This window comes from Gracilinanus agilis, chromosome 1 (genome assembly GCF_016433145.1).
Source record: "Gracilinanus agilis isolate LMUSP501 chromosome 1, AgileGrace, whole genome shotgun sequence".
NCBI lineage: Eukaryota > Metazoa > Chordata > Mammalia > Didelphimorphia > Didelphidae > Gracilinanus > Gracilinanus agilis.
The window spans coordinates 485,804,533-485,876,621 of NC_058130.1; the positions used below are offsets into that span (position 1 = coordinate 485,804,533).

General features: G+C 37.7%; 1 protein-coding gene and 1 pseudogene across 1 annotated transcript in view; both read right to left on the bottom strand.

Annotated features, from left to right (window-relative positions):
• Positions 1-39,421: 39,421 nt before the first annotated feature.
• LOC123253227 lies at positions 39,422-51,244 on the bottom strand (annotated as a pseudogene).
• A 7,403-nt stretch (positions 51,245-58,647) lies between these two features.
• STMN2 (stathmin 2) overlaps positions 58,648-72,089 on the bottom strand; it is a 65,101-nt gene continuing 51,659 nt past the window's right edge. Inside the window, exons 4-5 of the mRNA XM_044657938.1 lie at positions 67,957-68,148; positions 58,648-60,029 (exon numbers count right to left, since the gene is read on the bottom strand). Coding sequence (XP_044513873.1) covers positions 59,970-60,029; positions 67,957-68,148 — 252 coding nt within the window. The 3' untranslated portion in view covers positions 58,648-59,969. The remainder of the gene's footprint in view (positions 60,030-67,956; positions 68,149-72,089) is intronic.

A 72,089-nucleotide genomic window follows, 5' to 3' on the forward strand; every position in this document is an offset into this window, starting at 1 on the left:
TTACCAGTAGTGATGCAATTTCTAATCTTAGGGAATGGCCAGGAACACTTAGATCAAATGGCTTTCTCAGTCATACAGCCAGTATATTTCAGAGGCAGGACTGGAATTCGGGTCTTTAAGACTCCAAGATTGACTCTGTCTCTCTTCACTATGCCAGCTTGCCTCTAAACTAGAGCATTTCAGGGGAAATCTTTGGCGGAGAATTCAGAGTTGCCACTAGCTACCCAGAAATTCAGTGAAGGAGGTACCATAGGTAGGTCCAATGCATCTGCTATTTAAAGATCCAAACCAGTTGGCCTGCTGGCTCTTTGTAGGACACTCTTGAAACACAGCAAAACCAGCAAATGCTCTTCCTTTGGTCACTGCCATGATTCCTTAATTTCAACAATTATGGACGATTTCTCATAGAATAGGAACAAACCCCTTCTGTCATTGTCTTAACACTTTTTTTGAGTTATAAAAGCCTGGACCCAGGGTTAACCCTCTGGCCACATGTGGATTATTATTGTTACTATTTTTTTTTTTTTGAGGGACAGAAATCAATCCCGATCCAACTGTTTCTAAAGGAAGTGTTTTCATCCATTTGATTCCATGGTGTTTCCAAAGTTCTGCCCACCTCAGTTATGAACGATTCAACTCTTCAGTTAACAGTTCATTTGTATGGGAATAGAGGTGAGTGACGGAAGTCATGCTACACTCTGCTGTTACCGCAGAGAGTATCGTTTCTCCTCTTGTTAGAGAAAAATGACCACAATGGCCATTGTTTGAGATTTACTTCAGTGTGACACATCCACCCAACTTGGAGCCTGACTCAGATCCTTCAGCAGCAATGTGATTGTCTCACATTCTTCCTATGTAAAAAAGAAGTCCAGCCAACAGGATTAGTGAAGACAGACCTTAATTGGTCCAAGGTTAGTTCAGGTTTAACATTGTGTTGACCAGGAAAGTTCTATGATTTTGTCAGTGTGTGGAACTCCTGGTGTGAGAACCTCTTAACCCAACACAGATTATGACTACTATAACTTAGTATCACTAAATTCAGGTTTTTAGAGCTCAAAAAAAGAGATTGAAAAACAGCAGCACAGAGGATAGAGAGCCAGACCTGGTGTCAGGAGGACCTCGGTTCAGATTTGACCCCAGACTCTTCGTAGGTATGTGACCCTGGGCAAGTCACTTAACCTTGATTGCCTGGTCCTTATCATTTTTCTATCTTAGAATTGATACCCAGACAAACCCCCATTGCCTAGCCCTTACACAGTACTGATTATAAGACAAAAGGTAAGGGGTTAAGAAAAAAAGAATTGATATTAAGACAGAAAGTAGAGGTTTAAAACAAAGTACAACAAAAAAAAGACAGAAGGAATTCTTTTATGACAAATTGTCTGCGGTCATTGAAGCTTAAGAATAAGGACAGGGAGGATTACAAGGTAGCAAAAATAAGAGTTTTGATTGAGTTAAAGTAGTTGGGCTAGAGTTACAAAGTTAGTAAGAAAATGTTATAGGTGGAATTTTGAACTCAAAAGCCCTGACTATTGACTATAAAACTTGGTCTCTGCCTTGAGGCCAGGGATTAATTTTCATTTTTGCTTTTGTATCCCTGGAACCTGACACATAGTAGGCACTATGTTTGTTTTATTATATCATTGACATATGCCATTCCCAGTGAACAAACTCCTTTTACCAATGTAGATTGTTACCTGCAATGTAATTTACTGTCTTTTTTGTAAAGATATTTTATTTTTACCAATTAGATGTCATAAACTTCCGCATAAGTTTTCTAAAGTTATATATTCCAAATTGTCTCCCTCTCTCTATTGCCACTTTTGGAGCTGGCAAGTAATGTGATCTGGATTATACATGTATAATTATGCAAAACATATTTCCATACTATATAACTTATTGTCTTTAGAGAATTGCTTCTTGCAGAAGAGCTGAGGTTAAAAGACTTTTCCTGGGGTTATATAAGGGGTCTGTTATCAGAGGCTAGACTTAAACTCAGGTTTTCAAGATTACAAGGTTGGCTTTTTATTCACTGTACCAGGCTGCCTCTGGGCTAGAATAATATTTCAAAGAAACCTGCAGTGGAGAACAGACCTTCAGTTTCCTATCTAGAAATTCTGGAAGCCATCGGATTCTCCAGGGGGATTATGGTACTCTCATTCCTTCTTCTTATCACTACGTAGAACAACTCAATATGAATTTTCTCTTTTGAACTAGTAGGACTTTATTTTTATTTTTTGCCAATGACATTGATGAAATGCCCCAGTAGCTTTTCTATATTGAGCCAAACTCCAATCTTGTTTCCTAGGTCATAAACAGTACTCTAGTTACTGCAACAGAGGAATAGTGGAAGGTAAGTTAGTTGGAGGGGCACCTAGGGGGTGAAGTGGATAGAATACCAGGCCTGGAATCAAGAAGATTCATCTTCCCAAGTTCAAATTCAGTCTCAAATATTTATTAACTGTGTGACCCTGGACAGTTCATTTAACCATATTTGCCTCAGTTTCCTCATCTGTAAAATGAGCTGTAGAAGGAAATGGCAAATCACTCCATTATCTTTGTCAAGAAAACCCTAAATGGAGTCAGAAAGAGTCAGATATAACTGAACAACCAAAGTTAGTTGGAATACCAAAAACATGAAAGAAACTACTTAGGCATCATTTTGGAAAATCTTTCAAAAGAAATGTGAGTGAATGTGGCCCAAAGTTAACTGGTTGGAAGTCATGTAGTGAACAGATAAGGTGTTAGACTTGATTGTCATGAAGATCTCGGGATCAAAATCTACCTTAGACACTTACTAGCAGTTTCACCATCTATAAAATGGAACAAAAACACCTATTTCCCAAAGTTGTTGTGAGAATTGAATGAAATAATGAAATATATATTTTATATGTAAATGAATAAAAAGGAAAGAAAAGAAAAACCATTAAAAATGAGGTAATGTACATAAAATATTTTGTAAATTTTAAGGCCTATATAAAAGTCTCTTTATCTTAATATGGGCTACTAATTTCATTATGATAGAGGACGTGCATTATAGTGGAGAGAGAAATGGGCTCAGAGCCCTAGAAGACCTGAGTTCAAGTCCTTTCTGTAATGTTGATTGCATGACTCAATTGTCCTCTCAGTAGACCAGACAAGTTAGAAGTGACAGAACAGATGCTGACCTGTATAGAGGCAGTCAGATGGCACAAAGGATTACAGCAGTAGGTCAGGGGTTGCAAAGTCTGGAATTCAAGTTCTACCTCACACTCACTTGTGTGACCCTGAGTAAGTGACTTCATCATTATTTGCCTCAGTTTCTTCAGCTATAAAATGGATACAATTATAGGTCCTACCTTTCTGAGTTGTTGCCAGGATCAAATGAGATATTTGTAAAATGCTTAGCAGAGAGTCTGACACACAGTAGGGACTTTAAAAGATACTCATTTCCTTCTTTCTTCAGTAGAGGGAGTCTCATGTCAGAAGATACCTACTTTGATGGTCCAAAAAAGAGAGGAGGGTGAGGAAGGAGAAAGAGACTCAGAGAGATATAGAAACAGAGAGACAATTAAAGAGTGATCTTAGGGCCACCTGCATTTCATCAGGAGAGGCTATCTTTAGAGCTTCATGTCCTGGCACATGGTAGTTACTTAATAAATATCAGTTGATTGATTGATTGAACGTGACAACTAGCAAATGCTTCCTGGCTTTTACCTTTACATCATGACCTCTTGCTGGCCTGTTCTCTATGATTTCTTCTCCTGACCCTCTGTCATCATAAATCTCAGGCAAAGCATTTTACCTGGATTCTTTCCCTTTGGTTTCTGGACTCTTAAGGCCACTTGTTCCGATTCAGACAATTTGTTACACTAAACGGCTGATTTTGGCTGTGACTTAGGGGCTCATAGCCAACATGAGTCTTTCTGAGTTATAGTTGATCACCCATTGTGATTTTTAAGACAAGGAGGCACAGTTAGTTTATCACGCTGGGAATCTCCTGCTGATAGCCTTCTCACAAAGATTAGATCTCCAGCTTTGCCAAAGTGGAATTTCGGTACCACATTTTTCTCTCAGTCTATTTCAGAGGGACATACGGGTGGAGTGAAGAAGTAAAGAACAATTGGGACTGGTAGGCTAGGGAAGCAAGACTATCTTTTCCACACATTAACAGAATAGAGGTCATCCAGGTAAATGCTGAATTTAATGTGGAATGTAACTGGTCTGTTATAGCATGGAATAAATAAATTCCTAATCACTGGAGAGTATAAGAATTTTTCTGTGAAGAAGTACAGTATGATTTTCTATGAAAACTAATCATTGTTTTGATGGGAAAAAAAGCACTAATTACTTTCACTTTAAGATGGAATCCTATTAGATTGGCAATTTGTCTTACTTAGGTAGCATTTGGGTAGAGCTTCACAGATTTTGAAAGGGATTTCAGAAACCATGTAGCCCATCCATGCCTGAACAATCTTTCCTTCAACTAGTGACTGTCCAGCTTTTGAATGAAACTGCCTATGAGAAGGAATCCATTACTCTATAAGAAACTTTATTCTACTTTTGGATAGTTCAGTCTGATAGGGAGATTTTCCTTCTCAAACCTCTGAAAACTCCATATAATGCCTCTGGGCAAGAGCTGCAACCATTCAAGTACACCAAGAAAGCTGTCATGTTCCTCCTAACTCTTCCTTGGACTAAACATTACCAGTTCAATTGATTCTCATATGGTACGTTCTTTATTTTTTAATTTTTTGATAACTTTTTTCCTCCTCAGTTATATGTAAAAAGCAATATTTAAACTTTGTAAGGCCTTTTCGTATTCTAGGTGACCTCTTGGGGGCCCACTCTAACTTATGTCCTCCCTAAAATGTGATGCCTGAATGTAGTAGTCCAGCTATATCGTCAGGGTGGAGTAGATTATTATTAATCTGCCTTGTTTTACATACTCTGCCTCAATTAACTCAGCCTAAGATGGTATTAGTCTTTTTGGCTGCCATATTGACTTGTATTGAGCTTATGATCCATGAAAACTCCGATAATATTTTTCATCAGAGTTAAGGACCACCAGGAAATGAACTCTAGAGAGAAGAGGTTTAGTGCCAAAGGTTGGTTTGTTTGTTTCTTAATTTTGTCCACACATTTTATAGGACCATCAGATCACAGATCTAGAACTGGATGGGACCTTAGAGATCATTTAGAATACCCTCCCACCACTATTTTACAGGTGAGAAAATAGATCTAGAGACATTAAGTGACTTGCTCAAGGTTGAACAGGTATTAAGTGGCATATCTGGATTTGAATTCAGACCTACCAATTTAAAGTTAGGTTATATGGTAGTTCCTTAGGACCAAGTAAATTGGTACATTGTTGAGATCTATCGATCTATCAATCTATCTATCAGCCTATCAATCTATCCATCTCTCTCTCTCTGTCTGTCTCTTTATCTATCTATCTATCTATCTATCTATCTATCTATCTATCTATCTATCTATCTATCTATCTATCTACCTACCTACCTATCTATCTATCTATGATAAGATTAAGCCTGATGTTCTTGAGATCACCCTGATAGTTACCCCCTTAAGACAGGCTGAGGCTTATGTAACAATGAAAACCACTCTTACAAGATTAGACCTAATGATTTCAGGGCCATCCTGACGACTTCCCCTTAAGGGAGACTTTAAGTTTATAGAATATACTCATGGAGGAATATTGATAACATTTTCCAAAGGTTAATAAAATTTTGTTCCCCAAATAATATTTTGTCTACCACCAACTTGTTTTTTTCTTTCTCATAGCAACCACCCCTAAATAATGTTTTGTTCTGACTCCTGATATGCAGTTCAGTCAGTTCCAGGGAGGTGGGGTCCACCTAAAATAAGAATATAAGAACCCAGTTCTCAGAAGGACACTTTGGAGCACACCCTCCCCTCTGCAGGAGCACATCTTCCTGTGGAGCATCCACCTTCCTCCTGGAGGATTTTCTGCTGAATAGATCTGTGCCTCCGTGTTCTCCAATGCAGCACTATCCTTATATGAGTTATACTCTATGTTAGTAAGTATGCCCGAGTTGTATGTTGGGTCCCTTTTCCCTCTTTCCTTCCCCTTCTTCCCTATTGCTTATAACAAAGCTTTGCATTTAATGGATTCCATATCATTCTGAACACTTGAACTCATTAAGGGGTTATTTTCCTTGGTGTCTACAACTGGTCCACAAGCCTTTCCTAGACAGCTGCACTTAGATGGGGGAAGTATGGCACCATGATCCCGGTTATAGAAAACAAGGCTGAACCCTATATCCTCCCAGGAGGGCCTCTCTTATGCCAGAACACCATTACAAAACAATCATCTCTCTCTGTCTCAGTGTCTGTCTCTCTTTCCTTTATCTTCCCTCTTCCCTCTCTCATCTTTTCTCTCTATCTCTGTCTTTCTCCCTCTATCTCTCTGTCTCTGTCTCTGTCTCTGTCACTGTCTGTCTCTCTCTCTCTCCCCCTCCCCTTCTAGAAGACATGTAACTTCACAGATTTAGGAACCCCTATATAGGGAAATCCCTTATGTAGTTCATTTCCTTCTCTGTAACTTATAACCTTAAGAGCACTGATGAGAGCTGAGGGTAGTACTGTAAGGTTAAATGACTTACCCAGGATCAGAGAGCCAGTGTATTCTAGAGGTGGCACTTGAACCTAGATAGGTCTTCTTGACTCTGAGAAGGGGGAAGGGAAGGGGCAAACTTTCAAATTCTTTAAACCTATTTCTTTATAATTGGATCATTGAAGGAAAGGTGTCTCACACAGAAATCAAGGTAGATTTCCCTTTTCCAGAGAGGGTACCTTAAAGTCGCTGAAGTCCCACAGAATGTAATAATTCACCTTAAAGTCTCAATGGAATCTTTATAGTTATGCCTTATAGACTCTTGAACTGGAATTACTTCCTCTATTATTTAACCTTTATTGAAAACCCTTCCAGAAGAATTAATCCACAATCTCCTTTGCTAATTTGTCCTAGGTATTTACTGACTTGATTGTCAAACAGTGTCTAACTCCCTACCGTTGACTTCTTTGTTTTTTTATTTGACCATCTGGTAAGATGATTTTAAATGTACTTGCTAGGTTCCTCCCCCACCCCCCACTCCCCCCAAGGTTGTTGAAAGAATTCATTGTTCTTTATAAAATACTTGAAGATCTTTGACTAGTTACCCTTAATAGGGCAAATGTAAGCTGTTTTCTTATTTTGATGTTCTTTGTTATTTATTTCTTTGTTTTTCAGTGATATACAGTGAAGGATGGTGTGAAATTATAATGATAACTACCATCTATATAGCATTTTAAAGATTACAAAGTGCTTCATAACTACCTTGTGAAGGAAGTAGTTAGATATATTTTTGTATGTGCAAATATCCATGTTTATTATATATTATATGATATACTATTTAATTAACTTGTAACAACACATAGCATGATATGTAGATATATGTCTATATAACACACACATATTTATTTATGAGAGGCAGCAGTGATGTTGTAGATAGAGATTTGTTCCCAGAATCAAGAAGACCCAGGTTCAAGTGCCATTTCTGACATATGGTGGCTCTGTGACACTGGGAAAGTTACTTAACATATCAGCCTCCTTCCATTGCCCCCTTGAAACCCTCTAAGACTGATGTTGAACCATTTCCCCCCTGAGTTAGAGTGCCCAGAGGGCAAATTCAAGCTGTCTGTGAGTTCTCTGCATTATGGGGGTGTGGGATCCATATTGCTGAGAGGGGTTCAGGCTGCAGCACAGAATTTCATAGTGCCCCCCAGAACTCTGAGAGAGGGGGCAGTTAGAGGCACTTGGAGTCCTGGTATAAAAAAGCAGGTCACCTGGCTTGCAGGGTCTGAGGTCTTGGGTCTTGAGACTTAATCCTGATCTGGGTGCTATCTCTGCAAGCTGTGTAGCTCCGAGTTGAGCCATTCAGTCTCTGACAGCCAAACCTGTTTTACTTTGATTAGACCTTTCAACAATCTTACTCCTTAGTTTAGCTATTTAGGTTTAGAATAAGAATATTTATAGGGTTAGAGAGCAGATCAGCTCTCTAGATACATTTCCCCCTTTGGGGGGAGGGGCTGTTTTAGACATAACTGTTTAGGTAGTTTTCTCCTTACCTATCAACCCTAAGCCTTATTCCCCCTTCTCATTTCCTGATATCATTAAACCCTTATCAACTAGGAACAGTGTCTGGATATTGATATTTTGGGTATATATTCACAACCTCCATAAGCCAAATTCCTCTTACTGGTGTCCTTGAAGTTAATCCTAATCTCTGAGCCAGTGAGCTTTTAAAACAGCAAGCTTCACCAATTCTATCCTGTGGGGAAATAATTCAGAGAAAAGATATCATCATAAGGAATTTAGCCTTTTCCCACTTACCATCTAGGCCCAGAAGTTTTCAAGCCAGATTGTCCACCATTACCAAACTGTTAACTGACTCCAGCTGCTTAGTGGGAGGGGGGAGATGAAGGAGAACTGCCCCTCCCTTTCAGTCTAGCCTGCTTGTGTCTCTCCAAAGACCTGAGATTAGGGAGTCTATATTGCCTTCTACAGTTTCCCTGATCCTACAGTTTGGTGAGCCAGCCAGGAGACGAACCTGGAATCTCAGGGGGTGAACTCAGGGAGCAAGTGCTTGCTTTGGATGGCTGGGCAGAGGGGCAGGGCATGCAAAAAATGTCCTTGCATCCTGGGAAGAGGGGGAACAGAACAGTTTCCCGAGTGGCGGCTCTGCATGTGTGCCACATTTTAGCCAACACTGCTCCTAAGGCTATAACTTACAAAGGGGATGAACTACCTTGGGGAGTACCTTATAGGGGAGTTCCTATGTCTACATCTACTTAGATTAATAGATGATAAATAGATGATAGATTAATAGAGGATAGAAAGTCAGGTCGATAGATGGCAGATAGCTACATGGATGATAAATAGGTGATAGAGATAATTGGTAGATGATAGATTGTTAGATAGATGATGTAGATAAAGGATAAATATAGTTGACTGATAAATGACAGTTAGATGATAAATAAATGACAGATGGATAGATAGAGACATATACACAATACATAGTATAATTATGGTAAACTTCCCCAAAGATGGCCCAACAACAAACTGGTACATGTCTATGAGGTTACCTTCCTCTTTCCCTGCCCCTGTTCTAATGTGATGGTGAACTCTTCTCTATGTGCTGTTTCCTCTAATTAAAATGTGAACTCCAAGAGAGTTGAGACTGTCTAGCTTTTATATTTGTATTCCCAGCACTTAGCACAGTGCTTGGCACAGAGTAAACACTTAATATTCATTCATTCTGAATTTTGTAGTGCCTGGTTTGCGGAGGTCTGAGAAGCCTCTCAGAAATGTGAAGACACTCTGATTTCTGTCTGAGAGTTCTTTCTTTCAACTGATCTATTCTTGAAGCAAGGGGTTTAAATGTTTAAAGAATATGAACACTTTTGCCCTTTGGGACAACAATACATACTTGGTTCAGGATTGGCCCTGAATAAAGCTAGAGAAAATAAAAGGATTGATTGGTATAATTTCTACTCTGTTTTCCTAAAAATCCTTCACTTCATTCCCCAACAAGCCATATCATACACACACACACACACACACACACACACACACACGATCTATATCTATTATTTCATTGATAAAAGAAAATCCCAGTGTAGAAACTCCCTCTACTAATGCAGATTCCAGTTTTATTATGTTATATTCTTGGAAAGTTACTTATGGGCAATGAAATATTAACTGACTGGACACATTCAGCAAACATGCACCAGAGGCCAAAACTGAACCCATATCCTAGACCAGTGATGGTGAACCTTTTAGAGATAGAGTGCCAGGACAACCCCTCAGACCAGTGCCATGTCCTTCCCTGCCACTGAGTGCTGGGTGCCCCCCCTCCCCTTTACCCCACATAGAAGAGGGAGGAAGTGCTGGGCAAAGAGGCAGGGGATGTAAAAAAAATGTCCTCAGGCATGATGGTGAGGGGGAGGAGAGCAGCTCCTCCAAGTCCCTCTGCTTTTCTAATAACAGACTTTGGTGGGGGGGTGGGTTGGGGGGTATGGTTGGCTGAGTGCCCACAGAGAGTCCTCTTCATGCCATCTTTGGCACCTGTGCCATAGATTCTCCATTACTGTCTTAGACACTACACTCTAGACACTATACTAGATATTTCTTCAGTAGCATATTATCCTTAATTTACAGGTGAGAGAAATAAAATTCAGGATGGGGGAAATGATTTGTCCAAAGTCCCAAGGCTAATTGAATCATAATTGAACATAGGCTTCCTGACTCCAAAGTACAGCCCTTTCTCTCACTAACTACCCAAGAAGAGTTATAACATACTTGAAATTACAAAATATAATACGCAGGATAATTCATCCCTCTTATATAATGAAATTGAGCAGACCACAAGATCATTGATCTAGAGCTGAAAGGAACCTTAAAATCCATCTAGTTCAGCCTTTTCATTCTACAGATGAGGAAACTGAAGTCCAGGATGTTAAATGATAACAAGAATTCACATTGTGACTTGGACATGATTAAAAACTGCTTGAGCAGAATTCATTAGGACACTTCACAATAATGCACAGTCATCATTAAGCATTTCAGTCCATCATCCGCCATGGAAAGCCTATTTGCTAAAAGGAAGGAGATGTGAGTTGTTCCCTAGTGGGGAAGGAGGAGGGAAAACCAGCTTAAGTGTTTCTGCAGTTCCTGGTCTGGTATATGTGTCACACAGTTTATTTTTCAAAAAGTGACACATAAAACACTTAATTCAATTTAACAACAAGGGCTGGCTTCCATGGAGCTTCTTGTGTGTGACTTCAACAGATTTTCCCGGGGGTGGTTCCCACATACTTGTAAGGGGGTATGGCCTGAATTAACTGAAAATTAAGTGTTACCCTGCTGTTTACGCAGTTATATCCCTCAATACAAACCCCCAAGGAAAGTCTGCTTCTGTCATGAAGCAGTCTAACCAGGGCTCTCTCCTGTATTCTTTTATTCTCCAACATTAGAAGGAGGGAGAACACAAAACACATGAGGAGAAACTACCCACTTGGGCTTTGGCTTCCTCTATTATCTCTGAGGAGTGGTCATTCACTGCTTCTTTCCTCCAGAGGTCTTACAGACTTTGCTTGCAAAGGAAATCCTTCCTGCCAGGTTGCTCAGCAACACATTGAGACTCAATAAAGGAAGACTACTTAATGCTGGGTTACAAAGAAAATCCTCCATTCGATGGGACCCTTAACAATACACTACACAACTGTAGTTATTCAAATTAGTCAGCAGTATTAGCCCTGTGGTTTATTGCTAGGCAGAAGACCTAGCTAGGCTTAATAATATCTCAACTCTGAGCTGAGAGAGGGGCTTGGGCAGGGCTATCCCTAGCCAAAATAAGCAGAATAAGCACTGGATTTACAGCAAGAGGATGAAGGTTAAAATTCTGGTCCTACCACTTGCCAATTGTGTGACCTTGGATAAATCACTTAGCTTTTGTTTTACTTCAGTTTCCTTCTCTGTAAAATGGCGAAGGGGGTGGGCTAGATGATCTATGAGGTTCATTCCAGCTCTAAATTTGGGGTTCTAGAGCCCGACTTCCCAATAACTCTTAGCTTTCCAGTTCCTTCTTGTTGCCTCTTGGATACCCAGAATCCCTTATAATTGCCTTTCTCCAAGCACCCTTTGGGGGTAGCACCACTTTCTCCAAAAATTACCCCCTCCCTTTCCTTCTTTTCACTATAAAATTTAATTCCCTCTAACTATTAGGAATAAAGAAAAGTAACTAAACTAATTTACACTTAGCTATGAATAAGTGACCTATCTTAATTTACTTAGCTTCCTGTAGAGGGTTTATATTTTAAATAGGGACTTGTAATCCCAAACACTAAACCTGTAATTGTGATTTAATACTGATTGAATATATATACATATATAATATTTTATATAAAAGCACTTATTGAATAAATTGAATAATGAATTGAATAATAAAAATAAATTGAATAAATGGTGGAGTACCAGGAACCAAGATCGAACTAGGTTGGGGAAAGATGTATTTTTAGGCAATGGCTCTTTGCAGACACTGCCTCTCTTGTTCTTGGACATATACATGCATCTATAGGTTTTGGAAAAAGTAGATCAAGGTTGGGATATTGCTGTATATCTGTAGAATTATTGGGGAGTTGGGTGGGGCATGTAGAGAAGCTGTCAGAATTGGATTTTGTTGACCTCCATAGGATTGTGGCAAACTTCTACTATAATCACCAATACTATTTGTTTAAGGCACTGTGTTAGGCACTTTCACCAGGCTGTAAGACAATTTACAAGACATGAAGGAAAGCCTATAATAGTTTACAAGCTGTCATATACCTAGTCCAGCGAAACTCTTTTCTCCTGAGCTCGTGTTGCACTCTTATTACAGACCCATTCTAACGCTAGTGCACAGATAAACCACATTACTGCCCCTAGTGACACAATCTCCTTATATTATTACATTTTCAAATATAAGGAAAAACCTAACTCCTAGGGGTTGTTCAGCTGCCACAGATGCCAGCAGCCTCCAGCTGACTGAGATTAATCTAGGGAAGTCGGAACCTTCTTGTCAGTGGAAAGAATCTGAGTAACAAATTCACAGAGATCATTTGGCAGAGCTCCCTAAAATCCAAGGCAGAGGAGCAAAATAATATCTGGGATCACAGACCACAGCTCAAGATGTAGACGTCTGTGATAGCTAGGCAGATATAGCTAGCACCTGACAGAAATGTCAGTGCAATTTCAGCAAAGGATAATGTACAGCCCCACCAAAAGCTAACCTAATGTGGCAGAGAAATTGTAGGACCTTAATGCCAACCAAAAATCTCTCTCCTCCCCAAATGAATATGAAGGCACATATTTTCATCTGGAGGCATTTTTAGATATATACATGGAGGGTGTGGGTAGGTTATAGCAAGATATGAGAGAGATCGCCCAGGAGGATTTCATTGTTCAGTCGAGTCTAACTCTTTGTGACCCCCAAATCATAACTATTTATGGGATTTTTCTTGGGAAGAATACTAGAGTGGTTTGCCATTTCCCTGTCCATTGGATCTGGTGGATTCTTCCTTCCTTCCTTCCTTCCTTCCTTCCTTCCTTCCTTCCTTCCTTCCTTCCTTCCTTCCTTCCTTCCTTTCCTCTTTCTCTACTTTTTGCCTTAATTTCTCTATTTCTTTTTTAAATCCACTTTAAACCCATGAATTCTTATACACTAGTCACAGTGTCTTGTGACTTATTGAATGTGATAGGAAAGTTACCTTATTACAAATATGAAAGAATAGGCTGAGAGCCAGAAGGGGGAAGAGGGAGTGGAGGAAAGGAGAAAATCTGGAACTTAAAATAAAAAAGAGAAGGAAACTCCAAGATTATATAGTCTAACCCCTTCATTTTACAGGAAAGGTATCTAAATTGCAGAATGGTTAAGTAATTTGCTTGTTATACATAGCAGGGGCCGAGTGAGGATTCAAATACATACCCCTGTGCTGCATACTGTGCAGCAGTATCTCTCTCACACTGAGATGTACCTTGATTTAATGCTTCCTTCCTAGGCTGTGTCAATATGGTCGTGTGTGTGTGTGTGTGTGTGTGTGTGTGTGTGTGTGTGTGTGTGTGTGTAGCTTTCAGATATAGAATTTAGGAACCCTAGGCGAGTGAGCACAAGCATCATTGCCTCACTGGTTTTTATAAACTCATTGTTTATTTACTGCTAGTTCATGTTCTGAAGGACATATTTTGTAGTTCTGTTTCGTTAGTCCCAGAGAAAAACAGAATTTGGAAGAGAAAGGTGTCCCTTCTTGACCATAGAGGCAACAAGCTGATCCATAGAGGGGGCGAGACTGATATGAGAAGGGAAATGGTAATTTCTATTGGGACCCACAAGATGGCCCCAATCTGGGGTAGATAATGTAAAGAACAAATCCTCTAAGGAATGGGACTTGATGGGAGCAATGGATCACAAGCAGGTAGAGGGGGAGAGTAGACTACCTGGGAACAAACAGTAAGAAACCTTCTCTTTCTCCACAAATCCCTTGAAGTATAGTTATTAATACTTAAAAAAAAAAGTAGAGAAATTGTTGGGCCATACAGCAAAAGCAGAGGACTGAGCTATGTTATTACAGACAAGTATTTACATGGAATTATCTGTTCCTGTACATGGGGCAGGAACCTTTAAATATCTCCTGGTTTTTTCTACAATTGCTAACATAACCACTCTACTAATATCAGATAAATGCAAAGCAAGTTGAACCAAAAGCCATTTCCCAAAAGATAAATGGTCAAAAAATATGAACAAATGATTCTCAAAAGAACTATAAATTATTAGTTCCTTATAAAAGAATTCTCCAAATAATTAATAATAAGAAGAAAATGAAAATGTCCAGAAGATTTTGCCTTATATAATGTACTTGGAAAATGGCAAAAATGACCAAGGATGGGAGCAAATAAAATTGGAGAGGTTAGTTGTGAAAAACAGTGACACTAATGCAGTGATGAATTGAAAGAACCATTCTGAAAACCAATTGGTAATAACAGATAAGGTGACTTAAATGTCCATAGCCTTTGACCCAAGGAGTCTACTGCTAAACATACACCTTAAGGAAATCATTGGCTAAACAAACAAATAAAAAGATTTCATGTAAAACAAATTATTTTCAGCATCACTTTTTTGTGACAGCAAAGAATTGGAAACAAAGGTGATAGCCATTGATTGGGGAATAGCTAAACAAATTATGGCACAAAAATGCAACATATTATTATGCCATAAGAAATGAAGAACATGATGAATACAGAGAAGCACAGAAATACTTATGTGAACTAACACAAAGGGAAGTAAGCAGAGTTAGGAAAATAATATACATAATAATTAGAATAATATAAATAGGAAGACTGATAACTACTAAAGAACTTAAACTCAGTGTTGTGAAATAAAGAACAGGTTTGACCCAAAAGAAGAGATATGAGAAGATACCTTTCTCACCCCTTCCTTAGTGTAGGTTGGAAAATTGCATACCATATCAGTTTTTTTAGCATGATGATTGAATTTTCCAATTCTTCCCCTCCCCGCCACCATTAAAAAATTATTTGTTATAAGAAATAGCTTTATGGGAGGGAGTCAGACAAATCTCCCTTGCTACATTTTCATGTTGGCCATTTCCTCTAACTGTGGGTATCATCCGAGATTTTATTTTGGACCCTCTTCTACCTCTATGCCACGTTTCTTGGTAATTTCATAATCTTCCACAAATTCAACTGTCATCTCTATGTATATGATTTTTATATCTATTTGTCTAGCCACACTTGCTCTCCTGACCTATGGTCTTGCATTTCCAGCTACCTAGTAGATATCTCTAACTAGGTGTTCTATAGATATTTTTAACCCCAAATGCCCAAAACTGAGCTCACTATCTTTTCCCCTTTCTCTGCCCTCGCTTCTTCTGAACTTCTCATTACCCAGGCTTGAAACAGGCAATATTTCATTCTTTACTTTTGTTCATTCCTCATTTCTAATCAGTTGTCAATTCCTGTTATTTCTATCTTTATAAAATGCTTCATATATAACTCATTCTCTCCTCTGACATCACCACTACTCTGGTGCAGGTCCTCATTGCCTCATACCTGAAATGTTACTATGATCTTCTCATTGTTCTTCTTGACTTGTCTCTTTCTACATTAGTCCATCTTCCTTTCAACTGTCAAACTGATCATCCTTAAGTAGAATGTCTTCCCCTATTTAATAAACTCCAATTGTTCCCTATTACCTTGAAGATCAAATATGAAATTCTCTGTCTGCCTTTTATAACTCTTCATAACCTAGTCCCTTCCTGCCTCCTCAGTCTTATATCTTATACCCTTCCATGTAGTCTCTAACCCATATTGGTCTTCTTGCTGTTCCTTCTACATATCAATGGATCTCTCTAATCTGAACATTTTTTTTCATTGACTGTTTCTCTTGCCTGAAACACTCTCTTCATTTCCAACTCCTAGCTTCCTTGGTTTCCTTCAAATGGTAGCTAAAATCCATCTTCTACAAGAAATCTTTTCTAGTGCTCTTTAATCTTAGTGCCTTTCATCTGAAAGCATGTCTAATTTATTTAATTGTCGTTTGCATGTTGTCTCCCCCTGTGAGATCTAGAGAGGAGGAACTGTCTTTTGCCTTTCTTTTATCCCTAGCACAGTGCCTGCTATGTAGGAGATACTTAATAAATTTGTGTTGACAGACTAATGGGGAAGGATATAGGAGAAAATGTAGATAATGTAAGAACAGAAGATATTGACTTAAAAAACAAAAACTTAGTTAAATCTAAAAATCTATTTAAAAAATAAGAAAGAAAATGAGTTGAGCATACCTCATCTTCCACAAATCACACAGCTGTCTATTGCTCCAATTTGCTCAGAGGCCACTTGGATGGGTTTATGGTGCCTTGACTCTGGCAGGGAGCTCAGAGCTGGCCCAGGTGAAGTTCTGGCAGAATTGGCTTTGGCTCTTATTTAGCTTGAAACTCTCTGACTGTCTTCACTCTAAATCTGGTTCTTTATATGAAGTCCATTGAACTCCTTTTTATTTCACGAGTCAGTTAAGCTGGATGGGAAAAAAATATTTTGAGAACTATGTTTCAGTATAATTGGTTTCCTTTGTAATCTATGTGTTTTATTTTATGCATTTAAAAACAGCATTCTGAGAAGTGATCTATAGATCTTACCAGATCTCCAGAGTGGTCTATGACGTGCACATAAAGACTGAGAACTTGTTTTGGATGCATCTTTACTCTGTCCTTAGTCATGCTTCTAAGCTCAGACTACGTCTATGGCATGTGGAGTCGACTGTGTTGTTTCCACAGAGTTTAGACCACTCTGAAGGGGAACAGGATGCTCAGCTCTCAGAATTCTTCTGTCTTGTTCCTGATGGTCCTATGCATAGGAAAATCCTCTTTATCCTACATTACATTAAGTATGAGCCATGAGACAAATCTGGCAGGAAGTCTTAACCTGGGGTGCTATGCTTTCATAAATGTAGATGTGATTATATTGATAGACTGGATTGTGCCATGGAAGAAAATTTTTCAGATATCGCCCTTATAAATGATTTGAGTATTTGGTTAACAAATGACAATCCGCCTGAAACTAAGTTGAATTTAGGCCAAGGTAAAAGATAGAATTTTTTTCCCCCATGGGGGAGGATTTCTAATGTTTGGAAGAAAAGTTGAATCAGGAGAAATAAAAATCAGCATTTTAAGAAATGGTTTCTTTTGCTCAAATTCCTTAATGTCTAATAACAAAGAGGTTTCTATCCATGAATATATAACAGATTAAAAAGAGTTTTTTTCTTGCCACTAGACTCCCTTAATCAGTTAATTAAGTCTGTGTCTACAGGCTCCAAACATCTGGATGAGGAAATAAAAGATTTGGACTAAATATTCTCTAAGGTCCTTTCCAGCTCTAAATCTATGAGCCATGATCTAGAAAATAAAGTATTCCAGATGTTTCCAAATATTTGGATAGTGAACATTATATAACATAAAATCAATTATTACTAGGTAATTTCAATGCAAATGCCATCTCATTTCAACTTGAAAAACCAACATCAATGCCCAAAGTTCTGAGTATGAAAATGAAGTCCGGAACTCTGGAGTTATTTGTTCAGCCTTAGGTTCTTTAAAATTCAAATCTAGCTCTCACACATTTGCAGGAGACATTTATTCCCTAGAAGAGATTCTTTTCTTAACTGTTTAATGTGTTTTGGGGCCCTTTTGGCAGTCTGGCAAGATCTATGGATTCCTCAGGATAATGCTATTAAAATTTATAAAATAAAATATATAGGATCACAAATAAAATAAACTAAATTAAAATACATTTACCAAATGCATACATGTTATAGAGTTTATCAAAGTATTAAAAACAAACCATGATATGTTCCCAGACCCCAAGTTAAGAACCCCAGCTATAAGGGAACTCCCTAGTTCATTTCCTGATTTAGAGAAGAGTAGTTTAAAATCAATTCTGATTTCCAAGTGAAAGTGAACAGGTAGTCAACAGAAGTGACAGATGGTCCATGGAAATGCCTGTGCCCATTGACAGTCCCAACAGATGGGCAGCTGGTTTCTTCATGATCTTTCAGGAGCTCTAGGAAAACTTTGCTGAAATTTCTGGCATTATTTAGATGATAAGTCCACACGAACATTTGAATAAGGGAAAATTAGCTGTTGCTAAGGTTTATTTAGCATATTCACTAAGAAATTAGAATAACTCATGTTGTATTAACCCAATGTGTTACATAGGGAAGAATAATCCTAAATTGACTGATCCAGGATGGATTTTAAGAAAAAAAATCCCTTCTTATGCCCTAGAGTGTTTTTATTAGATTCTACAAACATTTATTAAGTACCTATAATTTGCAAGGCATAATTTAAAATCTAAGCTGTGAATGTTAAAGAATCCATTCTATAGTTTAAAGGTAATGCTAACTCCTCATAGGGAGGTGGTGCAGTGGCTAGAGCAATGGGCCTGGAATCAGAAAGATCCGAGTTCAAATGTGGCCTCAGACATTTACAAGATGTGACCTTGGGCAATTCACTTAACTCTTGTTGGTCTCAGTTTCCTCATCTATAAAATGAGCTAGAGAAGGAAATGGTAAACCACTCCAGTATCTTTGCCAAAAAACCCCAAATGGGGTCTGGAAGAGTTGGACATGACTGAACTTACTGAACTCCTTAAGGAATTATACAAATAGCTGAATGGCTTTGGGCAAAATTCCCTGGGTCTCAGGCTCTTCATCAGTAAAATGAGAGGGCTGGGCTACATGTTTCCATGATTCTAAATTAGCAGGGAAAGGAGAGAGGGCATCTTTGAGTAATGGGAAGTATTTTGGATCTGGAAAACAGAACATCTGGATTCAGACCCTGGCTCTGCTATTTAATGCCCATATGATCTTGGGCAAGCTACTTTTCTTTTTTGACCCTCAGTTTCTTTGTGTGTAAGATGAGGCTTTGGAACAGATGATTTTAAGGCCCCTGCTGGTTCTTAATTCTATGATTTGAAAGGGTAAGGAATATGGGGGGAAAAGTTTAAACCCCCCCCCACTTTCTCTTAGGAAAAATAATTCTAAACAGATCTTAATGGGAGGAACTATTTCAAATTCAATCATACTGAAGTAGTTTTAGGGAAGCCAATGATATGTGAGTGTGCAATGTGATCTCCCAGTGGAAAAGGCCAGGGCTATTTTGGGCTATAAGTACCATGGAATAAGGAGGTGACAGTTCTTTAAGAATCTCTTTGGTGCCTCTGGGTTGAGTATGCCTTCAGCATTCAGGTTTTTGGGCCCTCCTCCTATTTTATCCTTAAAATATGCAAACAAATTAGGATGATTTAAGAGAGAAACATAAGGGTAAATTAAAAGGGAACAGAAACCAACATGATGAAAGATGAAAGGAAAGCAACATGGATGTTTGTATAGAAGAGACCATGATTAAACCTTTCAACAATTTACCACTAAACTGGGGAGGTGGGGGGGGCATATCTAGGTAGCACAGAGGATAGAGGACAAGCCTGCACTGGGAAGACTTAGGTTCAAATGTGACCTCAGACACTTCCTAGCTGAGTCACCCTGAGTGAGTCACTTAATCCCATTTGCCTAGCCCTGGCTCTTCTGTCTTGTGAGTTGTTACTGAGACAGAAAGTAAGGGTTTAAAAGACAAAACAAAACAAAACAACAAACTGATGATCACTTTCAGTTAATAGAATACAAAGATAAAAGGTAATGAAATTTAGAAAAGAAAATATAGGTTAAATACAAACAATATTTGAATCAGACAAGTGTTTAAGCACTTACTACTATATGCCAGACACTGTGGCTTAAGATATAAAGAACATTTAAAAAACAATGCCTGCTCTCAAGGAATTTATATTCTAATGTGAATAATGATAAATCTATATATGGGTTTATGTTTGTATACACACACATAGAATAGATAAAAAATAATCTCAAGGAGGAAGGCACTAGCAGATGGGGTGGGGGGATGACAAACAGAAAAGGCTCCCTGCAGAAAATACATATAAAGTATTTGGAAGGTAATCTCAGAGGGAAAGGCACTGGCAGCTGGGGCGAGTGGGAAAGGCCTCCTGCGGAAGGTGAGATCTGAGCTGACTCTTGAACAAACCCCAGCATTTTAACAGTAGGGAGTGCTGATAATGGTTGGTACCCAGGGTGATGCAGCGTTGAGAGACTGGAATTCATATTTACATAGCAGAAGTATTTCCTAGCTATGGAGATTTAAAAAAGGATGGAACTGGTTTTCTTTTCTCCAAAATAATTAGTTAGCACCAATTCTATCCAGAGACAGGGAAAAGAGGCTGGGATTGGAAGTTATCCTTAAATGTATCATTTTATGAAGTCTTAGGAGGACAATAGGAAGAGGAGGGCTAAAGGTTAGAAGGCAGGTCCTGCTGGAGATTTCTCATACTATTGGTGGAAGGAGTGAGGTATTAAGGAGGAACAATCATTGCTGAAATCATCTGTTCCGGCTCTTTTATTAACACACTCTGAATTATTTTGCTCGTTTAGAGCTTGTTCAGCTAGTGTCCCAGGTACCTTTGACATTCTTGTGCTGCAATCTCAGGAACAGCAGAACAAGCCATTAAGTAAAAAAAAAAATTCCTAGTTTTTGAGCAAGGTTTCTAGGTATTCCTATTCATGGCTTTGTATGGTGGCACTGAGAGAGGTATATGGGTGGAAGAAAAGATGAACAGAAGTTCAAAGGTGGAATTTAGAGACCGAATACCAGAGTTTCTCTTCACTGTCCAACTGGAAAAGTGAGTTATGCTTGGTCAGCCCTCCATCAGAGCTGCCATGCTAAATTAAGGAAATTTAGTGTGTATGCTTCGGCCTGCTTACCCCAGTCAGGCGACTACTTCAGCCCTCAGGGTCATGGGGAAATCTGAGGGGTTTGTGGAGCGTCTCTTTCTACTGTCCATGTCTCCATTTGGGTTTCCCTCATTTTTAGGGAAGCAGCAACTAGAGTTCCTTTTAACTGTCTTAACTTTAATTGTTTCTTTCACAAGGGGCTACTTCAAAGGTATAGCAAGAACAAAACACAAACATTTTCTTCAACACCGTGAGTATATCTTCTCCTCCATATCATCTCAAATGTTGGAAGATTTCTAACTTGGTCCAGTTCCTACAGAACATTGATCCCACCAAGTTCATGTCCAGGTGTGATAGGACTACATGATGAAGTCTAAGGTCTCAGCTTCCACTAACATGGGTAATAACAATAATAATGATGATGATAATGATAATAGCTAATATTTTTATAACACCCACTAAGTGCCAAGTCCTTTACAGATATTATCTCCTTTCCATCAACTTCTGGGAGGCAGGTGAAATTATTATCTCCATTTTGCAGAGGAGGTAAAGAGACACTTGCTAATGTATGACCCCGGGCAAGTCATTTAACCCCTATTTGCCTCAGTTTCTCATTTGTAAAATGGGGACTTACTGGAGAAGGAAATAGCAAATCACTCCAGTATCTTTGAAAAGAAAACTCCATGTTGTCTATGGATAGAGTTGTACAGAACTGAATAACACCAAACATTGGAGATGTCCAAGATGGGTAAAAGACCATGCCAGGGAAGAGAGTCTATACATATGCTCCAGGCTGAGAGTATTTTAAATATGGGGAATGGGTTATTAGTTCTACATTATTCCTTACTGTGTGTATTCACCTTTTTGAAAAAATAAGTCAGCAAAAGAATAATTGACAAAAAAGAGGAAAAGCACTAAAATTTTAAACATATAACCTTTGCACTTGCAGTAATTAATAGAAGCTCAAAGGACCTGCAACTTTAGTACCATATGACTTTTGGGAAACAATCCACTGAGAAGATAGATGGAGACTGATCTTACTTTTTTTGGAGAAATTTGCTGTTTGTCTAATTCATCCCTAGAAATTACCAGAGGGAACTCAGTACAGTTCACCCACATTCCATGGTGTATGCCTCTCCCATGTATTTATTACATGTATTTATTCCTATACCAGGGAGTAGTATGGCATAGTAGAAACAGTGTCAGATTTAGAATGAAAATACACAGATTCATTCCCTAGATCTTTCATTTTCTTCCTATGTGACCTTAACTATATCACATTGTGAGTAACTTCTCTGTAATTCTTGCATAGTTCTACAGAACTTATTCTCAATTTGAAGATTTGAGAACAAAATAAAATCATCTTATGCTTTAATGTGTAACCCATGGTTCTTAAGGCTGATACTACTTGGGTCTGATGATGGGGATTAATCTAAAAGAATTATTTTCTTTCTTTGGCTCTTTATGCTCCCAGCTAGAGTTTACTCAAGGAAATCTCCACTTACAGCTTAGGTGTAGCTCCTGTCTAGGTTATTCAGAGTAATAATATGGTGCTAGACCATATTTTACCTTGCTGAAAATGTAAAAGACACAAAGGACTCACAAGAGCCCATAAATAGATGCCAAAAACATATAAGTCACTCAAAGGACTTGTAAGAGTTCATAAGTAGATATAGAAAACACATAAAATACTCAAAAAGACTATTTCTAAACTATTGAACAAGAAATAAGTCTTTCCCAACAGACTTGCTCTGTTCGAATCACTCACTGTAATAGTGGCAAAGCCAATGTCCCTTCATTCCCAGAGCTGCAGATCCCTTTCACTGTTCTTCTAATCTAGGGGGCCACTTGAGTGAGTTTCTCCTTTCTTTAAAAAGGATGATCTTTAGTAAGTCTTCCATCTTTGGATAGAAAGTCTGACCCTTGAATATGAGAACTATACAACTTGGTTTGCCATGAGGCAACTCTTAAGACTGGACTTATCCATGGAATTTCCGTTCTCTGGCTAGCATAATAAACTTAGGGACAGCGCTACCTAGGAAATCAAAATCTCTCCTTCTCTGTACCTGAGAGTGGGGCTCAGGGTCACTTCTCTTAGGCCACGTGGATAAGCATATGTGTGTTTCTGCCATGTGCTTCTATAGGAGAAGCATCAAGGCCCTGGCTGCTTTCCCTTGGGCTGGGAAAGCCAATTTTCAGGTTTCTGATGCTTTGAACTTTGTTCAGAAAGCTGTGAGCAAACATTTGAAAATCTCATGTGCTACTGCTGCAAAGAAGCTATGTTTGCTTCTGGATAGGTGGGAGACTATACACATACACAGCCTCCTTCCTCCCAAGGTCCAGATTTGTTGCAGGCTGTTCTGCCTTTTGAACAGGAAAAATGAAAAGGGACCCCCAGAGGCCTGAACTACTCTTTCAGTTTGTTCTCATTCAAGGGTACGGGCTTTCTGATGAAAGTTTTCCTTCCTAAGTCCAAGCCATCCAATGATCCTGGAGGCAGCCTCAGTCACTCTAACTGAATCAATCCAATTTGTTATAGGGGAATTTGGGAAAGAAGTTATCTTATAGGGATTTGGAAGGGATGTTGTCAGGGACTTGCTAGGTAGGTAATATGGGTTGCAGGTAGGATGTAATAGTGAGATTCAGGATATAATATGAGGCTGAAGTCAGGGAGTATAACATTGAGGTAACAAAGATTTTCCAGGGAGAGGAGGAATTAATCTAAACAGGCAATCAGCAGCAGCATACAGACTAGGATTTAGGCTAAAGACAAACACTGAAGGGAAATAGAATGATTGAAATTAACTACAGGCTTTAGTTAATTTCCCAGGAAGGGACTTGTTTTGAAGTTACACCTCCTTCAAGATGGATACTCCAGCTTCCCTCAAACCCAGAGCATGTTGATTCCATTCCTCTTCTTCCCTTTCTTACTAATTAACTAACAAAGTAACTAAAAGGTCTGTTTTAAACACAAAAGGGGTTTATTGTCTTCTCAGGTTTGTCAGGTAAAAGGAATTAAAGGAAGCCCTAACAGTTGCTTAAAGAAACCTCAGGTGGGGGAAGGGAAACAGGAATTGAGTTTGAGCAAGGTCCTGCCTTAACTCAGCTCTCAAGGTGATTTGAAATCAAAAGGGATTAGGATGATGGCTACCAAACCTCTCTAGATAAAGTACTGCAAGAGTATAGCTGAACTCTCACAGATTTAAAACTACTCTCTGATTTCAATCTCCTTATTCACTCCTATCAGACATTTAGGTAAGGGAAAGGAAGGTAGGGAAATGAGGTAGGGTATGAAGATTCAAAAGGATTTATATAATTAACAAATCTCAAAACACTCCAAAGCTAGGCTAGGTTTTCAGTCTTCAGAAAGGAGAAACAGGAGCTCAGCTGGCCCTGGTTCTCTCCACGAGGTCCCGGGTCCAACTGAAACTTTCTCACAGGATTCTAAACTCCTAACTGACATAAGAACTCAGCCAAAGCCTGCAAAACTGCTATGCCCCCCCCCCCTTATACTACAAATTTAATCTAATAAACATTTATTAAGCATCTTCTGTTTTACCAGGTGGGCAGCTAGGACAGAGCACTGGGCCTGTAGTCAAGAAGACCTGTGTTTCAATCTGGCTTCTGTAAGGAAAAGTTTGGCACAGAAAAGGTTTGGAATGTTGAAAGCAACCTTGAATGACAGGTGTGACAGTTGAAAGGAGGAAAAGAGGCTTGTGGGAAAGAGAACCCTGGGAAAGGGTCTTCATCTCTGGACTCTGTGAGAGACGGAGGACTTTACCTCACCTCTGGAGTCAACTGAGACTATCTGAGGTTTTCCCATGCTATCTCTTTACCTGAAGACCTGGAGGTGTTCCTGCTTCTCACATATATGGCTAAAGAAGTGCTTAGACATTTGCTAGCAACTGAAAGGGACTTTGGTCCTGAAAAGCTCACTGGACGAACTTTGAAGACTCACTGCCCTCATCTGTGCCATTTGAGAGAGATTTTAATAATCCTATCGTGTTTATAGATTAGTTTAGAGAACAGGTAGAGAAAAGGGAGAAAGAGAGTTCCTGGGCGACAAGGACCTCCTTCATATGGTGACAGAGTAGGGCTTCCTGTCCCTCTCTCCACAACTGTCCTTGATTCTGTGATAATAATAAACCATCCCTGTTCATGAATTACACAGTCAGATAGTCTTGTGTGAAATCATTTGAATTGGACTAAGGGAAGAAGGGGATTTTTTTTTGGGTGACAGCTCTCATTAAGCTCTCTGGTCATGCAAAACCTGGAGCTGCCCGAAATTGCTGTTACCCTGACAGAGGACTAGGTTTGGCTGGGACTTTAGGGGGTCAGGTCATTCATTAACCCCTGAGAAACCCCAAAGGTCCTTTGACCGAATTCGGATTCCTGTCTATCTTCTCCTTCAATCGTATTTACACTTCAGATACCAGTGTGTGACCCTGGACATGTTACGTAACCCTGTTTGCCTCAGTTTCCTCATTTGTAAAATGAACTGGAGAAGGAAATGGCAACCACTCCAGTGTCTTTGCCAAGAAAACCCCAAAAGGGGTCATGAAAGGATATGACTGAAATGACTAAACAATAGCTGGACCATGCACTATGCTAAGTGCTTGGGTGTAATACATAGAAAGGCAGTCCCTGCCCTCAATAAGCTTCTAGTCTTTTGGGAGAGATAATACACAAAAGGAAGTAGGAAGATTTTGGGAGGGGGGAAGGGATAGGGTACCCAACATAGGGACATCTTACCAGTCAAGGCAGCAGATACAAAGTGGAGTGATGTGAGAGTCCAGGTTTTGCCCTCTATAAAGGAAGGCATCAGGAGAGTTTACTACTTTGTCCTCTAGTCCTCCAGACAGAGGAGTGAGGAGACACATAAAGGTGGAGTTATTTAAGGCTTGAGTGAGCAGCACTATGGTGAATTCAGAAGTGATGAGTTTATCCTGGTTGGGGCATCTTTTTTTGTAGTGTTGAAAGCAGGCAGGGCAGCAGATGCAAAGTGGAGTAAATTGCTTGGAACTCAGGAAAATCAAAAGTTGCCAGAATCATTGAAACAAGGCACTAGTATACTTTCTATTGGGAGGTGCCTTCTTGACCCTAGATAAAGGTTTGTATTCTGTAAGTTCATCAGATTGTTCAGGGAGTTTATGAAACTGAGCATGGACTATTCCTCTGATCAATAATCACCTCCCTGACCCCACTTACAGAAGTTATTTTCTAAAGTAAGCACAGAGCTTGGAAAGATAACTTTAAAAAGAAACAAAAAAAGAAGTTGTATGAATGAGTCTTTTAAAATTCTTCTTTCAGACTCTTTTTGAACTTAAATAAACCTTTGTTCTTGTTCAAGTTGAGTTGAAGTTCCATGGAGCTTTAATACTTTCCAGGATCACTAAGCAGGAACTTGTGGACTGTCTGGTGTCTGGGACAGAGCTCCAACTGCAGGTAGGGCAAATTTGTATTTCCTTTCTAGAATGTCCCCAAGTCCCATTACAGAGATCTATGTGAGATCTACCTCATTGAGATTTAAATGCCAAGAGCGATACTAATCTCAAAATAGTTAAGATTCTTTAAATCGAATCTGCAATATAGTGGAAAGAAGTTAGGATTTAGGATCAGATGACTTGAGTTTGAATCCTAGTTCTAACATCTTTAGATAAGTAACACTGGTCAAGATTCTTCATCTGTAAAATGTGATTATTGAATTAAAAGTAATAGTCACTACTCAAAATCCTACTGAATGAAGGCCAGGAAACTCCCTCCTTCAAGGTTCTGTGATGTCTGTAAGGGGTTTTGCTTTGGGATGTCTAGGCTCTTTGTCATTGCTACTATTAATAGAATTTCCCTAATTTTAGGGATCTCCTATACCCCAGTTTCAATCAACCACTTAACAGTTCGATTACATTTTACAGAGGAGTATTTACATCAAAGATCTTAGCAAGGATAAACATACAACACTCCACCCCTAATACTTTGGGAGCATAATCCATTCCCTCCACCACCTAGACCCAGAGGAAACATTAGAATTAAATTTGAAGCTTTCTTTGGTTCCAGTCCCACCAAGTTCCAAGTCCAAAGTCCCCACTGGACTCAAGCACCAAGCACCCTGGGTTCCCTACTGGGCTTGGCTGCTACCTTTCGCCTAGAATCCTGCCTCCTTCATTGTCATGGCTTAATTCTGGATCTAAGGATTCCATAGCCTAGACTTAGGACTGAAAAAGACAAATTAAATAAGAATGAAACAAAACTCCAAGCCTGTTACTTAGGAATGGTATACGGGCCCTAAAAGAGGAGAGAAAGAAACGACTAAGGAAACAAAGGTTCAAGCTTCCAAGCATTTCAATTTATTCAGCAATGCATGCCAATTGCCTAACCAATTGGGACTAGCAGCCTTCCTCAGCTTTGGCACTGGACCTTGAATTTAGAGAGAAGACAGACTTTTATGCATGAAAAATAATTCATCAAAAAAGACCAATTAATTAAAAAAAGCAATTAAGCAGGATATAACATTATATAATCTAATTTCTCTGGAGGAAAGATTAGAGACTTTCTAAATTGGGAGGGGGAGAGTAAACAAATGCAGTTCCCTGAAATTAGAAAAAGAGTTGTCCAACCCCCCCCCCCTTCCCCCAGTGTCTGTGAACAATTGAAGGAACATGGAAATAATAACTGATTGATCAGTATGGGGTAAGTTTTCAGATAAGACAGATGAGTTGCCTGAACTCAATAATTGTGAGAACATTTCTTAAATCAGCCTTTGGATTTGAGTGAGCTTCTGGTCAGCATAATCTAGATCCTTAGTTAAGGGCCTCTAAGCAATAGATACAGCTGGTCCAGTTTCCTAGCCATGTAGGGCTAGGTTCAAACAATACAATAAGGTTTCCTCACAATTCCCATAAATGAATAGTTTTTTTCAAAAGAGGTAAATTGGACCAGACCCATCAATGAACAAAAAGGGAACTAAGCTAGTTTCTGAATTGAGTCACAAGATGGAATCAGTGTGGGTCACTCATTTCTCACAATTAACCATTTGCTATTCTAATTCCCCTAATTCCCTCAATTTCCTCAGCAGTAAAACTCTTGTTACTTTGATGATCTCTAAGGACTCTTCCAGCACCAAAATTCCATGAACTGATTTGCTAGGGAATCTTCCAATTTTTACATCCTTCATTTTCTCTGTGAAGTTGGATTGCTCACCCAAGCATTAAAGGAGTGCCCATGGCTCCACTTAGAAGTTCGATATCTCTTAAGTTTGTATTTTTGATGTCCCTTAGCTATTGTTTGGTCAAAGGCCCTGGGACCATTCTGTCCTGATGGATGAGAGCTCATTTAATATCTAGCTAGCTCTAGGACATTTATGGTTTTTCATCATGGCCATTTTCAGACTTGCTGCTGCTCTATCTCTTGCTCTGGGAATTATACTAAAAACAACATGACTATTGCTTCTGGGAAAGATGAGTCATTCTACTGCCTTATAGCTCCCACTCACTGATCTTGTGACTTACTAGACCACAATTACCTTCCCTGGTCACTGCTCCCCTATATGTAGTGTGTTTGGATTAAAATTCTCTGGAGACTATGTTAATTTATAATTACTTATTAGGTGAAAGTGAGTTGGAGAGACAGAAGGCACATAATCACAGGACTGGTCAACTAGCTAATCTGAGTTTGCTGCTCATCTCGTCTCCATTCGTTAACTAAAAGACCATGTTGCTTCCTCAATTCCTAATTTATAACCCTGGTGATGTCACTCCTTCTGGGTCTCCCTGATTGGACAGACTTGACCTCAGTCGAGGTCAGAAGCCAGTCTTTCCTATGCCAGGAGTCATGTGGGATCAAAGGCAAGCATCTTCTGTGATGCCAGGGAACCAGGAGGCTTCTGGCGTCCTCCCAGGGTACAGCATGAATGTTCACTCAAAGGGTGAGGTTGAGACCAAAATGGATTTTCAAAACTTTCCTTTTTAAAAGGAAAGAGTGGTACAATTTATACTAAATTCTCACAGTTGTCTTCCTTTATTATAATGGAAGCTCCTTGAGGGCAGGGTAAAATCTTGTATACTGTATCCCTAGCACTTTCATCATGTTAGACATATAATAAATGCTCACTATATGATTTTTCAATCATTCATTTAGTATGAATGGTATAGTGGAAAAAGCAGTGGTTTTGGTTCTGTGTTCTAATCTAGACTGTGCCTCTTACTACTAATATGACTTGGTTAAATCTCTGGCATCTCTATATTTCAGGTTTTTCATTTTAAAGTGAAGGTATTGGACTGGAGTGATCTCTTAAGTTCTTTTTCAACTTACTCTCTTAAAATTTTTTGTTTTTGCTATCCTAAACTTGATAGCAGCAATAATCATGAATGTTCCATATGCAAATAACAGAAAAATAGAACTGTACAAAAAAACTAAATTTCATTTAAATTAAAAAAAGTCTAATAGGAGGGGTAGGAGGACCATATAAATAATCTTCCATGTAGAAGAGCATGATGATCACTACTGGAGTTCATAATGGAAATTATTAATTTTCTTCTTGATTCGGAGCATATACAGATGGTCTATAGCTAGTCTTGGCCCACTATCCATGTGATGAGGAGATGCTTCGCTGTATACCAGAACTGGAATGGATTCAAGAGGCTGTAGTCAGCCAAGACCAGTTTCTTAGATCTGACCTTCTTCTTCCTGATATGTTCAAGTGAGGAGGCAAAGCCTCTTAACCTGTGGGGAAAGAGACTTTAGGTATTGATCTCCCCAACAGAGTCTTTCTGATGTGACTGGTGAGTCTGCTGTTGCTTTTGTTGTTGGGTCTATTCTTCCTAATTCAGTTGAAGGAGATTGGAAATGTCTAGATCACATGAGTTTTGAAAAGTCAGAAGAGAGAGATACTAGAATTCAGGAGCTGGAGTTTCATGCTGAGATTTTCAGGAAGCCAAAAGTTAAGGAGAGAAATCCTAAGAGATCTGCCTGGATCAGTCCTACATAGTAGAGATTCAGACTCATCTACCCATCTGCTATGCCCATTTGGAAGTGAACTGGGTAGGGGAGAATGCTATAGAGAAACTTGATTAAGTCTGATCCCACTCTCCCCAAGAATAAAGGTAGTATATAGGTCAAAGAATGACCTTAAGTGCTTGGCAGGGAAGGGATACAGCTATATCTTTGCTGTAAATATCTCTTTACCTGATTTAAATGGAATTGGGACACTAATCATTATTAATCGGTACAAGTGACAGGAATAGGGGCTTGAGACAATAGCATTAGAGAAAGATTTCCAGAACCTCTCAGTGATATAGCCAGTCTTATTCTGTAATAGAAATTTGGTTTCACAGTAAAAGTAAATACTTAATTTAGCACTTTCATTCCAAAGCTGCCCCATATATCCATATACTGGCCATATCTGAAAATATGTGTTTCATTCTGTGTCTATAGTTTAAAACTTCTTTGCCAAGGGGCAGGAAACATCCTTTATCATTAGGCTTCATGAGATAAGATTGGAGAAATCAACTTAAATAGCAAATAAAAAGCATTTTCATAGGCATAGCAGATTACAAAAAAGAGTAATTTCTATGAAATAATGGATTTTCATTCATGTGTCTTGTTTTTTTGGAACATAATTTAACATATTATTTTCAAACTTTAGCTTGCTTGTCTCTACTTTCTTCTTATCTTCCTCCTCTTCTGTGTTCTTAAAAAAAGTTACAGTGCCTCCTTTTTTTATATTACTTTTACTTGCTAAACCACGAACCTTTAACGTTCCCTCCTACAGCCATTAAAAGCTAAAAACAGGAAAAGGAAAAAAACAACAACAAACAAACCTTGCAACAAATAATCATAATCAGGCAAAACAAATCCATACAATGTCCACACAAAAAACTGCATATGTCTGTACCTTGTACCTTGCATCTTTTACCTCTGTCAGAGGTGCTTAATCGTGGATCCTCTGGCGACATGGTTGATTAATGATCACAGTTCTCAGGTCTTTCCAAGGTTCTGAGTCATCCTTAGTCATTAGAGATAGTTATGGAGACCTAGATCATTTTGTCAGTTATGATGCTGCCCTAATCAATAAATGAACACAATCATTAAACTGTTATTCTTATCCAAAATTCAGTCTCTCAAGATAATTTTAATTATAACTTGGTATTTTTGAGTTCAGTGCCTAGAACTGACTAATGAGATGCTTAATAAATGCTTATTGATTGATTGATAATGAGGATGATATCCACTGACGTATCTAAGAATTCCACACTAGAAATCATCATAGTTTGGAGGGAAGAGCAGAATGTTAGAGTTGGAAGACCTCTGATGGAGGTCTGCTGCTGCTACTTACTAACTATGTGAAATATCTATACTGTGAGATGGCACAGTAGAGAGAGTGCTGGGCCTAGAGTCAGAAAGACATGAGTTTATTTCATACATTTTAGTTGTGAGACCCTGGACAAAGTCATTTAACCTCTGTTTGCCTCAGTTTCTTTATTTGTAAAATGGGGATATAATAGCACTCACCTCCCAGAATTGTGAGGCTCAAGCCTTTAGCATAGTATCTGACACAAAGTAAGTGCTATGTAAATGTTAGCAATTACTATTATTAGTAGTGAGCCACAGCCTCCCTTTCTTCATCTGGCGAATGAGAAAAATAATATTTTACCCTATCTTACTGGACTTTCATAAATGGCAAAAATGAATAAATATGAGCTATCATTATTTGGAATTTAAAAAGATAAAGAAAAAGAGTCCTCTCTCAAATGTTGCCTAAGAATTTCTTTAAACATATGCTATAGTGTAAGTCCAACTTTAATCACCATCACAACTTATTTTTTAAAATTCCAAAGCAACATCCATTGACTTTTCCCATTAAAGAGTCACTAAAACCTCATAAAGAACTGCTGCATAGAGATGTCAGCAAGTACTGAACCACTCTTTCTATGCTAAGATACTGTGAAGGAATAGAAAAAGAAAAAAAATTGTTCAGATCAATTCGTCTTTATTTTTATATTTATTTTTACTTAAAAAAAATTAAACCCTTACCTTTCATCTTGGAGTCAATACTGGGTATTGGCTCTAAGGTAGAAAAATGGTAAGGGCTAGGCAATGGGGGTCGAATGACTTGCCCAGGGTCACACAGCTGGGAAGGGTCTGAGGTCAGATTTGAACCTAGGATCTCCCGTCTCTAGGCCTGGCTCAATCCACTGGGCTACCCAGCTGCCCCCCATCTTTTTTTTTTTTTTAACCTCACTTAAAAAAAGTTCAGACCACATCCTGTTCTTTAAAATTAGAACTATCTGGAATTGTGTACAAGCATGTTGTGGGTATACAAGTAGCTCCACAGAGCAGGAGGCTGGCCCAAATATCTTTTAAGGTTCTGTCCAGCTCTAGTTAAGTCTATGCTTTTATGAAAAGAAGAAGTTTCTAGATTATATGCTGATCGGGAGTGAGATTGATATTTTATTTAACCTTATTTCCCCTCTCATCTCTCTCACCATGATCTTGTCTAATGATTTGCAGATAAAAGCAGCTCAACAAGTGTTTGTTGGGAATACCAAAAATTCAGACAAATGACATTGGATGCCCGGAACTTAGATTTTGTTTTTACTAACCAAATGAGAAATTTTTATAGCTATTAAAATAAAACATGAAAGAGTAACAACCTTTTCAAAAGAGTGTTATGAGGAGCTTTTGATGCCCACAAACATACATACATGCATATATGTACTTTTTATCTGTATGTAAACATATGCACCCAAACAAAAGGTTTATTTTTTTTTTTAATTTTTAAAATCTAGAGCATATTCTCTTCATCCAGGACATAGTCTTTCATACAAAGAATGGCTACTAAGGAGATCAAATTTACCTAGCACATAGCTCCTGACAGGCTAGCTTTCAGCAGGTGTGGTTTCAGTGTATTTTTAGCTTTTTAGGCACCCTTAACTGGCCTTATTCTTACTTTGAGGTGAATAGGGTGGAGAGGGAGTGTAAAGGCCACACAGTAATTAATTTCTAGAATGGTTTCAAAAAAAGGAACTTCTAAGAGGGTAGGATTATCAGATCCCTGAGTGAAGTTGGCCAAGCACCTCAAAGGCTTTGCATGCATGACCTAATTAATCCCACCACATTAATTTGAGGGAAGCAGGGTATCCTTTTTAAAGATGGAGAAACTGAGATTTGAGGGAGTGAGATTACTTTCTCAAGGTCACACAGAGTTTGCAGTAGAGACAGAAATAGAAGCCAGTTCTTTTGACTCCTTAACTGCCTTTACAGAGTAGGCTGTCCTTTTATACTCCATCATAGTCAACTAGCCTTCGAATTTTGCCTTAGTAGTGGTTGCAATTTTTCTAGAATAAAATATTTTTTCCCCTCCAAAATTTAGTCTCACTGATAATTCCATTTTCAGTTTTTCATCTCCAGAAGGCCTAAGTTACTGGGCATTCCCCTGCACCTTATAGCCTCCTCTTCATATTTGTATTATTATTTTCCACACTGTTGCTCCTGAGAACCCCCCTCACTTCTGCTTTCCACTTCTTGTTTGGAGAACTCTAATGAAATCAGCACTACTGATGCTTCTGAAAAGGGAATGAAAGTTGGCTTCCCAGTTGTTCCAGTCACCATCTTTGTGATCTCCCAACTACCACTGCCTTCTTTTGCTACTAATCCTCTATATTTGTGATCTCCTCCATCAGGACATTCTTGAGAGGGAGGATTGTTTTTGCTTTTGTAACATAGTTGATGCCTGTCTCATTCTCTCGGGGTTAGGTCTGTTACCTCTCCTTCTCTCCATTCTTTACAGAGTTGGAGAGTCTTTTTTCTCTGCTATTGGCACTGGCTACATTGCCTCTTTTTTTTTAGGGGTTAGGGTGTTACTTACATTGTTAGATGGCTTTTCTACTTGGATCATCAATGAGATCTGGTTTTCTAGTTTCCATTTTCTCAAAATCCATTTTTCCTTTAATGTCTTGAAATCTGCTTCCCATCCTTAACACTTTTGTTGAAACTATCCTTTTGGAACTCACCAGCTATTGCCCTAAATGATAGGTCCAGCCATATTTCCTCTATCTTTAATTTCCTAGACCATTCTGTTGCATTTGATACTACTGAGCATCCCTTTTTGACACATATCTCCCTTGTTGTTTATAAGCTTAAACTCTTAAACTTAAATCAGTTGCCTCTACTACGTTTCATACCACCCCTATTTCTTCTGATGCCTTCTCTTTTAGTTACAGATATGCCTCAAAGGGCAGTCATTAGTCAATCACTCTTTTCATTCTCTTGGAAAACTCATTCATTCTAATGATTTTGATTATTATTCATTTCCTGATGACTTCCAAACTTAAATTTTTAGACCTGTCAGTCCTTTTAACCATTAATTTTGTTTTATATCTCTAACTAAATGAATGACATTTCTACCTTTGTGTGTTATCTTCATTTCAAATCTGATCCTGAATTGAACTTATCTTTCCCCAATGCCTTTTTCCAAGTTCTGCAGATAGCATTACCATTCTTCTAGTCACTTAGGACTGAAATGCCATAGTTAAAATTAATTCTCTTTTCTCTTTCTCTCTTGTAAATTCTTCCTTTGGTAGGATTCTCTTGATTATTCTTTCTTTTTTCTTTTTTAAACCCTTAACTTCTTTCTGTGCATTGGCTCCTAGGTAGAAGAGTGGTAAGGGTGGGCAATGGGGGTCAAGTGACTTGCCCAGGGTCACACAGCTGGGAAGTGTCTGAGGTCAGATTCGAACCTAGGATCTCCCGTCTCTAGGCCTGACCAGCTGCCCTGATCATTCTTTCTTCATTCCTACTGTCACCATCTAATCCATATCAACATTAACTCTCACCTGTATTTGTTCAATTGTATCCTGTCTGGTTTGCCCAATTTCATACTTTCTCACTTTCAAATCATCTATCCTACATGCTATTATTACTAATATCAGATATAAATTCCTTGGTTTGGCTTTTAAAGCCATTAATTTCTTGGTCCCTTTCTACTTTTCCAGGTTTCTTAAACCTTACTCCTAGTCACCTACTCTTTGATCCAGTGACTGTAGTTTCTTTGCTATTCTTCACACAGGACACTCCATCTCCCAGTTTTTTAATTTCATTATTGTTATTGATTATATTTCAATTTTATTATTTATTATGATTTCCTTTTATTTCATTTCATGCCCAGAATTCTCTAATTCTCTCCCTCATCTATATTTCTTGACCCCATTAGCTTCTTTCAAGCCTCAGATAAATTCCAACTTCTACAAGGTTTTCTTGATTACTCTTAATTTTAGTTTCTTCCCCCTGAGATTGTCTCCAATTTATCTTGTATGTATCTTGTTTGTATTAAATTGTTTGCATATTATTTCCTCTATAGATTGTGATCTCCTTGACAGCAGGGACTATTTTTTCCTTTCTTTGATCACAGTGCCTGACAAAGTGGGTTTGTTGACTTGATTTATTGACACCAACTAACATCTCAAGTGGGGCTTTTTAACCATGTCATTTCTACAGCCCCTTCTAATCTCAACGGTTTCATGTTTCCCACCACATCAAGTTCCAATTCTTCTCCCTGACTTTTAAGAAGAGTCAAAGCCTAGTTCAGGTTTCCCTTCCTCATGAAACCATCCCTGATTTTTTTAATCTTCTAACTCTTCTCTGAATTCCTATCCTGTTTGTATTCCGTGTCATACAAGGTAGCATTTAATTATAAATAGCTTTGTGTTATTCACTAATCATTTCCTAGTTTTGTTTTGTCTTCCTAAATAAATCTAAATTTTGGAAGGACAAGAATATGATTGACTTTGAGTTTTCTGCACTCTGCTTAGCAGAAAGTTGAGCACACATCAGGTGTTTAGCAAACATCTTAGTCAGGCTAATTGCCTGTATAGGAATGAGTACAAGTAGTTTTTATATAAAGTAACATGGTCTTATATAATGTTTCCAAATCTCATTCCACCCTTCCCAAATATCAGTCACATTGCATATGAACACATGAATTTCTAGAGCTCTAGACCTTTGTTTGGGGGCAACAAGGTGGTGAAATGGATAGAGTTCTGGGTCTGACATCAGGAAGATTCGTCTTCCTGACATTAAATCTGGCCTCAGACATTTCCTAGCTATATGACTCTGGGCAAATAACTTAACCCTGTTTGTGTCAGTTTCTCACTTGTAAAATGAGCAGGAGAAGGAAATGGCAAAGCATTCCAGTTTTTGTGTTGCCTTTCTTGACATGGGGCCACAAAGAGTCTGATGTGACTGAACAACAGCAACAATATCTATTATTATTATTATTATCTCCATTTTACAGATGAGGAAACTGAAATTCAGACATTTTAAGGGACCTATGTTCCCAAATCTAGTAAGGGGGAGCCAGATTGGATTTGGACATAGTTTTGTTTTTTTTTTTAAACTCTTACCTTCTGTCTTAGTATCAGTTCTAAGACAGAAGAGGAACAAGGGCTAGGCAATCAAGATTAAGTGACTTGCCCAGAGTCACAGAGCTAGGAAGTATCTGAGGCCAGATTTGGACATAGTTTTTTAAGACTCTGAGAACCTACACTGTGAGATCTATTATGCCAAGCTTCCTTTGAATTCTCAGTATGTAGCAGGCGTTTGATAAATGTTTATTGAATTGGATTGTTAAGCTTTTTTGATGCCTTTTGCTTTTATATCATAGACATTTGCTGATACCCTCCCTTCTCTTTACTCTATTCCTTCCTTGTAACAAAGAAAAAGAATTAAAAACCAGCAAGTATTTGTGGACCTTAGGAAGGTTAGCCTGGAGGAAAAAAGATTTATAAGGAGACATAATAACTATCTTCAAGTATTTGAAAGATTGTTACCTGAAGGAGTCATTAAACTTGTTCAATTTTATCCCAGAGGGCAGAAACAGTGGGTGGAAATTATAAACTTAGGTTTTTTGCCAGGAAAGACTTCCTAACTGTAGGCACTTAATAAATGCTTATTGACTTGGCTTGAACCCCAAGTGGAATGTGCTGCCCCAGAAGAGACTAGAGTCCTTTTTACTGAGGCTGGATAACCTCTTGTCAGGAATGTTGCAGATTGGATCATATTTCTAGCATGAGTTGGACTGCATAGCCGATGAAGATTTTACCATCTCCAAATGTGAGGTTCCTAGGCGAACAATCTTCTTCACGACAGACATGTCAATGATTGTTTGGGAGCATTATTTTACATGTCTTTATCTGCCCTGACAGGAATCAGAATTTTAGGTGACTCAAATGTCAACCCCCTAAGACCATGTGGTCATAGATTAGTGCCAAGAGATGGTAAAGCTTCCTGGCAACCCATGTGAGAAGCCCAACTGCTTAAAGTGCAGGGAATCAAACAACTGGACATTTCCAGTTTTGCCACTGACCAGAAGAGCCACTGGAAAAACTCCTCACCACGGTGCTCTGCCCTGATTTTCTCATCAGTCAGTTGAAAATGGTAATTGCTGCTCATCTAAATCTGAGGTATTCTGAAGCTAAACTAGGCTCTGTTAAATATTAAAGATGAGTTAGATGGAAGTGTTGAGCAGCATGAATCTCAGCAAAGAATGGAAACCGGAAAACTCCACCTCCCTAAATATTAATACCTGCTGAGAACTAAATCTGGGTGATGAAAATTATAAATGATAAGGAAGTGGAAGTTTGTTCTCTGTTAGGTAAGGATAATTATAGTATTATGAATATGAAGCTTCTCTCCTCCCGCCCTCCCCTTTCCCCTTTCAGGGTCTTAATCCTGTTACACTACCATGCTATTTGTCAACTTAGAGGATTATGTGCTTTATTAGTTATGTAAAGTCAATGAATAGCATTTTATACGTCTGATTTTCCCACCCTTTTGCGGTCATCAAACAGGAGTCATAGCACCAGACCTAACAAATGGTTATTTGTAATAAACATTCGAGATACATATAATCATAGGTTGCCCCCTGGTGGTCTATCGTGACTTCACAGCAGGTCCTGAATAGTGCAAGGTGCATTCGAAATTGAACTATGTTGAATTGGATTTCCCCTTCCCTAAATAAATCCTCTTCTTCCCCAGATTTATATGTGGGTGATGTAATATGCCCACCTATCAGGTTGACATTTATCTGGCCATTCAATGCAGACCGGGAACCAAAGAGAAAGGAATCCAATTATTAGGCTAAGTAGTAAAAACGGAAAAGAAAATGGACGGAATATCTGCACAGATGTTTTCTTCAAGAAGAAAAAGACCAAACGTAGAGGGGACTCAGTTTCTTGCTGCCTGTTCTAGATACCGTAGTGCTTGTTGCTAGAGAAATATTTCACTAAAGATGTTTCAGTGATATTAAAGGCATATGCCGTGGGCTTGGGGCTATATTCTGTCTCTTCCTTCAGTTATAGTATTGTTGTCTTAAGAGGATCTCACAGGTCATCTAGTCCAACCCCCATTTTATGGATGAAGAAACTGAAGCCCAGAGATATTTAGTGACTTTCACAGGGCCATCCTTCCAATAACGGGCAATTACAAATGACTATTCGTAAAGTGAATGGAATCTAAATCACTCATTTGAAATATCTTATCCTGGCACATTAGAGAAAGGATATGGCACATATTCAATTAAGCTTAATCAGACAACCAAAGGCAAAGAACTAATCTTTTATTTGGACATCTTTACAAACTGAAACAATTGGGCAATATTTGGATCTATGCTTTTTGCTTTATAGACATACAATAGATGAATTATGAATTTCTGGAACCCTTAAAAATGACATTTGATGGAGCAGCTGGGTGGTTCAGTGAATTGAGAGTGAGGTCTAGAGATGGGAGGTTATGGGTTTAAATCTGGCCACAGACACTTCTTAGCTGTGTGACCCTGGGCAAGTCACTTAAACCCCATTGCCTAGTCTTTACTGTTCTTCTGCCTTAGAACCAACACATACTATTGATTCTAAGATGGAAGGTAAGCTTTTTTTTTTTAAAATGACATTTGAGCATGTATCTTTTTGATATTTATCTTCAAACATGACCCATCATTGACATTGATTTTGCTCATCAAAGCTGCTTGCAGAGGAGCCTGGGATTAGCTTTTTAAAAAAAATTCCATATTATTCATTTTGTGAGTAATTTTATAAGACCCAAACCCCAAAACATAAGCCCAAATAAACAAGTGATAAATCATAGGCTTTCATCTGCATTCTGACTCCAACAGTTCCTTTTCTGGAGGTGGTTAGCATTCTTTGTTGTGAGTCCCTCAGAATTGTTCTGAATCATTGTATTGCTGACAGTAGCTAAGTCTTTCACAGTTGATCATTATATAATATTGCTGTTACTGTGTGTAGTGTTTTCCTGCTTTTGCTTATTTCACTCTGTATCTGTTCATGCAGGTCTTTCCAGCTCTTTCTGGAATCATTCTGTTCATCATTCCTTATAGCACAACAGTATTCCATTACCACCATATGCCACAATTTCTTCAGCCATTCCATAACTGAGGGACATGCCTTTAGTTTCTAATTCTTTCTACCACATAAAGAGCAGTTATAATTTTTTTTGAACAAGCAGGTCCTTTCTCATTTAGAATGAGCTTTTGAGTGAGCCAGCTGAAACCTTTGCCATAACTTTTACCATTTTGGTCATCATTGGGGTCAACTCTGCTGCAGTTTCCATATTATTTTTTTATTGATCAGGGGTTCTTCTTGGACTCCTATCTATGTTGACTTTCCTAAGATATCTTCTCAGATCCATTTGACCTTTGCTGGAAGCAATTATCATATTTTTTATGTGAGTTGATGGAAATTTGAAGTAAGGCTTCAGGGCAATACTCTGAAGATCAGAAACCGTAACCTGTGGTTTTTGTTCCTTCAGTGATGACACACTCTTACTCCTATTTGCAGGACTCTGTGTCTTCTTTAACTTCACACTGAGCAAATCTCTAATAGTTTTGCAAGGGCATATCTTGTTTTTATTTTTTATTTTATGTTATTTATTTTTAAATTTTATTGATCAATTATGAAAAATTTTCCATGGTTACACGATCACATCTTGTTTTTAAAGGCACAGCCTGAAGTGTTTGGTACAATCAGCGTTTTTGAGCAACAAAAGTACTAAGCGTAGTGGAAGAGGTAGAGGTGGTGGTGGTGGCAATGGTGAAGGTGGAGGAAGTAAAGGAGGAGGAGGGGGAGGTGGAAGAGGAAAGAGAATTTTAGGCTGCTGTGCCATTGGCTGGAGTGTGGAAACTGACTCCCTAATAATGGTTTGAGCTTGAGCAAGATCCTCTGGAGAGTGAGCCCTCAAATGAGTTGTTTTATGTCAAGCCAGGCAAGAAGAATGCCCTGAGACAGGGGTCTGAGAGGTCCTTATTGCTTCCTGAAGCTTATAGAATTCATTTTCCATTTTGTAAACCTGCTGTGTGAGCAGGCTGGGGTCCTTCAACATCTCTAGATTCTATGTAATAAATATTATTCTGGCAACACCAAAGAAAGAGACCACACCTTCTTTGCTAGCAATTTCACTGGATTCTTCATATAGGAAAAGGCTTTATTGTCCACAAACTTTGGCTGAAACCTGTATTTGTGGAAGGGGCATCTCAGCCTTTCAGATTGATGTAGTGTTTGAGATGAAGAAGGAGAAGAAGGAGGGCAAGGAGAGAAAGGAAACAGGATTAAAGGATTAACTTTGCTTTTTTGGAATTATTTTGGCTCTGGCTTTTGGTCTCCTTCTCTGTTATACTTGGCCTTTTTTTTTTGTATAAGAACATAGATAAATAGAGTCTGGGCAATGTCCTCCCAAATCTTCTCTTCTTTAACTTAAATACTACTAATGACTTCAACCTCCCTTCATATAGCAAAGTCTTCAAGTTCTTCACCACTCTATCTGACTTCTTCTGCTTGCCCTTCAGTATGTCAAAGTATTCAATAAAATGTGACACCGAGGGCAGCTAGTTGGCTCAATGGTTTGACAGCCAAGCCTAGAGATGGGAGATCCTGGGTTCAAATGTGGTTTCAGATAATTCCTAGCTGTGGGACCCTGGGCAAGTCACTTAATGCTCATTGCCTAGCCTTTATAGTTCTGCCTTGGAACCAATACACAGCATTGATTCTAAGACAGAAGGTAAAAATTAAAAAAAAATGTGAAACTTCGAGGTGAACATAACACTCCAGATTTTTAGGACTGAGGAGAGTTCCCGAAGTCTAATGAACATTTAAATTATCTGGATTCTGTATCACATTACACTATAAAGAGAAAAAGCATAGCAAACTAGAAACAATCTCTGGTCTTGGAGTTAAAGGTCTGAACTCAAGACTTGAACTCATTATTACAACCATGTGGCTTTGAATAAGTCATATCACTATTCTGACCCTCAGGTTTTTTTTTCTACTTGTTGTTTGGTCATTTTTCAGTCATGCCCAACTCTTTTTGACACTATTTGGAATTTTTTTTTTTGGCAAAGATACTAAAATGTTTTGCCATTTCCTTCTCCAACTTATTTTGCAGATGATAAAATTAAACCAAACATAATTAAGTGTCTTGCTCAGGGTCATACAGCTAGGAAGTGTCTGAGGCCAGATTTGAACTGAGAAAGGTGAGTTTTCCTAACTCCAGGCCTGAGTTCTATCAACTGTACCATGTAGCTGCTCTGATATCATCCCTACAATATTCCTCATCTGCATGATGAGATTAATCATAGAGTAGTTAATAAGATCACAGGAGATAATAGCTGATTTTTATATAAACTTGATGTATTTTATTATGAAAATCATCCACACACACTTTATGTTCCAACCAAATTGGCCCATTTGTTCTTCCTTGTATACAATATTCTGTCTCTGGCCACAATGTCACCCGTGCTTGGAATATTCTTTCTCTTCACCTCTGACCCTCTTTGGAATCTTTACCTACTTTCAAAAGCTCAGTTCAGTTATCATTTCCTTCAAGACACTTTTCTTAACCTATCCCCAGTTGTTAGTGCTCTTCTTTCCAAATATGTTTTATATATTTTGTATTCATTTATCTGTGTTTATATTTTATCTATAAACTTCTTGAGGATAAGGACCATTTTTGTTTTTGCCTTTTTTTTCACAATACACATTGCAGTGCCTTGCACAAAAGAGGGACCTAATAAATGCTTATCAAATAAATAGATGAGTAAAAGTTTATAATTTAATATTTTATGGTATATGGTAGTACAGAGTGCAGTTCATCTTATACATTCTTCCCCCCTTAATCCTTCTCTTTAATTCCCTGTAATTCTTTTATTTGAGTTACTGTTTATTTTTTATACATAACAATAAATAAAATAACAATAAAAATGTAATATATAATTTGTTATAAGTATATAATAAATTATAATAAATATGCTTATCCAAGAGAAACAAATTTTCAAATTAGTTATGTCCAAAAATCTATCTCATTCTTTTTTCCTCTTCTTTCCCACTCCTCCCTCCTTCCCAAGAAGGCAGGTAATGTGATATAGGTTATACATATATTATCACATAATAGATATTCCCCTGTTTGTGATGTTGTCAAACAAGATGTATATTGTTTACACTAGAGGAAAATTCACGGAGGAAATAAAGTAAAGAACAATATGTTTAAATCTGCATTCAGACTCTCTGTTCCTTTTATGGAGCTCGGTATCCTTTTTTTAACATGAGTCCCTGGTAGTTGTCCTGGATCCTTCCTTGCTGATAATAGTTGTCATTCACAGTTGAACAACATACATTATTGTTGCTACTGTGCACAACATTCTCCTGGTTCTGTTCACTTCACTGTGCATCACTTATAAGTCTTTCCAAGTTTTTTTTTTATCATCTTGTTTGTCATTTCTTATGGCACAATAGTATTCCATTACAATCATAGATCACAACTTGTTCAGCCATTAGCCATTCCCCAATTCATGAACATCCCTTCAGTTTTGAATTCTTTGCTCCTACAAAAAGAGTTGCTATAAATATTTTAGAACATATGGTTCCTTATGCTTTCTCCTTAATCACCTAAAGAAATAAACTTAATAGTGCTATTACTGGGTCAAAAGGCATACAGTTTTATAACTCTTTGAGTACAATTTCAGATTGCTTTCCAAAATGGTTGAATCAGTTCACAGTTCCACCACAAATGTATTAGTGTCCCTATTTTTCCACATCCCCTCTAACACTTGTCATTTTGCCTTTTTATCATTTTAGTCAATCTGATAGATGTGAGATGATATCTGAGAGTTAATATAATTCGTATTTCTTTAATCAATAAATAATTTAGAATATTTTTTCATATAGTTACATATAGCTTTGATTTCTTCATTTCTTCATCCAAAAACTGTCTGTTAATATCTTTTGACTATCTGTCATTGGGAAATGGCTCATATTCTTATATATTTGACAAAGCTCTCTATATTTTAGATAGGAGACCACTGTCTGAAAAATTATAAAAATTTCCTCCCAACTTTTGTTTTTCTTTTTTTTAAGTCTTTGAAATGGATTTTTGTTTATTTGTTTAGAATATTTTTCCAAAGTTACATGACTCACGTTTTTTCCCTCCCTCTTCTCATCCCACTCCCAGAACTGACAAAGAATTCCACTGGGTTATACATGTATCATTGTTCAAAACCTATTTCCATGTTATTCATATTTGCTATAGAGTGATCATTTAATGCCAAAACCCCAATCATAGCCCCATCGAAACATATGATTGATCATATGCTTTTCTTCTGAGTTTCTATTCCCATAGTTCTTTCTCCAGATGTGGATACTGTTCTTTTTCATAAGTTCCTTGGTATTGTCCTGGATCACTGCATTGCTACTAATAGAAAAGTCTATTACATTTGATTGTACCATAATGTATCAGTGTCTGTGTACAATGTTCTCTTGGTTCTGCTCCTTTCGCTATGTATCAATTCTTGGAGGTCTTTCCAGTTCTCATGGAATTCCTCCAGAATTCCTTTTAGCACAATAGTATTCCATCACTATCAGAAACCACAATTTGTTCAGCCATTCCCCAATCGACGGACACCTCCTCATTTTCCAATTTTTTGCCACCACAAAGAGTGCAGCTATGAATATTTTTGTATAAGTATTTTTATTATCTCTTTGGGGTACAAATCCAGCAGTGGTATGGCTGGATCAAAGGGTAGGTAATCTTTTAAAGTCCATTGTGCATACCTCCAAATTGCTCTCAAGAATGGTTGTATTAATTCATAACTCCACCAGTAGTGTATTAGTGTCCCAATTTTGCCACATCCCTTCCAACATTTATCACTTTCCTTTGCTGCCATATTGGCCAATCTGCTAGGTGGAAGGTGGTACCTTAGAGTTGTTTTATTCACATTTCTCTAATCAGGAGGGATTTAGAACACTTTTTCATGTGATTATTGATAGTTTTGATTTCTTTATCTAAGAACTGCCTGTTCCTATCCCTTGATCATTTTCAGATTGGGGAATGACTTGATTTTTTATGTTTGACTTAGTTCCTTATATATTTGGGAAATTAAACCTTTGTCAGAGAGTTTTGTTATAAAGATTTTCCCCCAGTTTGTCGCTTTCCTTCTAATTTTGGTTACATTGGTTTTGTTTGTTCAAAACCTTTTAAATTTGATATAACCAAATCATTCAATTTACATTTTGTAATGTTCTCTATCTATTGCTTGGTCTTAAATCCCTTCCTTTCCCACAAATCTGACAGGTATACTATTCTATGTTCACCTAATTTATGTATGATTTCATTCTTTATATTTAAGTTACTTACCTGTTTTGAATTTATCTTGGGATAGAGTTTGAGATGTTGATCTAGATCTGATTTTTCCCATACTATTTTCCAATTTTCCTGGTAGTTTTTGTCAAATAGTGAGTTCTTGTCCCAAAAGTTGGGATCTTTGGGTTTATTGAACACGAGCTTACTGAGGTCATTTACCCCTAGTCTATTCCACTGATCCACCCTTCTGTTTCTTAGCCAGTACCATGTTGTTTTGATGACCACTACTTTATAGTATAGTTTAAGATCTGGTACTGCTAACCATCATGCTTCACATTTTTTTTTATTATTTCCCTTGATATTCTTGATCTTTTGTTCTTCCAGATGAACTTTGCTATAATTTTTTTCTAATTCTATAAAAAAGTTTTTTGGTAGTTTGATAGTTATGGCACTGAGTAAGTAAATAAATTTGGGTAGTTTATTTAATTTATTTTTTCTTCTAATCTTGGCCACATTAATATTTGTACAATTTTTTTCATTTTAATGTATTTGAACTTATCCATTTTACATTTCACAATGCTTCCTATCTTTTATTTATTCATAAATTCTTCTCCCGCTCAAAAATCTGATAGGTAATATGTTCCCTATTTTTCTAATTTATTTATAATATCTCCTTTTATACAAAAGTCATATATATCCATTTTGATTTTATTTTGATAAACAGTGTGAGATATAGGTCTATATTTAGTTTCTGCAGATATGCTTTCCAGTTTTCCCAACAAATTTTTACCAAATAATGAATTCTGTTCCTGAAAATTTGGAACTTTGCCTTTGTCAAACACTAGGTTACTATAATCTTTTATGACTGTTGTATATCTATTCTGTTCCATTGATCCACTTTTCTGTTTCTTTTTCACTACCAGATAGTTTTTTTCTTTTTTCTTTTTTTTTTTTTATTAAACGCTTAATTTCTGTGTATTGGCTCCTAGGCAGAAGAGTGGTAAGAGTAGGCAATGGGGGTCAAGTGACTTGCCCAGGGTCACACAGCTGGGAAGTGTCTGAGGCCACATTTGAACCTATGATCTCCTGTCTCTAGGCCTGGCTCTCAATCCACTGAGCTACCCAGCTGCTCCCTACTACCAGATAGTTTTGATAATTATTGCTTTATGATATCTGGTGATGAAATCTGGTACCATTAGACATACTTAACATTTTTCCATTATTTCTTTTGACATTATTATATTCTTATTCTATGAGACTGTCATATAACAATATTTGTACAAGACGCTGATAATAACAGCACCCACCTCATAGGGTTGTTTGGAAGATTAAATGAGATAATATTTTTAAAATGTGTAAATGTGCCATTGTGCCTGCCACATAGTAGGCATTACTTAAATGTTTATTCCCTCCCTGTCCAAAATATATCTTTTGATGAAACAATTCAATAGATTTTCCATTTGACTACAGATTATAGTCTGTACAATAGTCATTCTTCATACATTCACTAAGTCTTATGGTTTTTTGTTTGGATGGTTAGGCTGAACTTTTTTGAGTTCAACTAAGAAGGTCTGCAGTTTTATCAGGCTTGAGGTAGTAAGCACAACATTATTCGCAAACAGTAGCCTCTATAAGACCCTACCATCTATTGAAAATCTCTCTTTGTGGCTGAACAAGTTGTGGCAGGTATGATGGAATACTACTGTGTGCTAAGAAATGATGAGCAAATTAATTTTTAAAAATGGAAAGGCTTATATGAAATTATGAAAAGCAAAATGAGTACAACCAAGAGACTATATAGAGCTTCAGAACTAATGTTTGAAGAATAACTTGTAAATGTCTACCTCCATAAACATGGGAGATATAGTTTATATGTACAAACACTCATATATATATATATACATATATATATATATTTGTTCAAGTGATATTTTCTTTTGTGTGGGGAGAAGAGAGAGGAACAGAGATAGCAGGAAATTTTGATGTACCCAACAAACACATAAGTAAATAAAACAAGAAAAGAAAAGTAACTTCTTTTTTAGATTCTCTGCTAGGCATGACTTATCTGTACTAGTCTACCAGATCCATCACTTTTAAACTCAGAGGAACAAGAAACATTTTGGCGCAGATGACATTTCACAAAAGGAAGATTAGGCAACTGTATGGGGGAATTTTCAAGTGACCAAGAGGATGCTTTAAGGTATCTTCTTATTTCTGCACAAGCTTGTTCAAAAGTATATTCAATGAAAGAATAATGTCTCCCAAAGCTATAAATTCTGCCCTGTCCCACATAGCTATTCAAGAAGACAAAACCTTCTATACTTTATCTAGTGCAGTGGTTCCCAAACTTTTTTGGCCTATCACCCCCTTTCCAGAAAAAAATATTACTTAGCCCCCTGGAAATTAATTAAAAAAATTTAATAACAATTAATAGAAAAGATAAATGCACCTGTGGCTATCACCACCCCCCTTGATCACTGCAGCAACTATGATCTAGTGCTTAATAAAATGATTGAATGAAAAATTTGAAAATAGGAAAAATTGTGTACCTCTATTATATTATATTTTGTTGTTGAAATGGTTTTTTATATAATTATTGTATAGTTGTGTAATACAAGCCTAGAGATCAGAAGTCATAACAAAAATATCTGGTATTTAAACTATACATTCTAATCATAAATATTATTTTATAGAATCATATAATTTTAGACCTCAAAAAACCTCAGAACTCCCTGTTTGGTGTAGTGAAAAAAACAAAAATTTTTAGTCCTAGGGCTTAAGTTTGAATCCCTTATCTGCTTTTTTGCTACCTAAGAGAACTTGAGCAAATCATATCCATTTTGGGGGGTTTTTGTTTCCTAATTTGTAAAATGAGGTTGGACTAAATTATCTCTAAAGTTTCTTCCATATATAAATCCATTGTGATCACTTCCTGTATATCGTTTGCATTTAAATAAAACACAGACTATACTCACCTTGATGATAATAGGAATCATTCTTACCACTTTGAATTGCCTCCAATTACCCTAGAGATGCTGAGAAGGGAAAAAAGTTTTCTCCATATCTCAGACACACTCCAAGTAAAGTGCAATCCTTAGTAGCTCAAAAATATCAGAATGATCACTATGTATTCAAATGCATCTGTCTATGTTGTATATTTCCATACATATATATATACACATATACATACATAGGTAGATGTATATCCATATGTATATGTATATGTATATATTTAGTTCTTTAAAGTCATCTCATTGAGCAAATTCTCCTCTAGTAAGAAACCCTAGTAATGTGAGCAAAACGATGTTTTGCTACTATTAATATCAGAATTCTGAGATTTTGCAGACTGGAAACATAATTTTGTCTATTTCAACAATAAATAAATTTGTGCTAAGGTCCAGGAACACATCTCTCCTTGTTTTCATTGCTTTTACAATGAATAGTTTTGTGTTTTGCTTGCCTCCAAACATTGTAAGCTCTTGGATGCTAGGGACTGGGACCTGCATTTTTTCCTGTTGTCTAAGCACCCAGCACAGTGCTGAGTACAGAGTAGGTACTCAAAAAGTTCACTAATTTGGTGTCTTTTGTCTTTAGGGTAAATGTTTCTAAATTTTATTTTCTGGAACCTTCAGAAACAATATATTTAGAGGTGACTCTGATCTTACTCTTCTAGAGTATAGCTGACTAAATTACCCTTTTGAGGTATCTGAGATGTTGGGGCATTTTTCTGTAGTGACATTGATTCAAACTCTCTTCTGATGTATTCTCTCAACTGTTAGCTACTGCCTCTGCCTCCTGGTCTTCAAGGGCTTACTTATTCTCTTTAACATTTGAAACTTATATGAACATGCCTAAAATCTGTAGTGTATGGGGGTGAGTATTGATGGTGGGGGGGTGTATCTAGACTCCCCCCCCTCTTGTTAGCTTTCAATGGGCCAGATCAGCTATCACTCACCCCCACCCTCGGGAAGACCTATGAGGGAACAAACTCAAAGAGGTTCCTCAAACTGGCAGAGTTATAGTGGGGATGCTGAAGGAAGGTGTTGGGGTTCAGTTGAAACCCTAATGGGTTGGATCCCACCTTCAGAGCCAGCTCTGTTGAGACAAGCCTCCCCCACTCTTAAGTTCAAATTAGCTTTTGCCCATCAAGATGGAGTCAGGCAATGGACTGCCCCTCAGCCACCAGATCACTCCCCTCCCCTCCCCCACCAATGTAACTGCTCCAGACTCTATCAAACTATCAGGGGTTTATTAAATGATAAATTAAATTCAGGGTACAGGGGAAAAAGGTATAGGGGAATCAAGGAAGGAGGGAAAGGATGAACTTCACTATCAGCTATGTCTTCTCCCTAAGAGAGCAGCTCTGGACTTTTTCTGTGGCTTGGTCACATTAGCTAACTCTCTCTTCCCCCTACAATCTCCTATCAAATATTTCTAAACTAATATAAGAGGCAAGTAACAGGATCAATGGATTTAAGCAGGATCAGGGAAGGGACCCCCACCCCCCATTCAAGCCCGCTCTCCCAGGAGTTCAAGCTCTCCAGCTAAATTGGAGAATTGCTGTTCAATGTCTTCTTTTTTTGGTAAATGAAGATAGTAAGAATTGATGTTAGTAGTTGTGATCTCCCAAATATTACTAATAAAAGTACAGAGGAACCCCATTCACTCAGTATCCACCCCCAAATGAACACAATATTAAAGTTTTGCAACATAGCAATTCCTATTCTTAACAATTTTTAGCTAGTTTTATGTCTAAGCTTATTAAACAATACCCTTCACTTATTTCTATTTAGCTACTTGCTCTATTTTTAATGCAATATCAATAAAATCAATGCTCTTCTTTTATGTTTAACTATTACTTTACCTATGTTTTGCCTATTTATATCTTAAATACAATACTATTTCATATCAAGGACAAGGGTTAGCAGATTAGTATTGCTACTGTCTTTTTTTTTTTTTTAAAGATTTTCTTTTTATTTTAAACCCTTAACTTGTGTGCATTGACTTATAGGTGGAAGAGTGGTAAGTGTAGGCAATGGGGGTCAAGTCACTTGCCCAGGATCACACAGCTGGGAAGTGTCTGAGGCCGGATTTGAACCTAGGACCTCCCGTCTCTAGGCATGGCTTTCAATCCACTGAGCTACCCAGCTGCCCCCCTGCTACTGTCTTTTAAACTGTTCTTAACCCTGTGTTCTTATTCTCTTCCTGATTCTTTCTTTCTTGAATTTTGAGTTTTCCCTATTTCTGTCCCTGAAGTCTATTTTCCTAATTACCTCTACTACTATTAGTATGTTTAGTATTTATATGGTTTGGAAGTATTTACAGCCTACTCTAAGGTTTCCATCTATAATACAGTTATTCACATGATTTCTAAACTATGTGCATCCTTTTTGCAATCTGCATTCCAGTGTTTATCAGATACAAAGTTTTTCAGCTTCATACTTGGCTAAGACCTTCCTGAGTTGCTAATTATTCACATTTATGTACATTCTTATACATTTATACACATATGTACAATCCAGTCTTTTTGACACTTGCTTATTTACGCACAGTCTTGGCTAGTTATTGGTTTGTGTTGGGTTTCATGTCCTTTTTGTGTTGTGTGGATGCACATACTTAACCTTTTCTTCATTTCCAATTGTCCAGCTTCATGAGTTGACTGTAGATTCTCTTCCTTGATGAATTTTATGTATCGTGGATGCGATTTTCCTGTTATGTGATGTTAATGTGTTTTTGTGCTTTTGATGCACTTGTCTTATAACTCCCATTCCTTGTCCTTCTCTTTGCAAAGTTCATGATCTTTCCCATTGTTTTTCAAAGTCCTCTTTCCTTGCAACTTTTCCTTGGTGATTTTCTGGTTTCCTGTTCTTCTCTTGATTCTTTTCCCCTTCTCTTTATCCCTGTCACATGTTGTCGGTCGTCCATCCATGTTGTCTGAAGGGCTCTCTGGTCCGGATGCAGGAACAATATGGATTGTGATGTTTTGTCAGTGGTGTTTATCAATTGTTTGTGTCTTTGTTGTGTGCACTTTCAGATGCCTATATCTTGATTATGTATTTGTTGATCATTTTCTGCTTGATATGGGTATTCATCAAAATGTTTTTCTTTCTTTACATACATGCACTTTTGTGTGAGTTCTCTATATCTTGGCTTTACACTTGGCAGATGATGGTCTCTGTGTTCCTTATATACACTCTTTCTGAAACCTTTTGCCTCGATGTAACTTGGGTTTGTGGATTCAATATCCATGTGCATACAGGTTTCTTTGGAGGTATAATGTTTTCTTTCATTGGAACTAGCCCCCAATGTTGGTTAGATTCCACCCATCTGCTGAGCCTTTCCTGCTATGGTCTACTCTACACTTTCTTGGTATTTTCTCTTTCTTTTGTTTTTTTCTTAAGCATTCTGTGCTTGTGCTTTATATAATTGTAAGTGCATATGTTCCTCATACCATACAACCCTTTTCCTTTTTCTTTTTCTTTTTCCTTTTGCTGACTTTCTTTTTATAGACTTCATTCCTAGACCTGAAGTTATGCCATTCAGACTCTAGGTGTGAGTTGCTGAATTGTTACTGTCTCTTCTTCTTGTTGCAGATTGAGCCTAGTTTCTCCTGGATATGTATTTTCTATTTGTTCTTCTTCATCACAACTAGTGTCATATTGGTAACTTAACCGTGACCGTCTTTCCTCAATGCCTATGTCTGGTATCATGATTGCTGGTACATTTGCTTCTTGATATAGTGTTTTCATTTCCCCTTCATCATCAGAGTCTGTGTGAATAGGGTATGTTTGTGAATGGTTTGGTATAAACTATTATCTAATGCTAAAATTGATTCAGTGTCCATGTTTGTTAGATCATTTTCTGTATCATGCTAATCATGTATGGTTCATTGCTTTCCTTTGCTTGATTGACTTGGCTCATGGGTGCAGCTGCTTCTGCAATTTCCCTTTCCTTCTCTTGTGGTATATCACTGTCTTTGCTATGTTTTTGAGATGGTTTGGAGATAGTTTTTGTAGTATTTGAGTTATTTGGTGTAGGGTAAATTTCATTGTCAACCCTAATTGTCACTTGTGGTCTTTCAGTTTCATTATCTTGGTGGATTTATTTTGACAATGGTATCACAGTCCTTCCCTTTTGCTATATCCAACCCAGTCTGTTTCCCTCCAAAGTTACTTGTTTCCTCTTTGAGATTCACTTCCCCTTGATCTTTCTCATTCATGATTGATTATGTTATTGTGTGACCACTATCTTCAGTAATATTATTGATTGGTACATGTGTATCACGGAAGATGTTGTTATGGCCTGTTAAGGTATCAATTGATTCTGTTTGTATTATTGAGTTTGGGTAAGGAAAAGATTCTTTTGTGTCCTTGATCATTTTTGTTTGATAATCATTTTTGTTTGAATCAAGAAAAACTTGTCTGTGATTAAAGGTTTCATTGCAAGACTTCACTGTAGGCTTGAATATAGATAGTTTGTTTTGTATTTCTGTTTTCCTCTTCATTCTCCCCTGCTTCTGCATAAGTTTGCTCATTTGCTTGCTTTTGAAAGTCCTTTAATCTAGTTGATGTTTCTGCATGCATTTCTGTGTGTTTGGAAAGTGCAAGAATTGGTACTTTTGGTACAGAATTTTCCTTGGGAGCTGTTGTAAGGATAAATTCTCTGCAGTTTGGGTTCTTTGCTCCTTCTTTGCCTTTTGCATTAACAAGATGGACTTCAGTTAAGCTTTGTTTCAAATACTTTTTGCTATTCTCCTTAGTAATAAGCAAGAGAGGTTTTGTATTGGTCTTGTTTCCTTCTGTTGCCACCTCAGCTTACACATATCTCTTTTGTTGAGCTTTTTGCTACAACCCTGCATTACAATCTGCTCATTTGTCTTTAGGAAATTTGCACTTTGCAGCATTTCCTGGTTGCTAAGATCTAAAGGGATTCTACTCTTACTCTAAGCTAAACTATAACTATGCTCTTATCTCTATCTAAGTTTTGCAAAATAAGAAAAGGGTTTCTAGCTCCTAATCTATGCTACGACTAATCTAAGCTAAAACTAAGATGGGTTATGGGAAAGGCATAGAAAAGAAATAGGGATTTAAGTTTTGCAAAATTTTTGAACAGAAAGGAAAAACAGATTAAACGCATTCACAAACAGTCTTAAAGCTCAAAGGAGTAAAGAACTGGAGAAATTCCATGTGAACTGGAATGACCTCCAGGAAGTGATGCAGAGTGAAAGGAGCAGAACCAGGAGAACATTGTACACAGAGACCAATACACTGTTGTAAAATGTAATGTAATGGACTTCTGTACTAGCAGCAATGCAATGACCCAGGACAATTCTGAGGGATTTATGGTAAAGAACGCTACCCACATTCAGAGGAAGAACTACAGGAGTGGAAACACAGAAGAAAAACAACTGCTTGAACACATGGATTGATGCAGACATGATATGGGATGTAGAATCTAAATGACCATCCCAGTGCATCTATCAATAATATGGAAATAAGTCTTGATCAATGACACATGTAAAAACCAGTGGAAATACGTGTCAGCTATGGGGAGGTTTGGGAGGTAGGGTTGGAGGGAAGAGTAAGAACATGAATCATGTAACTATGGAAAAATTTTCTAAAAAATAATAAACTTCCAAAAAAAACAAAACAAAACAAAGAAATGCAGCTATGCATTGCTGTGGATAGAGTGCTGGAATTGGAGTCAATAAACCTTTGTTTTAAATCCTGCTAAAGATGTTTCAATATAAAATGGAAATAATAATAACAACTCCATTACAGCGTTATTGTGAGGATCAAATGAGGTGATATTGGTGAAATGCTTCATGAATATTAGCTATTATTATCATTACCTACATATTATTGTTACCTATAGGAGAGACATAAAAGTTGTCAAAGTATTGGAAAAGCTGCCATGAGGAAAAGAGACTAGATTTGGTAGTAAGTTACCAATTGTGGTAGTCTTCAAGTAGGATCTGGATAACTCCTTGAGGGGAATATTTGTAAAGGGGCTGTTTATTGATTTATAGCTTTGATTAGATGAACTCTGAAGCCATTCTCAACTCAGAGATTTTGTGAGAGGACCATTCAGCAGCTTAGCAGAGGCAGTGTTGTTCAGTGGTAAGAATGCTGGATTTAGAGTTAAGGAACTTGGTGTTTAAATGCTAGCTCTGCCACATACTCCCTGGCAAAATAATTTAACCTCTCCAGATCTCAATTTCTTTAACTTAAAAAAAAAAGAGAGAGAGGGCATTTGATTTGATAACTTCTTAGGTCTCTTCTGGTTTTAAATTTCTTATCTGTAATCAAATTGCAAATGTACCATATATATTTGATTTCTAGCCCAGGACTTGATTACATACACTGGGAAATCTTCCATTTTATATTCCCAGACAATTAAGAGATCTAAGAGTTTTCTTTGTGGTTATGCATTAATGTACTTTGTATTAACAACTATACTAGATATTTCTGATCCTCTGAAAAATAGGCTTGTACGGGACACAAAACTTAATTCTGATTAAACATATGTAAGCAATCAGAGACTGTAGGTTCTTCTGAAAATCAGTGTATGTTATGGAAATAAAGGACTAACGCGTGGCCCGATATTTAGAATTTGTTGCCAACTATTCATTAAGGGGGAGATGTGAAAAGAGATTATCTGACAGCTCTGTTAGTCTTCACTCTCTCTTTCATGGATAGATTAAAAGGATATTGCTTCTATTCTGCAGTAAGGATCAGTTGAGGTATGTAGGTATGTGATTGGTGTGGAAATTCTAGTTTTAACTGCCAGGATAACAGTCTTTAGATGAAATTTTGCTATACTAAATTTATGTTAATAATAACTCTTATTTATGTGTACTTCAAGGCTTTCAATGCACTTTCAACATCAAAACTGCATAAAATAAGTAGCATAATTTTTATCTTCACTTTATGGATGATGGAAATACGGCTCAGAAAATACAAGTGACTGACCTAGAATCTCATATCTAGCAAGTATCTGAGCTAGGACATGAAGGAGGTTTCCTGGCTCTAAATATAATATTCTTTCTAGTATTTTATGCTGTAGTTTTCATCTTTTTGTTATACTACTCCTTCAAAATAATGTTTTAACATGTTATGTGTTCTTTTAATTTTATTTTTCCCATTTTTTATTTTAAATTTATTTCTTTAAAGTATCCAGGTTCTCTCCCTCCCTCTCTCTCCTCCTCATACTAGAGAAGGTATCATTTGACAATAAAAATATGTATATATAAAGCTATGTCTTGCTTATTTCTATTTATTAGTTCTTTCTCTGGAGGTGGACATAAAAGTTATTTTTCAAATAATATTTCTGTTGCTGTATAAAATGTTTTCATGGTTCTGCTCATTTGGCTCTTCATAATTTCATGTAGGTTCTTCCAGTTTTTTTTAAATTTAATTAACCTGTTTGTTACTTCTTATGGAGCAATAAATTTCATCATAATATTCTATTCCAATGATTTCTTTCCTCTGGGATGCTTATTTTTCTTTCTTTGACATCTTTCCCCCCTTTATACATCAGGTTTGTCTTTCTTCATACTATGGTGGGGACATGTTCAAGTGTCCATCATAAAAACAGAATTTTTGCCAACAAAAATTTCTTTTGTGTGCCTTTTATTTTTATGCCATCATCTTATCCTGATCCTCTTCCAAATTTACACAATTGAATCATTCCTTATAATAAAGAAAAATAGTCAAGCAACCCCAATTGGCACAGTGACTGTATACTCAGTGCTCTCTAGCTAATTCTCTAAGATGATGGGTTGAAAGAGAAAGGCCCAACTTCTAATGAAAAAGACAGTTTCTTCTTAAGTGTTCCATATGTCAATATCTTAGGTGTTCCAGATATCATGTGTCCAATTCCTATACCTATTCTGGATCCACTGATTTTGTTATAACAAAATTCTTTTAATTGAATATATTTGGAGTTTTATAATAATTTCCATCTATTGTTTGGCTAATCATTCTCACCATGTAATAGTCACAGGTACCTTTTTGATGTCCTCTTACTTTGTAGAAAAAAAATGATGTGATACTTTGTATTTGGGTTTTATCTCCATTTGGAGCCTACTGTGGTGTGGAATGTGGTAGGTAGGAAATGCTAGTCTAAGTGATTTTATCTGACACATTGCTCCCCAATTTCCCCAGTGATTCTCGTTGAATTGGCATTTCTTCCCCCCAGAAATCTATGTGTGTGATTTTATTGAACACTGAATTGCCATGATGGATTGTCAATGTTTTACTTTCTTATTTTATTGATTTATTTTTCTTTTAAATCTATACAAAATAGTATGATTACTGTTATAATTTGAAATTCGGTAATGCTAGCTCTCTTTCCTTATTTTGCATTTTTGTAAGTAATTTATTTTCTTTAAGTTGTCAGTTTTACAAGCATATTATTGTTTGTGAGTTATAAAATTATTCTTTTTATCTCCTTTATTGAGTTAACTTTATTGTTTAATTTTGTTGATTTTATTCTCTTTTCCTGACCAAGTTACTTAATCATTTATTAATAGCAGTTTAAAAATTTTGTTGTTGGTTTCAGTTTGCAGTTTTATCTACTCTACTTTTCAAGATTTTTTTCTTTTGTGCTTGCTTTGGATTTATCAATTTACTTTTTATATGTAAAATTGGATTCCCAGTTCACAAACTGTTTACTTCTCTGTGTTTTCAGAGATATAATTTTTCCCCTGAAGTTTCTTCTTCTTTAGTTTCTTCTTTAGTTCTTCTCCTTTAGTTTCATCCTCAAAACTTTGGCTTGTTTTTTCATCGTTATTCTCTTTTATGTAGTTATTGGTTATTCTCATGATTTGATCTTTGGCCCACTTATTGTTCTTTTAAAGTTGAAGAATTTCATCCTCTCAGATTGTTTCATCTTAGTATAATCCCTCAATAGCTACATTCAAGATCTTTATTTCAAAAACCTTTATTGCATGCAGATGAAAACACAGGATTCATCACTTGAAGATTTGGGTTTTTGGTTTTATAAGATTATTCACTTAACGAAAATGAATAATTTGGAAATATGTTCTTAGTGATACTATATGTATAATCCAGTTAAATTGCTTGGGAACTCTGGTAGTGGAGAGGGAAATGGGGTGGGAGACAATATGAATCATGTAACTTTGGAAAACCTATGTGTAAATTTGTTATTGGAATAAAATAAAGATAAAAATAAAAAATAAAATAAAAACCCCTTTATTATAATTCTTCGTAAACAAATTCCTGTTGGAAGATGATGGTAGTGGTGCTGAGAGTCAGATAACTGGGAATGTTGAAAAAAAGGAAGGCTTTGGGGAAAGAGGAGAGTTTCTGGAGACTGAAGGAATTTATGGACCAGTTATTGGTTAGGACTTTGCATTTACTTAAAAAAAATAAACAAACCCTTACTTTCTGTCTTAGAGTCAGTTTGGGGTACTAATTCCAAGGCAGAAGAGTGGTAAGGGCTAGGTAATGGGGGTGAAGAGACTTGCCCATAGTTACACAGCTAGGAAGTGTCTGGAGCCAGATTTAGGCCCAGGACCTCCTATTTCTAGGTATGGAATATCAATCCACTGAGCCACCTATCTGCCCCTCTGCCTTTACTTTTACATTTATTTCTACTAAGGGTTAAACTTTAGTGGCTCAGATCAACCCAGATCACAAAGTGGAGAAGACAGCAGGAGCTCAGCAAAGCCTTCCATGTTGGTCAATTGGTTGGTGAGATGCCTCTTAAACTCACAGGCTTGGTGTTCTCTCTCCTTTCTTTCTCCCTCCCTGGGAAGTCCTATAGATAATGTCAGAGCTGACATTTACTGGCTTTGTGATCCTGGACAAGATAGCTCAATCCTTTGAACCTCTGCTCTTAGTAGTAAAATGGAGACAATAATGGATTGCATCCCAAACTAGATGAACTCAATAATTCATATTTTCATGTTGTTTAATACTTTATGCTCTTCTGCATAAGATTTATTTGGTTCTTTAAATCCATTTCTGTGATGAACCAGAATTCTGCTAGGGTCATCTCTTGCCCTGCTGCAAGGATGCCAGTTAGGTAACATTCCAAAGTGCCATAGTGGTGTTGATATGGGAAGGTCTGAGAGATTTGGTCTTGTGATACCCATTTCAGAAAGATTTTCATCCTCTGTATGTGAATCTACAGCATTTAGCACAACGTCTGACCCACAGAGTCAGAGAGACAGCCCAGTTGCACAGAAATAGAGTGCTGGCCTTGGAGACAGGAAGACCTAATCTCAGATCCTGCCTCTAATGCTTATTGGCCATGCGAATTTGGGCAACTCAACTCTCTTAGCTTCAGTTTCTTCGTCTATAAAATGAGAATAATAATAGCACCTACCTCACAGAGTGCTGTGAGGGTCAAATGAGATGACATAGGTAAAGGGCTTTCCAAACCTCAAATTGCTATTTAAATTAAGTAAATTGTTCTATAAATATTAGTTATTTTCAAAAAAGTACTTAGTAAATTCTTGTCGATTGATATAATGCGGCAGCTAGGTGGCTCAGTGGATTGAGAGCCAGGCCTAGAGACCAGAGGTCCTGCATTCAAATCTAGCCTCAGGAACTTCCTAGCTGTGTGACCCATTGCCTAGCACTTACAACTTTTCTTCCTTGGAACCAATACACAGTAGTGATTCTAAGGCAGAAAGAAAGGGTTTTTTAAACAAAACAGAAAGAGCGTGACACTCTTTCCAGTGGTTCCCAAACTTTTTTGGTCTACTGCCCCCTTTCCAGAAAAAGTATTACTTAGCCCCCCTGGAAATTAATTTTTAAAAAATTTTAATAGAAATGAATAGGAAAGATGAATGCACCTGTGGCCATCACAACCTCCCTGGATCGCCGCAGCATCCACTTTAGGAATCACTGCTTTAGACTCTTGGTGGGTCTCATTCAGGTCTTTACTACTTTTAGATGGATGGACTAATAATCAAGGTTTCCAGGTGAGGGGGCTTAGGAGATACCATTATAGACCGACATGCTGCCTACTGGGTTGGAATGTGGCTCGGCCAGTGGGGCATCCATTTCCCCCTTTGGCTGACCTTTGGAAATGCATCATTTGACCATCACACATCTGAAGCAGCGAGAGAACAGACCAGACCTTTTTCAGTTCACAGAACCCCAATTCTTTATTAATCACAGCTTGCTCACAATGACATACAGGAAAATAGCACTAATGAAGAGGAGAATATGCAGGCAGCAACCTTCGAGAGGTGGGGTCGGGGGGAAACAACTTCAAAACTGCAGTTATTTTTGAGTGGGTGTTTGGTGAGTCCCGTAGTTGGCACGAGTGCCCGTCTAGCCCTCCTAACTGTTACAGCCCTCATGGTTGAAGATATCTTTTTAATGAGGTGGGGTCCCCTAACACTGATGGAAAGGCCAGCTTTGAATGGAAGTCAGCAGTGTGTAGGAGTGTCTATGTAAGTGTGTATATATGTCTTAAACGCAACAACCAGCTCACAGGTTCCAAGTTGGAAAATATTCAGTAGCATCATGTACTCGTACTATATGTAATAGCATAAAAATGAACATCATCAATCATGGCATCCACAAATAAGCCACCTGACACATTAATTAATTCATTCCATCAAAAGAACTTAAACTAGAGAATTAAGCCCACTTTTATGAAGAGTATTTTATGGCTGTATTTGTACCATTTAGGCCCTGCCATGTTCAGCACTTTATAGCATTCAGCTTTTTGCTTCTGTTCAGATCCATCTCAGTGGTTTCTCTTTCCATCCTTTTTCTAAATTTGAAGTTACATTTGTTGCCCATAACTCTGTGGAAGCAGAAATGAACGTGAAGACTTATCAATTTTGTCTGGCTTAGGATTATTCTGTTGTCTCTAGGCTGTAAATAGATTATGAGCATACAAATATCCGAGAGCTATTTCTCTGGATGGTCTCCAGGTGGAGTCACAATACCTGTGATCTAGTTATTGTCTTAACAAAGCTCAGAGATTATGAAGCATTCTAGGCAATTAGGCGTGATTGGTCTCTAGCACCATAACCTACTACTGACCTCATTGTTCTGTTGGAATGAAAAGTGCTGGGAATGGAGTTGGACGTGGGGAGCTTCCAAAAGAACAGACCTAGCAAATTCAATTGAGTGGAAAGAGACAACATCAAAAGCCTGTTACAGGACATGTAAGATTATGAAATAACTTGCATAATGCAATACTTGTATTTTTTAACAAAAATGTAAGTATTTACAAAATAAGATCCAAGGTTTTTTAAACATCAAGCAAATCATTCTGCAAAGAGACTGCATTGTTTTTATTTTTTGTTTTTTTTTTTTATAATGAGTTCTTTTTTTTTTTTTTAAACCATGTCATACATTTTCCCATACTGATATCGCGTGATCCATTATAATATAGGCAGGGGAGTTTACTAGAGATGGGGATGTATCATGTCCGCCATTTTCTTCAGCCAGACAGTTCCACCTGGAGCTCCTTGTTCCTACGGACCTCTGCAGCATGCCTCTCCTGGAAAACAGCAATGAAAGAAATGTCTTGAGGAAATAGTGTAGTGAAGCAGAGATAGCACTGGTCTGGAATTCAAGGATTCTGGCTTCTCTGCCAAGTTCTGACACTGACCAGCCATCTTGCTTCATTTTCTTAGCCTTAATTTCATCAACTATTGAATGAGGGGCTTGGACCTCTGAGGTTTCTTTCTACACTAGCATTCTGTGCTTAAAGATTCTCTAAGGACATGATTATATGTATAGAGAAGAGGTTCTTAACCTTTGAGCAATGGGCTTTTAAAATATATATATATTCTGGTAGCTATATTTTAATATAATTGGCTTATTTATAATCCTATCTATTTTTATGAATGTAAAAATGATTTTTTTTTGGAAGAGGGGCCATCACGAGGGTGTCACAGGGGTCCGTGGCACACAAAAGGCTAAGAACCCTTGGCTTCGAGGTTCCCTATATTCTTCCAGTTCTATGACTATGACTAGATAGTCTCTGAGGTTCTTTCCTCTTTTTTGATCTTATAATGTTAAAAGGCTATGTTATTATTTGACCCCATGAGGAATCATCAAGCACTTTTCTATTCTATTTTAGACTTCATCATTAACTGAAAATAACATGGTACTCTTTCAGTACTTGCTTCTGTCCTATCTATCTAGCCAATTTCAGAGTAAAGGAAAGTTCAGTTCTAATGAAATATCATTGTAAGTGCTCTCTCTTAGGGGAAAGGACACTGAATTTAAAATCAAAGGAAACATATTCAAATCCTGATTGTGCCACTTACAATGTATGTGTCCTTGGTAAGTTTCTTCACCTCTTTAGGTCTTAGATTCCTTATGTATGAAGTAGAAGACCTGGGTCCCTTCCAGCTCTAAGTAAGTGGTATTATATTCCTGTAATCTCAAGAGATTTAGGAACTATATATTGAATGTGTTTTAGGGGTTGAGTATAGAAGAAGACAAGAAATAAACCCTGTATTTAGGAAACAACTTCCTCCCTTCTCTTTTCCTCCAAATCAATATAACCCTCTGGGAAATTTGTCAAAGTTGTGTTTTATCTCATTGCACTTATATACTTGTGCCACAACTAATACTATCTTGGTGAACTGCTATTGCTCATTATGTGACTCTTACACAAATTATTTATTTAATCTCATTGGGCCTCAGTTTTCCCTTCACAAAAATGAAAGTATGGTACTACATGATCTTTAAAGTCCATCTAGTTCTAAAACCTATGATCCTATCACTAATAACATGAAAATGTGTTTTTATAGATTTATTCTTATATGGATGGATCCTCATGAAACCATTTATTACATCAGATTTTTCATTTAATTACATTTTTGTATCCATATAAAGAAAGAACTAATACCATAATGAGCTATCTCTAGGATATAGAAACATGTTTCATGTTAGAGTCAGCTGTTATAAACACATTTATTATAGAGAATGTTCCTCTTCTATGTTTCCAATCTTTGTTTTTCTAAATGCCATCCCCTACATCTGGAATGGCTTCCTCCACAGCTGCCTGTTGAAATCCTTTCCTTTCTTTAAAGTTCATGAAGTCTTCTCAAATTTTTTTAAAAAAATGGAGAAGACTTTATGAACTGGAAATAAAAGTTACTTCCTTAAATTTCTCATCGTTCTCCGGGGAACCTCTCCTTGGCATTTCTCATATTCTCTTGAAGACATTTGTATGCAAATGTCTTACCTTACTGAAGTCTAAGCTTCCCAAGGACAAGAATTGCATTTTATTTCATTTATGTATCTGCAATGCCTATGACTGTGCACTGCTTATAATAAGGGATTTAATAAATGCTTACTCTGAATGAAAATGTTGAATTATATTATTAAGAAATTGAAATTATGCAAAGCATTGGCAGTAGAAGTCAGAGGTGATCTCTTTAAGAAACTACCATGAGGGGGCAGGTAGGTAGTTCAATGGATAGAGAGCCAGGGCTGGAGATGGAGATGGGTTCAAATCTGGCCTCAGACACTTCCTAGCTGTGTGATCCTGAACCTTTCCCGCTTTCCTCCTTTGGAACCAATACACGGTATTGATGCCAAGATGGAAGATATGGGTTTAAACAAACAAAAGAACAAAAGAGACTACCTTGAGCTAGAGATAGTGGCACAAGCCTGTAATCCTTGCTACTAATGGAGCTGAGACTTGCGGATCACTTGAATGCAGGTATTCTGTGCTGCCAATCAGGTGTCTACACTAATCCTAGCAACAACCAATAACTATATTTTGTTGACTGTTTCTAATTTATCCTACATGTAACTTGCTTGTCCATAGTTAATCACATGTTGTCTACTACAGTCACTGTGGACTTGATAGCAAGGACTGTCTTTCTTTTGGTGGTGGTTGTTTCTTTTTTGCCTTTCTTTATATCTAAGCACAAAACAGGTGCTCAATAAATACTTGCTGATATGACTTGTTATTCAAGCCCAGAGAAAGCCTAACTGGTAGATACATATGACCACTTTAGAGTACCTTCACTTACCTGGAAGCAACTATGCCAATTGAGGACATAACTTTTGGAAGGGAATAGTATCTGAAAAGTATTTATAAATGGTAGCAGCTTTCATAATTAGTTTACTAAGAAAACAGCTTGCATGATTCAGATAATTTTTGAAGAGTCCCCCCTACAAAGCTGAAAATTAGCTGAAGAAAGAAAACTCTTATTTGCCACAGAGATTAACACATATGGTCTGTGAGCTAGAAACTCAGCAGGAAAAAGGTCAGACTATAAATAAGCACATCTGAGGTTTTAGAGCATATTTCCTTTTTTCCTTCAGATACTTCATGGCTCCTTTGGTAGTAAATTCCTGATCAGACCTCTTTAAAGCTGAATGCTCTGCTAAGTCCAAATGGTCTAAAGATGAGACTAGTTTGAATCATTAATGGTCATGAACTAACTTGTGTCAAGAATAATGTGTTTAGGGGGAGCTGGGTTGGCTCAGTGGATTGAGAGCCAGGCCTAGAGATGGGAGGTAATAGGTTTAAATTTGGCCTCAGACACTCCCTAGCTGTGTGACCCTGGGCAAGTCATTTAACCTCCATTGCCTAGCCCTTACAGCTTTTCTGCCTTGGAACTAATACACAGTATTGATTCCAAGATGGAAGGTAAGGTTTTTTTAAAAAAAGAATATGTATAAAACACCTTGCAAAGCTTAAAATGCTATATGATTGGCCACAATCATGATTCATTTTATTGCCTATGTATGGCCACAGGAATGGAAGTTATACTCATTAGTTTTTTAGCCTTCTAATTTTGAGATGTCTGACAAAGAAATAGAAAAAAGTGAAACCCTCCAAAGACACTGTAGAACCTGGATGTCCCATAAAGGCAACATAATCAATAATGGAGAGGTAATATAAGGAGCGAATAGTGAGTTGGTCTTGTGGATTTGGGGGAAAAAAAGCTGTATGGGGGAACTACATTCCTAGCATGCCTAGCATCTCCCAGGGTTCCTTCCCTCCTACTTCCTGGCATGGGATTGGTCTATAAATGGACCAATCTCATGCCAGGGAGGGGCCTTTGAAGGAGACTTGGAGCTAGGGAGCAGTGGAGCAGAGGAGAGTAGGAGCTAGCTTTGCTGGATTAAAGAACCCTTTTCTTTTATAATTGATTTTTCCCCCCTACTGTCTTTATTTTCTTAAACATTATAGTCTTCAGCCCTGAAGGAACTGTGGTCAAGTATTGTCTCTGACACACATTGGTTGTGTGATTCTGGGCAAATTATTTAAGCTCTCAGTGCCTTTGGCAGCTCTTTAAGACTATACATGGGGGGCAGCTGGGTAGCTCAGTGGATTGAGAGCCAGGCCTAGAGACGGGAGGTCCTAGGTTCAAATCCGGCCTCAGACACTTCCCAGCTGTGTGACCCTCGGCAAGTCACTTGACCCCCATTGCCCACCCTTACCACTCTTCCACCTATAAGTCAATACACAGAAGTTACGGGTTTTAAAAAAAAAAAGACTATACATGACAGAGAAGGCGCTCACCTGCACTGGTCATGGGAGTTTTCTCACCCAGGAATCCCTTATACTAATGAAGTCACAGTTCTAATTTTCCTATTTCTGTTCCTATTGAATATTGAACACCATGGCTATCTGTTTTTGAGGAATTTTGCCTGTCATTCATGACATATTTAATGGCAGTGACATGGCAGTTTTACCAATCTAAGCAAGATTTTGAAATAAAAATGATAAGGGAAAACAGAAGGAAAAGCCAAGATGTACATGATGGAAGGCGATGGTGGTAGAAATACCTAGTTCTTGGAATCAGGATGCCCGAAATTGAGTCCCAGCTTCGTTCTTGCTTAGCTGCTACATTTCACCAAGTAAGCCACTTCACTTCTCTTAGGTTTAGTTTTCTAATCATAGGGATGATACTTAGGTTTCCTACTTTAAAGGGTTGTTGTGAAGCTCAGAGGAAATAATGCATGTAAAGTACTATTCAAATTAAGCTATTATTGTTGTTTTTGTTATTAACTGTGGATACGTGATTGTAAATAGAAAACTGAGGTAACTGGATGGTGCTCCAAGCTCTCTCTTGAGGGAAAATGTGGCTGAATTTTATTCTCTCCCAGAAAATATTTAGTTTTATTATTGCCACTATATCATACTATATGATGCTATTACCACTAAAACAACAGCTATAATGTTCTCCATTTAGAATTGACTACATTATTAGAGGTGTAATGAACAATCACAAGTAAAGAGTTTGTTTTATTTTGCACTTAATTTATACAAACATTTAATTTTTAACATTTCCACGAGACACCTAAATGTGATTACTTAGATTGAAATTCCTTTGGCTATGAAAGGGAGGAAGGAGCCTGCTGAACTTGTTGTGAGCTGATGTTGAAGCTGCCAGGATTCCTTGTTCCTTCCACTACTGAAAGCGATTGTTGTTTGCCTCAAAAATCAGAGATGGATCTCATCTTGGCAGCCCTTAGGGCAATGCTACTTGATGAGCTCAGGAGAAACAACAGGGGCATCAACCTTGTCTGGGCAGTAAATAATATATTCAACAAGGTCTCCATTCTTAATAACAACAGCAATGATAATAGCAGCTAGCAATTCTATAGTCTTTAAGGTGTGCAAAGTGCTTAAAACTTTCATTTTATCTTCACAATAAATGTAAAAGCTGTGTTATTATTTTCCTCATTTTTATAGGTGAAGAAACTGAGTCAATCAATTTAAATGATTTTCCAGGGCCACACAACTAAATAAATGTCTGAGGCTTTATTGGAACTTGGATGTTTCTGATTCTAAGGCTAGTACTCTATCCACTTGCTATTTAGCCACCATTTTTTTTTTGAGGAGTGGTGAAACTAGTGTGATATTTCATATCTAGACCGTGGCTCTAATGGGAGCCATATGAATGTTACTTTCTTATGTTAGATTTGGGATTTGGGCCCATTTTGTGGCTGCTAGAATGATATTGGATGGCATTTTCTTTTTATTTTTTAAACCCTTTCCTCCCATCTTAGAATCAATGATGAGGGTTAGGCAATGCAGGTTAAGTGATTTGCTCATTAGCTAGCATTGACAAGGTATCTTAAAATTCATGAAACAGGCATTTATGATACAGCTGCCAAAAACTGAGAGAGGAAATTCCGTTGTCCCCAGATGCCTTGGACACTAAGCAAATATCCTGTTCAACATAACTCCCTGTATTTTGGGCTAGGGAATGTAGTGTGGCTGTAGCTGTTGAGCCCATTTGGACTCCATCATTAATCACAACACTAAACCCTGCCATTTCAGGAATGGCCATAAACCCTAGCTCCACTAAGTAATGATAATTATTTTGCTATCACAGGAAAAGTCTCATTGGCAGATGTCAACCTTTCAGTTTTTATGAAATATAATTACAGTGTAAAGTTGTTGTAGGTGAAAATTTACAATAAGCTCATTTTCAAGGAGACAGGATCAAGAATGATATCTGAACTGTAAGCATGGCAATAACTAACATAGGGAATTCTTTTTATTTTTAAATCTTGAAAACAGATCCTCTTCTTCCCATCCCCAAAGCGAATCTTTGCTTTCATTCTCTAGAACAGTGATTCCCAAAGTGGGCGCTACCACCCTTTGGTGAGTGCTGCAGTGATCCAGGGGAGTGGTGATGGCCACAGGTGCATTTATCTTTCCTATTAATTGCTATTAACATTAAAAAAATTAATTTCCAGGGGGCTAAGTAATATTTTTTCTGGAAAGGGGGTGGTAGGCCAAAAAAGTTTGGGAACCACTGATCTAGTATAAAATGATCATTTTCTCTTCCATATGTCCCCAGGAATGCTGTTTTATTTGCCCAAATGGATTTATCCAAGGCTCATGTTTTTCCTTTATTCAGAAGAGACCTGCTATCTGATGCTAGACAGTTGTAGTGAAGTTGCTGCAGGAAGAGCATTAATGCATAAATATTTCTGCCCAAGAGAAGCCACATTAGCTGGGAAGATCTAAAGGCTTGTGTAGTGAGTCCAAGTCCATAAAACCAGAGCAGCTCCATCTAGACTTTAGGTCTATAATCAGGAGTGTATTCCAGAAGGCAGGGGGATGTAGTAAGTCGGGGCTATTAAAAAGAGTGCACAATGGAAGGAAATTTGGTAAAGGTGTGGAGGAGAGTCAAGGTAAGTAATAAGGTGGTTTGGAAACTTTATGCTGTGAGCTGGAATTGCATATAAGGAAATGGGAAAAGATTTGCAGTTTGCAGGACAGGGCAATTTGCCTTTAGAATCTCATCACTTACAGAAGTACCGATGAAAAATATAGGCAAAAGAGGAAAAATTATTTTGCAAATGAAATCAGAAGGGACTACCTGTGTGTAAGAGTGTGTGTATTTGTGTATAAGTTTACCAATATTGCCATTCCCAGGCTGTCACTAATGTAAATACAGTCTTCATTCTTGTAGAATAGCTTGGAATAAAGGAAAGCCCACCCAGTTACCATTCCAGTTGCAGACCTTTACCTTCTGGCAGGGAGCTGAATACCTGTAAGGTAATCCCTGGTTGCTTTTGGTTGTGGTTCTCATTTAGAAGCAGAAAGGGAAATGGAGGGGCGAAGGGAATGGCATATTCCTTCTGAAGCAGGTCCATGAACTATTCTGGCTCTACCAAAATGAGCTTTGAGGCTTCCCGACCTTTCATCCAGAACTTCCCACTCCTGAACTGATAACAAAATGGAAGGAAAGTGTCTGGCTGGAGGTTGCCTAGCAACCTTGTTGATGGAGGAGAAAAAGACCTCTATTCTCCTGTCTTATTGCTTCCTGGCCCCAGAGCTGTCAAAAAGGTGCATTCTGTTGAATAAGAAGTTTCTTCTTCTCATTTATTTTTATTTTTTATAACTAGGGATGGGAACTAGACCTGTGGTTTTCAAAGTAGAGATAATTTCAAGGGAGAAAACTCCCTCTATCAAATGCAGATGGCACCCTTTCTTCATCTTATTACTTAGAGAATTGCCTAAATCACCGAGAGTTTTAATGACTTCTTCATGGCTGATGAAGAGGTATATGTTAAAGCTGAGTCTTGAACACAGGCTTTTTGGGCTACTCTCTACTTACTATGCAGCACAGCCTCAAACAGGCATGGTAAAGATAAATTTAAATGCTTTTGTTAGCCCACTTATTACTCTTGTTTCTGCCTATTTTAATGAATCCTTCTATTTTCCTTTCCCCAACTTGATTCCCAGCTGTGGTCCTGCAATTTCTGCATTCCAAAGCACATCTCTTAGCAGTAAAAGCACCCAGAGTCTCCTCAGACCTAAAACTCTCTGAGGACCCATCCAGAAAATACAGAAAAGAGAGGGAGAGTTGACTCTAGTTCTTTAGGCCTGCTGCCTCATTTGATTTGGAGCTGAGATATCTCATATTAGAGGCCAACAGCTGGAGTTATAAGTTTCCTTTCTCTCACAAGAATTATGCCCCACTTACCTTCTCTTGAAGGCGTTCAATAAGAGCAGCTAAATTAGCTTCACGATTCTCTTTAATCTGTTCCATTTTCAGTATCAGCTTTTCCTCTGCCATTTTGCTGAAGTTGTTGTTCTCTTCCAAAGCCTTCTGAAGGACTTCTCTCTCATGCTCTCGCTTTTCTGCCAATTGTTTCAGCACCTGGGCCTCCTGAGTCTGAGGGGAAAAAAAAAACCCATCCTGCTCACAATCATCCAAAAGCAAACCTGTCAGGAGAATGAGCCATTGAGTTGGGGCGGAGAGAGCTTTATGAGAAATAATACTCTTCTAGTCCTTCATCAGTGATGTTCAGTGAGGTATTGCTCAGGGTTTTTGCTAGCACACAGGTAACTGTAGAAAGAATGGTTGGTTTTAGCTGTGGATTTTTGCTTCAGGCAAGCTCTCTTAAAAGAAGCAGCATTTAAACTATGCTGACTGGGTTTTTGACATTGCCATCAAGCATTTATACCACATAAAGCTCTTTAATTAATCATTGGATGCCAACATTCCATTCAGGTCAAAGAAGAATGGGTGAGGGCCGGGGAGAGTTCCGGCCTGGTTTCCTGCCATATTGTTCTTTGGCTAGCTGTATGGCCTTGCTGTGTGTGAACCTTTTACATCTCACCAATGGGAATAGCTAAACCAACAATTTTCTTTTACGATCCTCCTGTTTTTATGAGTCTCATGTTCTACTCTGAGTACAGAATGGTGCAATGCCTATTTGAGCACTCACTGGCAAGAGCTCTCCATCAAATCTCTCTTGGATCCTCTGAGATTGCTCAAATACTCATTTTCCTAGAGTAGGTGAGTACTTGGAGTAGACTCTCCACACAGGCTACTTCTTCCTGCCTTAAGCCATATCCTCCATAGGATTGTGCAGTCCAAGGAATATGTCTGTGGTATAATGTCAATCCAATTCAATAAGCCACAGAGAATCACAGGACAATAGCTTTATATCTGGAAGGGTCTTACAGGCTATTTAATATGACCCTTTTATTTTAAAGATGAGGACATAAGGGGAGTGACTCGCCCAGAGTCATACAGTTAATAATTGGCTTGGCTGAGGCAGAAGTCCAAGTCCTTTGATTTCCAGCACACCTCTCAATTTCATTCCACATTAAACCATTAAACATTGACTAATGCAAGGTGTTAGGTTTTAGGACAACAAAGATGAAAAATGACATAATCCCTGCTTTTAGGTTTAAAGAACTAGGGATTACAGTTAGGTTTGGGGAATTATTTAGAATTATCTCCCTCCCTCTTTCCTCTTTATCTATCTAAAAATTTAACCCAGCATCCTAAGGCCATCTCAAGTCCAAGCTCTTCTCAAAAGTCTTTTCTGAATATTCCTCAGTATAAACTGATCTCTTTCACTGAAAAATGTATATTTTATAGCTATACACACATTTATTATATGCACACTATATATTATGTTATATTATGTTATGTTATGTTATGTTATCTTATATTATGTTATGTTATGTTATATTATATTATATTATATATTAGATACACAAGTAGAAAGTAATTAATAGGAAGCCTCCAACAGAGACCTGAGGATATTCCTAGAGAGATGGTAATCTCCAGTGAGGAAGTACTCTTGATAGAGGTGGCACTTGAATTAGACCTTGAAGGATCCTCATGGGCTGAGGTAGGCTTATGGAGGATGGAACCCATTATAGGAATGGGTAACCAGTGGGAGAGGGCTTAGGGCAAGATCAGAGAATGGTCAGTCCACTCAGGCACATACACGAGGCTCTTTTGTGCCTCTATAATGACACTTATGCTGTTTTCTTCACCTGAAATGGTTTTGCCTCCACTCTTCTCCTGTCCAAATCCAACCCATTCTGTGAAATCTAGATCATGTCTTAACTGCCTCTTGAAGTTTTGAGATTGTTAAATGAAGTGCTAGGTTAAGAGCTGTATAAATGGAGATTTTGAACCCTTGGACTTCATCCCCTAGAAGTCCCTTAGTATTTCCCAAAATTCCTTTTAATCTCTCCACCACATTGTGTTGTCATGTTTGTATAAGTTCTGAGGCGCTCTCTCTCTCTCTCTCTCTCTCTCTCTCTCTCCTTAGATTAGTTCACTTTAGTTTTAATAATAAACTTGGAGATATTGGATATTAATTTTTAAAATCTACAGAGCTCACGCCTTAGAGTCAGGAAGACCTCAGTACCAATTAAGCTTACTTACTAGCTGTGTGACCCTGGGCAAGTTATTTAACCTGCATCTGCCTCAGTTTCCTCGACTGTAAAATAGGAATAATATTAGCACCTACAAATGAAACAATATTTTTAAAGTAGCAAAGTATTAAGTACAATGTATTTAGTGTTTAGTACAGTATTTTAGTACAATGCCTGGGATATATATAGTACATGCTTAATAAATAAATGCTTGTTCCCTTCTCCTTCTCACTTTCTAGTCCCCATTCCCTGCAACAGGAACTCATCTTCTCCTTCTATAAACTCCTATAACTCTTCTTGTCTGTGTCTCATTGTTTGATAGTTAATGGGATTGGTTTTCAAATGGTAGCTTATGGAATCTGTCTTCTTAGATTATAGTCACATCTGATACAGCCAGTACCATTATGTGTATTAATCTTATGTCCCCTGAAGGTCAGAGAGCATTTCTTATACACCTCTTCATCCACAGTGCTGAGCATACTCAAATACTTGCTGGTTTATTGAAGGAGATGTTAGGGTACAGAAGAAAGGAGGTAATCCTGGGGTTCTATGAGGGTTTTCAATTGAGCTTATCATAATGAGATATCAAACCCAATTAATCTATCAGCCAGCATTTATTAAGAACCTACTATGTATCAAGCACTGTATATAAAAAAGCAAACAAAGCAAAGGGTAGAATATGTGGACTCCGATTAAAGGATAGTTCTTTAAAATGTGGAAACAGATATTTCCTGATTCCTTGGATGTCAGTTGGAAACATATGGAAAGATCTTTAAAGCCTGACTTCTCATAAAATGCATTCTATTTTTTACTGGCAAGAAGGAGTTAATGAATTTTGAAAAGACATAAGTTATACCCATGGAGGGAATTACTCACGTAAAAGGATCTGACTCATTGGTATTTTTTTCCTCATATAATGATCTCATGATTGTACTAAAAAAAGGCAATAAGATGTGATGATGTAAAAAGATATGTAGGGAAATTTATGTAAATGATTATCCACATCCTTTATCAACAAATTCACTAAATCAAAGTGAGGGAAAGATCGTATACAATTCTGACATCTAGCTCTAATATCAAATAAACATCTAGTTTTCTGGGAAATTTATTTGGCTTGGATTATGTTCTATTTGAGATTTCAAAAGGAACCCTTAAAATGGCAGCAAAAAATGGTATCAGATTTTAACTTAAAGATACTTTCTGGCCTTTTAAGTTAAGCAATAAGTGTTGTTGGAAGCCCTGATGAAGATTACTGCCTGGGAAGAAAAAACCAACACCAGCTACTATTTTTCAGACCTCAGGTAATTGTTTAAATTCAATGCCAAATGTGATACCCCAAAGTATAGGAAGAGTGGAATAATCTGATACCAAAATGCCATTGAAATGGTGCTATCATTTGCCTCAATGCACTGATGCTCTATCCACTGTGCTAGCAAGCTGCCCCTGAAAGCTCTTATTTTAAAATAACTTATTTTAGAGCTGAGGCCCCAGATGATGAAGGGATTTGCCCAAAGTCATTCAGGGAGTCAGAGACAGGGCCAGGATTCAAACTGAAGTGCTGTTTCCACCTTGGGCAGGCTCACAAGCTACTTCTGGGCTATTGCAATAACCTACATCTTGATATCTCTGCCCACAAATCTCTTCTCATTCCAGCATACTTCACTCTGCTGTCAAAATGATCTTCCTAAAGCTCTCCCCTACATAGTAAACTCCAATGGCTCCCTATTACCTCCAGGATAAACTATGAAAGCCTTAATTTGATGTTCAAAGCTCTTCAAACCTGCTCTCCTCACATCCAACCCTTCCAGTATCCTTACACATCTTACCTTTGGATTCAATGACACCAGCCTTCTTGCTGTTCCATCAACAATTTATTCCTCCCAACCCTGTGCCTTTTCACTGGCTTTTCCCCTACACCTGGAATGCTCTGTT